Consider the following 72,089-nt stretch of genomic DNA (forward strand, 5'->3'; position numbering starts at 1 on the left):
TATTTGATACTTACTTTTGGTCCAATAGTAAGTCACCCATGACAAAGGAGGCAGAAAACTCTGGTTGTCACAATTGATTCTCTGTAATCTTCCATTTTGTTAAATGGGGCTGACCCACCTGAAAATGTCTTCTTTACTAACGGTAACAAATAATGTTATCCCGAGCACTCCGTGAACTTTTTTCAACAATTTTACTAATGTACTGGTGGGTGCCCTCGTCGTCGCACGTAGCCTGAACGTGCCTTTAAGAATCAAGCGAGTGTTGAGGTTAGAGACACTAGCCTCTAGACTGGGCTCTCCAATAACAATGAAAACTAAGTTTTCTCCTTCAAGATCATTCAAGTTTATTCAATTCAGAACATTTCAAATCCATTTAGTTGTTTAAACGTAGTAATTTCACTCTTGCCAACATAATGAGATTCTTATGCTGTGCTGTCAATCAATACATTAATCCACGTTTTGAAAATACCCAATGCATTTCGGGTCAAACAACAGCCATGACCCTTCGTCAGGGGTCTATAGAAAGGAAATCAAACAGGACCAAATTAGTCACCCTAAAACTGAGCAACGCCATTGGTTGTGATCGCGGTCACGTGATATACTTCCAATCCTATTAGAACTATTGTAGTTGGTCTGTTGCAACTTGTTGAAATCCACGGAAGCGCGATCGCGAGTGAAAGCTTGTAAGTCTTTGCACTTTCGTCTCGTAATGCTTGTACCACTTAGGTTTGGGCAGTAGCCAGCGGCATGATGTTTGCACAGTATTAAGGTGGAGCACTCTTCTGCTCAGTTTTTCTTGACTTTCGTTATGCGTGTGGTACCCTTGAACTGGTGTATTGGGTCTCATTGTCGATCACGTTTCTTTTCTTCTCTTTTCCCTCATTGAGTGCGGTTGAGAGCGACGTTATGTTTTATTGTGTAGCATTGTTGGTTATTATGAAGGGTGACTAATTTGGTCCTGTTTGATTTCCTTTCTATAGACCCCTGTCTCTAACCTCAACACTCGCTTGATTCTTTACTAACGGTCTCATTTAATTTAATAAATATGTATTTAATGTTTGAGTTTGATCCTTCTGCGCTATTCAGAGGTGTAATGACCATAGCTCTAGATAGGTATCAAAGCCCCTCTGCTGACGGGTCACAAGCTTTCTGTTTTGCTTTAGTGCTGTATGAGTTTTAAAAAGTTCACTTGGGACCAGACTTTGTTTCTCTCATAATTAAATTGGGTATCTCTGAGACCTGATTTGCATACTGCTAAATTGCTCTACAATGGAAGTGCACTGCCTCAGTGTCTTGTTCTCTAGCACCTTACCTCCTTTTGCCAATCGTGGTTGTTTCTGAATTATGTTGTGCACAAAACAATCCATTTCTTAAGACAGTCGTTATCAATGCCAAGAGATACTTCAAATCTGTAAACCTCGTTGTTGCCGAAACACCACGCATCCGCAGAACCGGAACATGTTGAAGAGCCTTCTCCTACATTGCGGCCAAGACCTGGAATGAGCTCCCTATCAACATCAGATGCGCCCCTTCTCTAAACATCTTTAGGAAGACACTCAAGACCTGGCTCTTCAACTGAACAGAGTTGCTTACCACCCCCACCACCCTTCAGCGCCTTGACACCCACACGGGTGAGTAGCGCAATTTACAATCCCCTGATTAATTGATTGCTGACATGTATCTTGGAATGGTAGGGCTTTTCTGTCAGGAGGAGGTTCTTCGTCCTTCTAAATAAATAAGTTTAGGGACAGGCAAGGTTAACCTCTTAGGTGCTCATGACGACTCCCGGCTGTCATGAGTCACGGTAGGCGTGTGCTCATGACGGCCGGGAGCCGTTTGAACGTTGTCACTCCTCCCATGCTGTGTTAATTCCCCGCCTGTTTGGGAGAATTAATTAGTTGGCGGAGTTCCGACGGCTCCCGGCCGTCACCGTGATTTATGACGGCCGGGAGCCGTCATGAGCACCGCAGCTCCATGCCCACCCCCTAGCCCCCCCCCACCATGGAGGAATTTGCGCTGCAGCGAAGGGGTTATAAAAACATTGCCACCCAATGTTTAGTCATGTATGGAACAGTCCCTCCAAACTACCAGGCGAGGATCCTTCCAGAAAGTAACACAAGTAACCTCAAACTGGTTTCAGCACTGTTGGAACTTGCCAGTAAGGTATAACTGGTATCCTGTGACACAGCAAGCAAGGGCCCCATGTCTAGATTGTTGCATTTGTGAGCAGGGTTAGTACTGGTTTGCACCAAATGGCCCCTGTCTACATTAGAAGTGGGTGAAAACGGTGTGCTGGATTGATACTCAGAGAAATTGCCAGTGGTATGCGTATTTCACATCTTTTATCCTATTACCTTTTCTGTGTTTGATGTACCACCCTAAGTTGCCAGGCTATGCCGAGACCTAGCTCCCTTGCTTGTTGTGTCACAGGATCAAGATATACCTTACTGATACAGGACTGGTGTGGCTCATCGGTTAGAGGCGGCAGACCCGGAAGCAGAGGACGGCCCGGGACCAGGGTTCAATTCCCGACGCGGCAGGGTCATGGACCAGGGTCAGCGGACTTGATAATTCTTGCCTTGATGCCTACTCTAACCAGGGATCACACTTGGCAACTCTGGGCATTAGCCTGCCTCATCTCCACAACGGCCCCCCACATACGCCGGGGATGCCTGGTTTCACCTTGGAGATACCCAGCAGGGACCATCTCACAGGGAAAACCAGGACGGGTTCCCCAGCGGTCTACAGCGCGGAGATACCCCATGTGGGGTGATTCATGCGCTTTACAAGACATCCATACATTACATTACATTACATTACAGCTCATACCGGGCTGGGGATGCTTTCGGGAGAGGCCTTGCCTGACAGTTCCCTGTAGGAGTAGGGTCAGTATTAATTGACTTAAAGAGGGCCTCTGTTTAGAATGGGACAGCAGGCAAAAAACAATGTGTTGAAATGCTACCTAGAGCAATTGCACGCCCTTATGTATGTTCGATATAACACGTTAAGTGGCAAGGAGTATATCTAGATATACATCCATAGCTTGCGCCGCCAAAGGATCAAAGCCATACCTTACTGATGAAACTTAAAGGGCCTAACCTAAAGGGTCCAGGCACCAGGATGAAAGTGTTAACATTCATGAGTGGGTATCTGATGTGTCTGATTCAAATTCACTCACCAATGGACATTTAGCAGACTGTGCTTCTGTGCAACAAATGCAACTACCAGTATGAATGTGTTCACCCCTAGTATGTCTATTTCCATTTTCAAACAGGCATGAAATGAGCATGAAAGATGATGCTTCCTTGCATAGAAAGTTGTTTATTTTGTGGTACAAAATATCATAAAATGGAGATCAACATCAAAATCCAGAAATTTAAACCTGTTCCAGTAATAATGACTTTAATTCAAAGATCCAATTTACAGCACAGATATGAAGGTGGGTGGATGGCATGCTTTTGAAGACTCGTCAGCCCATCACCTTATAGCCCACGTCCACATCCACAGCCTGGTCGCCACTAGTGTTTGCCAGCAGCGGGTGTTGAATTCTGGGGTCCACACTTGGGTGCCGCTCTATACAGAACACCTGTAGATCTCCTCTTTCTCGTTGATGAGCCAGAGGGCCCCAGAGTCAAATGTCACGTGCTTGATTTTGGAGCAGAAGTCGAGTGCCTTCCACTGGGTGCCCATGGGATTACTGTTTGTGACGCCCTCCCTGGAAAACAAAGCAAGAAGAGCCAACATTAGGAAAATAGGTAAAGAAGGGTCTCAGAAGCCTGGTCGCCATAGGACTACTTTATTGGCAGAGGTGTGGTTTAAGTGAGTGTCACTAATTGTAGATTTTCCAGAAAGAGGAGGAAAGTGTGTAAAATATCTAGAATATCCTTTACAAGATTAAAAGCATGTCCAGGGGAAATAGCTTACTATGAGAAGTAATTAGATAGTCATTTCTAGACAGTTGGATTGATCAGTTGCTTCTTGGAGGATGAGGACATGAACATTGACATTGGTCCATCATCCCACCAGTGACACCGATGTGTTATTTACCTCTAACAGCAGATTTCCATATTTGATTAGCATCCCAGATTAATATGCTTCAGAGTTATTTTACACGTGTAGGAAAGATCTCTGACTGACAAGGAGGCATCATATGATTTCCTAGCATGACCCTAGACGGCGTGTTTCAATGCATCAGATGGTACCCTGACACCCACGTAGGTACCCCGGCATCTTAATAGAAAGTAAGCTTATTTCACATTCTCTTATATCCTGGTATCAAGTGAGACAGATATATACTGATGCACACATATGCAGGAAGTAAATGATACATCAGCAGATGCCCCACTAAGGGAAAGTCCTCTGTAGCATATCATTCTGGGAAGTATCAATTAAAGACCTCCGCTGTTGTGAACAAACTCTACAAGTATCAATCTAAGGAGGGTCCTTCAGAGACCCCTTGGCAAATGTGAAGAAACTCTGCAGCATATTAACATGGGTAGAGACCACTACAAACCCCTGCTAGTGGGAAGAAACTCTACAATTTATCAATCTAAGGAGGGTCCTTCAGAGACCCCTTGGCAAATGTGAAGAAACTCTGCAGCATATTAACATGGGTAGAGTCTACTGCAAACCCTACTAGTGTGAACAAACTCTACAACTTATCAATCTAGGGAGGGTCCTTCAGAGACCCCTTGACAAATGTGAAAACACTCTACAGCATATTAACATGGGTAGAGACCACTACAAACCCTTGCTAGTGTGAAGAAACTCTACAGCATATTATTATGGGTAACGTCCACTAAGACCCCCCCTAGTGTGAATAAACTCTACAACGTATTCATCTAAAGATGACACTTCATAGACCCCTCCACAAAAGTGGTATGAGTAGAGGCCACAGTAGAACCCCGCAAGTATGAAGAAACTCAACAGCTTATTAATATGGGTAGAATCCACTAAATATTCCTTCTAGTGTGACGAACTAGCATACAATCTAGCAAAGGTCCTTCAGAGACCCCTTTCTCTAGTGTGAACAAACTCTGCGGAATATTAATTTGCGGACTGCCATCTAAAGACCCCCGCTATTGTGAAAAAACTCTAAAGCATGGAAATCACAGAAGAATCCTTCAAAAACCCCTCTACAAGTGTGAAGAAACTCTTCAGCATAATATGAGTAGAGTCCACCGTAGACCCTCGTAGGTGTGAAGAAACTCAGCAGTATATTGATATGGGTAGAGCCCACTAAAGACCCTAACAGTGTGAACAAACTCTACAACATCTCAATCTAAGGAGGGTCCTTCAGAGACCCCTTGACAAATGTGAAGAAACTCTACAGCATATTATTATGGGTAGAGTCCACTAAGACCCCCCTAGCAGGAATAAACTCTACAACGTATTAATCTAAGGAGGACACTTCATAGACCTACACAAATGTGAAGAAACTCTTCAGCATGGTATGAGTATTGCATTGTATTGTAATTACATTTATATAGCGCTTACTACCCCTGACGAGGCGTCAAAGTGCTTTTTCGCTGTGCAGCACGCTACTCCGGGACCCATAGAGGATTAGTGTTGAATTAGTATAGTGAAACATGCAAATACATTGTAAGTGGTGTATAGGTTAGTCAGTTATTTGTATTTGGAATGATAGCAGAAGGATAGAGGAGGACAAAGGTTTGTATTTATATAGCGCTTGTTACCCCTGATGTGGGTGTTGAAGCACGCTACTCCGGAAGCCCATAAAGGATTAGTGGTTAATTAGTATGGTGAAATATGAAAGTAATTTCAGTGGTGGATATTAGTTATTTGGAGTGAGAAGGATAGCGGAGGGATAAAAGGGGAAGAAAGGTTTGAATTCATATAGCACTTGTTACCCCTGATGGGGTGTTGAAGCACGCCACTCCGGAACCCATAAAGGATTAGGGGTGAATTAGTATGGTTGAATATGGAATTTGAGAAGTGAACATGTTAGTCTGTTAATTTTAATTGAAAAGATAGTGGAGGGATAAAAGAGTGAAGGATTTTTTTGTTTGTTTTGTTTTTAGGTCTTAGCAGTAGGAGGGGGCCTTTGGATGAGTAAAAAGAAGATTTGGAGGGGAGGAGTCAGAGGGAAGAGTTTAGAAAGGTTTGTTTTGGGAGATAGGTATAGTAGAAAGAGGTGTCAGATGATACAAGGAGGAGTAGAGTAGGAGAGAGTCCAGAAAGGGTTATTTTGGGGATCATAGTAGTGGTATGGGGTTTGGGATAAATGAGAGTGGATGTAGAGGATATATTGATAGATGTATAGGATGAGAAATAGGGTAGTGCATTGGAAATGCTAAATTAGAAGTAAGTGATAAATATATAGATCAATAAGTACCTTAAGTTTGTGGATGTGGATGGTGTGGGCTGGGTATTGCTAAATGGGAAAATGGGCAGCATTTCTGGCGCTAGCCCTGTTCAGTCTCAAGCAGGCTCAAACAGGCAGCAGCCCTTGTCCTCTCTGCCATTAACAGGCTCAAACAGGCAGCAGTCCTTGTCCTCTCCGCCCTTAGCCTCGACGCCCGGGCTGAGACGCCCTAACCCTGGCCTTTTATAGCCCTAGAAATCAGGTGACCCCTTCAGCCAATGGGAACCCTAGCCCTACCACTATCCAATCACAACACTAGCCCTAAAATCTAGAACCAATAGGAGACCAGGAACTTACAGCCAATCTTAGCCCTAGTCCAAGCACCCAATCAGTTCAAAACCCCTGATCTCTACATCCAATAGAGGCCGTAGCCCACCAGTAGTACCAACCCAAGTCCAAGCAACCATTGGTACAGAAAGCCCTAGTCCCTACTTCCAATACAAAGCCTAACGCTACTCTTAGTCCCACAACTAGTCCAGCAACCAATCACACCAGAAGCCCTAATCGCTAAAGGTCTAACCCTAGCCCTAGTCCCACCCTACTCCTAACAACCAATAACATAGGAAGCCCTAGTCCCTACTTCCAATAGAAATCCTAACCCTAGCCCTAGTCCCAACCCTACATTGATTGAATCACATACCCAGAAACCTATCAGAACCCTCAAATACCCAATCAATGAGGACACTAACCCTAATCCAATAGAAACAACAGTTACAACCACCAATCAGTATACACATGTACCAACCACTAGCAGACCATATAAGGTCCTGGCGACCTCATACAAGGTTTGCTGGCTGGGGAGTTGGAAACTGCTTCTCCTGTTTAGTATCACCTAGGAGACAGACAGGCTCAATCCATACTATGGACTTCTCCAGGTAAAGGCCTCACTAACTTGAAATCTAACAATACTGTTTGAATAAAACTTTACTCCCTCTCCTGGCCAAAAAACGAAGTGCACAGTCCCTAGTAAACCACTAAAGAACTCCACAAGTGCGAACAAACTCTATTGAGTATTAATGTAGCAAGCGACCTTCAGAGACCACATCTACAAGTATGAAGAAACTCTAGAGCATATTAGTGTGTGTAGAGTCCACTAAAGAACTCGACTAGTGCGAACAAACTCTATAGAGGAGTAATGTAGCAAAGGACCTTCAGAGAACACATCTACAAGTGTGAAGAAACTCTACAGCCTATTACTATGGGTAGAGTCCACTAAGGAACTCCAACAGTGTAAACAAACTCTATAGAATAGTAATGTAGCAAGGGACCTTCAGAGAACACATCTACAAGTGTGAAGAAACTCTACAGCCTATTGCTATGAGTAGAGTCCACACTGGATTAATTGAGAACAACATGTACACAGTGGTAACGAAAGCTTTGGCCGAAGTGGTCGCTGTCAATAATCATTGCGTTGTTATATAGGAAAGGAAGAACAAAAAGTCAAACAAATCTAGATTCATGTTTTTCTAGTTGTTTTAACAACTGCCAAAAGGATGGGAAGAGGAACAGTGAACTGAACTGGAGATTAGGTGGACATGGGGGGTGAGGGTGATGGGGACATGGTAAGGGGAGACAGGACGCAGTCGCTCAAGAAGGTTCAGGTTTTAATGGTTGTCAATTAGGACACTGGAAACATGATTGTAATACCTCATTCCAGCATTCAGCCCTAGGTTCCCACATTCACTCAAATCACGCTGTTCCAATAACACCACTGAGATACGAGAACTGGCATGTGAATACCTTGATTCCAGTTGATTAACATAGCCCATAAGTGAAGTGTGTGATAAATGGTGAGCCCACTTCATGTCTTATTGATACTGGGGCTAGCCAGTCAGCTCGAAAACCTTTGCCTCTCTCAGGTTTGTTCATTGATGGCGTTAGCATTTCTAGCACTAAGATTTGCCACCAATCAGTTCAGGACCTACAACTGATCAACATGCCTGTCTGTCAAGTCCAATCTTACCTGCAAACGTTTTAGGTTGAGTTATGTTATGTAAAGTAAATTGTATCATGTATTGTACCTGGGATGAAGTGTTTCTCAAAGTGCCTAAGGGAAAGGCAAATTGTGTGGATGTGAAGGGTGGGAAGAACAAGCAAAAATGTGCAATGCAAAAATATCAGAAACATTGCTTAACAAATCGCCTTCTTCTTTATGGTGTGAACATGCCCATGATGTTAGTTGAAATATCACTGTTAAAAAAGATTAATTCATTGAAGAAGCTTCCTTATATCCCACAGTATCCTTTACACCCTAAACCTAAAGTTGGAATCTGACCTGTAATGGCCACTTTAATCAAACAAGGAGTTTTAGCCCCCACTGTAGGTCGTAGCTGTGCCCTCAATGTTACAGACTTGTACAGGATTTGGGTACAATAATGTTGGAGTACCTAACTTTTCTCTGGCACCCAATCCACTCCCATTTTATCATATTCCTGCCTCAGCAAAATGGTTTACTGGTGGTGGTTTGTGCTCCGCTTCCTTCTCTATTCCCATTGATGAAGAGAGCCAGTATCTCATCGTGTTCTAATTTTCTGGGGGTCAGAGACCGTGGTGGAGACCCCCCCCCCCCCCCCCCCCCCCCCCCCCCCCCCCCAGGGATTGGCAGGGTCTCCTTCCACTGGTCTCAAAAGGGTCTTGGCTCCCTGGTCTCTCCCGAGGGGTTGACTCCTGTTCAGTCGGTTGATTTCTTACTTTGCCACTCCGGACCAGTGCAAGGCGGAGTCAGTATATCTGCTCACTGAAGTGGCTACGAAGGGGCCTTTCGCTTTGAAAGAGAAATTACAGCTTTGTTTCTTCTATGTCTGATATTTAGATCATCACATATCCGGGGGGGGGGGCACTACCTGACTGCAACCCGGATCAAAGCCATTCCTAAATTGCATCCCCCAGTCACCGTCTTTCAGATTTGCACCTTCTTGGGGACGGTGGAATGTTGCAGACAATAGATTTTGAGTTTTTCACCTCCAATTAAGCTTTTTCCGCGTTTTTAAAGAAATATTCCCCAACATCTATACAATGGATTGAGGATGCAGAGCTAGCTTTTGTGCAGGCGAAAGAACCATTGTCCTCTGCCCCGCTCTGGGACTACAGGATCATTCTAAACCCGTTAGTACAAGTCCGACCCGGTGGGTTAGTGGACTAATGCATCCACTGCAGGGGCCTGTGTGTGACTGTATGGTCGCAGGTTCAAATCCCAGCGGACGGCTCTACCTTTCATCTTTCTGAGGTCAGAAAAATGAGTACCATTGAGGTGGGTAACAATAAACAGCTATCTTTTATTCAGCACTAAGATACCCTTCTGGGTGAAAGTGCTTGTCACAAATATATGTTATGATTACCTTGTGTTGTCAGGTACGAAATGGTTGCAAGAGTGCTGGTCCAAGATCATGGTGATAAAAAAGAAACCTATTTCATGTCACTCTTTCATTCTTGGCCCCCCACCCCCTGGCTGCAGCTCTCTCACTTTGTTTGTGGTCTGTGCTAGCCTCTACTCTTCTCAGTAGAATCCCCTGAATATATTGTTCTGGGTTACACTATGACAGTGGCTGCATCCTGTCCTGTAGCTGTGGCTGCCTTACTGCTCACAACAAATACTCAGTATGTTTCCACTGCCCAGATGTCCCAATATGAACTACAGTTACTCTCTACCACCCACATGACCTGACTCCCCTGTCTGGTATTAAGATCAGCGCATCTGGGGCCTGCTATCAAGTTGCAGATGGAGAACCTACAATGGACATCAAAAAACGAAAACAGTTGTAGATCAAGCAGAATTGTCAAATGGATTCAGACAGCAGGTGTTGGGACAGGAAGAGTGGTAGCCCCAGCATTTCTTCCCCTCGACCTTGCTAGGGTGTATTCTGCCCAAGTCCATGTTGGGACAGTCTGCTCTGCGTCGGTGAATCCCACTGGGTTTCTTCTCTTTCCTTCAGTTGCCCAACAGATGTGCCATCCCTTTGCCACAGCAGGCCCACAGCATTGGAAAAGGGATCAAGACCCATTGCTTTAAATTATTGTAACAGCTGATGTCATATTGATTCATTTCCTGCAATTTGGTTTTCATATTTGTGCTCATGTTAAACACAGCCTGTACTGCCCTTTCTCTCCTGACATATTGAGCGTGGCTCTTATGCTTGGCCTGCTTCTTGCATCTTTTTTCAAAGTCCTTTTGTGCTCTTCTCATGAAAAATGGAGCACAGTTTTTGACACATCTACATCCATTCCAAGCAGTGCGTGAGGACCCCTATAGAAAGTCATGCTTCTTAGGAGCAGTTGGCACTGCGAGCGTAGGGGGACATGTTTCTGCTTTCATGACCAATATATTCAAATGTGCTTGTTTTGCTAAATATAATTGTGCAGACTTCCCACAGGCATAAGAGTGGTCCCTGATATGTCTGACACAACGAAGGAAGCTACTTCTTTAAAGACACTCTACAAAGTTCGGTGTTACAAGTGGTCTAGGGCCAGATGTACGAACATTTCATCTTGCGAATCTCTAATTGCAATTATTTTGTAACTCGCACTTAGAGCCTCACAAAATGAAATATGTGTCTCAGACACATTAGCGATTCCCAATAGGGTCGCAGGGGACATGTCTCATCAATATTCGTGAGGCAGGTCACAGTTTGCAACCCATTGGGAATAGACAACGACACAGGGGTGGTGGTCGGATGGAGACAGCAGATCACCATGTCTGTATTTGCTTTCAAATAAAGCAACTTATTTTTTTTTAAAGCAGCCCATTTTTCTTAAAAGAAAACGGGATGCGCTTCAAAAAGAAAAATGAAACATTTCTTTTTTCATTTAATAAGGGTAGGCAGTGGTCCCTGGGACCACTGCCTGGTCTTAAAAAAAGCTTTTGCCACCGTTCACAAAGGGAAAGGGCCCCCCTGGGGACTCCTTGCCTTTTGCGACTGGCTAACCACTTGAAGTAGGTGGTAAACTATGATTGTTTTGCAACCGCATTCCGGTTGCAGAGCAATCGTACATCCCCCAGCAACCGACTATTAAGAAGGGACGCCCTTGGTATGCTCCTTCCTGATACTGACTCGCAAACCCTATTTTGCCAGTCTGTAATAGGTTACAGGCTCGCAAAATAGAGTTGGTACATGCCAAAAGGCATTTTAGCTGAAGCAGGTGGCTTCATTGTCCATTTGTGACCACTAAAAACGTTTGTCCTGGCGGCCAAGACATGGAACTCCCTCCCCACCCACCTACGACTGACCCAGGACCATCTCTCCTTCAGGAAACAACTCAAGACCTGGCTGTTCGAGCAGTAGCGACTCCCCCCCCCCCCCAGTGCCTTGAGACCCTCACGGGCACTATACAAATCTGATGATTGATTGATTGATTTGTACATCTTGCCCCATGCCTTTATATCGGGAAGAAAGTGGTCATAAAGCATTCTAGATAACCTCCCTGTCACTATTACTTTCCACAGTCCCAGGCTCCAGAGTGATATGGGTGGATACCATGTCTTCTTCCAGTGTGAAGCTCAAGCATTTTTTTTGCAGACCCCAAATTGTGGTTTGGTGTTCTAAAAGAGGGGAATGGAGACTCAACACGACAAACGAGATAGATGAAGGAATAGCATAACCCCAAATCATTTTCCTGGTAGCTGGAATTTCTGATGTTTTAAAGTCTCCCAGAAAACCCCAGCCTCTCCAACATACAGCGCTTGACTGAGGGTGACTTGTGGGAGTACTATTGTAGTCATTTGGTGGTCTCTCTGGCTTTGGTTTCCATGCAAGATCCCACCTGCCTGCCACTTCCTTGAACATATACATCCATACTTTACCAGTTTCCCTTTGAATCTGTCAGGGGATAGGAAGTGTGCTGCCCTGTAATGAAATGCCACATTTTTACATTTTAAATTATTCTTTCTCCTGCTCAATATTATGTTTGTTTGGTGCTTGTCACCTCTCAAATCTTTCTCTCCTGGAGGAATGTCTTCTGCACCTTAGGACTCAACCATAGGTGGGAGAAGGTGTTTGTTGGGCATCTGAAAGAGATGGCTTTCTTTGGCTGACAAGCACATGTTGAATGACCTTCACTACTACCCTGCTTGAAGCATTAAAGCTCAACAGTGCCCATTGCTTGGCCCAACTGGGCACTCACGCGGCGGATGCCTTATATTGGGGTAACCTCGCTAGTTTCAGGGGAATTATTGGGTAGCAGTGGAATTATAGGATTGCGGAAGATTTTACAGTTGTGAGAATTGTAAGGTGTCAAGGGATCCTACGATTTAGAATATTGTGAGAAATAGTAGAAATGTAGGGGAGTGTAGACTTGGAGGGGGATTCTGGGATTGGAAGGTTGTTGGGGTTCTAGTGCTATTGCTGAATTTTAGGGCTGCTTGGGATTCACAGTAAGACTGACAGGGGATTATAATACTTCGAAAGGATTGTAAGGGTGTCAGTTGTGTGAGCGTTACAACGGAATTGTACGGTTGCAGGACATAATATGGTCGTAGGGACGTTTAGGTTGTATGAGACTATAGCCTTAGTATGAACTGTGGTTCAGTAAGGTTGGCAGGAGCAAAAGGATTGTGCAGAGTTGTAGTGTTACCACAGATAGTAGTGTGGAGGTGATAGTATGCTTATGGAGGAAATGTAGGGTTGGGGTGGGATTGTGAAGTGGCAGCGGGATAGCACAGTCGCAGACAGGAGATTGTCGAGTTGAGTTTGAATGATAAGGTTGCAGTAGACTGTAGACTTGCAAAGGAGTTAAAGAGTTGCTAAGTGTCTTAGAGTTGCAGCACACGTGCATGGTTGCAGTGTATGCTAGGTGTGTGTATGTTTATGGGTGAATTGTTGCAATGCAAGGGAGACTAGATTTGAATGGACATTGAAGTACTGCAAAGGAATGTAAGGTTCTATGTCTCGGCAGATTGCAGGTAATAGAAGGTTGGTGGGTTATAGAATTGTTTTGGAAGGATTGCATGGTGGAAGCAGACCTGTAGGTAGACAGGGGTATGGCAGAGTTACAAGGACTCTAAAGTAGGTGTCTGTTTGCTGCTATATGGGATCAGAAGGTTGTTAGGGTTGTAGGGTTGCAGCAGAGTTGAGGTTTTGCATGGGAACACTAGGAGGCTGGTTGTAAGAAGAGCACCTGTTCTCAAATGTCATCTCTGTAAAAAAAAAAGGTGGAAGCTCACATACCTTTGGTAGGCGGTGCCCCCGGCGTTGACACCATAAACGGAGCCGTCTGTGCCAACCTCTATCATACTGAGGCTGCCCGCCACGTTGGTCCACGTGGTTCCTGCACAGGCTCCAGAACTAGTGCCTGAGCGATAGTAGATGGCATCCCCGGCATTGACCCCCCAGCAGCCCCATAAGCCACAGCTGTAGTACTTCAGACCACCTGGGATGTAAACCCAAGCTGGCGTGGGAGGTCTAGCCAGTACCGCAGCCTCGCTCAGGCAGTAGGGGGCATCCACGAAGTTGGCTCCAACCACCAGCTTGTTTCCACCAGCGTCGATCTGCTTCAGGAGACCTAGGGAAAGAGCACGGTAGAATAGAAACAGGTGAGATAGTTTCCCTTCTTTGTAGGATCATGGTCATCAACCTTCACATGCAGACATGGGCCTTCACAAGAGTGAATAAACTGGACAAAAAAAGCAGCAGTGTCATTTTTAAATTCCTAACAAAGTGCAGGTTAGGGAGATTACACTTTTCATCGTGTTCACATGAATGGGAGGGAGAGATTTGACTCTCTAGTCTATAGACTTCACTAGAAAGAACCAAATCCCATATAGGGGATTCCGTAGGCTTCTTAAGACTTGGCTATTTACCCAAGGTTATGACTAGATTTTGCAGACAACTAAATATATGGGGTCCCAGAAATACCTTACGTTCAGCGCCAAGAAACCAAACGCTGTATGTGCGATTTATGAGAAATTTTAACATAACATAACATCACATATAGCTATGTTTCATGAGCTAGCAGTGTTCATGCTAACCAATAGCAAGATGGTGTTCTTCCAAAGTAACCAACAGCAGGACAATGTTCACACAGATCTGACCAGTAGAACATCAAAGGTTTTACAGAACAAACTGTCAGGCTTATACCCTGATTCTTGAAGTCAGAGTTCACTAAACGATATCAAAGAGGAGAATCTGAGCATGCTCGGCACACGAGGACACGGGGTACAGAGTCTGTGATGCAAAGTTGGCTTCCCAAGCCACCTTATTCCTACAGGAAGCTAGGTGGAGCAGAAAAGGACTAGCTCAAAGGTTGTGGTGTAAATTTTGACAATAGATAGAGTTTAACAGCTATCACTGGTACGATAAAGCCAGAAGGTCCGATTCATAAACTGCATTTTGTAGTACGTTTAGTAGTCCTACAATAGTGATACTCAAATACTACAAAATGTAATTCACAAACATGCAGCAATCTCCAGCTCTGCCGCTCTTATCTTTTCTATGTGAAGGTCTCTGTCATGAGAGTGGAGATCTCCGCACACATAGGTCTGCGGTTTAGAACCAAATGTGGGAGGGACAGACGGCAGTGGAAAATGGGGAATACTTACACCTGAATGGGAGGTATTTAGGATGGTGTAGCGAGGGGTTTAGGGCGGGGCAAGAAAAAACTAAACACACATTCACAGAAGAGTAAGCCTGTTGCTGTTGACAGACACGGCTTACAAATGTATCACAACCAAAAAGGACCCAACACAGTCCAACACCATACGTGCTATTCACAGGTGCAGCAGCTCACTCACATCGAAAATAATGGAGGTAAAGGCTTAATAAAACACCCGACACGATATACTATTAAAAAGGTTTTGTCATTTTAAAAATTAACAATTGACATAGTTCTAAAAAATAATAAAATTAAACTTTAAAAAAGAATACATTAATTTAGATTAATGTAAAAACATCGAACTATTAGCTAAATGTATTAATGATTAAATATGAAACGGTGGGTAAAATATTAATGTATAAATATTATTTGTATGTTCGATTAAAATTAATATTTTACATTAAAAAATAACATATTTCAGGTGTTTCGTTACATAATGAAGATTTACTTACGTTATTCTGAAGTTATATTTTAAATTATGAGTTCTATGTTAATGTTATTTAAATGTAAGTTACATTAAAATATTTTTATGCATTTTTATGAATTACGAAACTATCAGGTAGATGCATAGCAAAATTCGTCCGTTTGCGCCCGCAAAAATGGCATTTGAGATGCATCAAGAGTTCATGCACTCGCAATTAAAGAATTTGCAAATAATTGCAAGTTCTCAAATTGCGATTGCATTTAATGAACCGTAATTTGCGATTCCTTAAATGCAATGCATGAACCATTCCAAGATTGCGAAATCGCAATCTGGGGTCGCTATTTACCGCGAATCCAAACTACGTGGTAAAAAGCAAAAACTTAGAAATATGCACTTTAGTGCGTTTTTCTAAGTTGTATATTACACACACACATGTCCTTGGAACATGTGTGTGCGCAACACCAGTGAACATTACCATTTCAGGGGTGCAACAGGGTGTCCTTTGGAAACCCTGGCACCCTTGAAATTGCAGCACATTTGCGATTCGCTAATTGCTAATCGCAAATAAGGAATGGCTGGCCAGGAATGAATGGGAAAGCCATTCCTTATTTGCGATTAGCAATTAGCGAATCGCAAATAATGAATCAGTAGGAATCGCAAATAACATTGCGATTCCAACATGCATCCCGTTTTGCGAGTCTTTAATAGCGATTATTTAAAATTCGCTATTAAGGACTCGCAAAACATGACTTTGATGCATCTGGGGGTATATACCTTATCTCTGTAATTAACCAAAGGGAGATTCTCGGCTTCATGTGAAATGTTACTAGTATTAACTTCACACCCATAAATTCAGTCCTAGACATCTCCACCCCCCTGTATTGAGGGGGTGAAGAAATGTAAGTCTCCATTTTGGTATAAAACTACACCCAGAAATGGTGAATAGGAAAAAAGTGCAGATTTACACCTAAATGCAAGAATACATTTACACATGAGTAAATCTACACATATAAATTTACCTTTGTGAATCTATTTCACAATGCCCAAACAGAGTAGCTAACAAAGCACTTTAATATTAAGACCTTTAAGTATATAAATATATGTACTGTATTGCCAAATATAAAAACCAAACAATAGAAATCACAGAATTTACTAAATATTGCACATGAACTAAAAGTAGCAACTCAGACATTTATTTTACACCCCACATATACTGAGTGCGATCACTAGCTATACGCAAATGCTGTGTTGTTGCAATTATTTTTGAAGAGCGCTTCCATCAAAGATAGAACCCCCGATATACTTTTTAAGGTCACAAACTGATTTTAATACCTAGGACAATTACAACACAAAATACGAAGACTGTAACTTGTGGGCAGAGATAACAAGATTTTAGTACATTACAATCAGAAGTGTCAACGTTCACAGTGAAATGGTATTTGTGCAAGAAAATTGCTTTGTCTCTGTTTAGATCAAGTTTCCACAGAACCTGTGCATTTCATGACCCCAAAGGGGGTAGCATTGTGGTGAAAAAGCCCCTGGCATGGTGATGGACATGTACCCCTGCCCTGAGTGTCCCTGATTGCAATAATGTCTGGATCCCTGGTGCTGATTTTTGTTGTCACGGACGAACAGCAATAATGCGTGTGCTCCATGATACAGGTCTATCTCACAAATTGCAGTCTTTTGTACCCGGAAGTGCACCCACAGCGCTACCCTCATAGTGGTAAAAGTCTACTGCCTTTGCCAAGAGTTAAGTAGCACAAGCGCCCTGGTGGCAGCATACTGTGTAGTAATCAGTAGAAGTGAACATGCCTTTTTAGCTGTGTCACTGGAGTGAGGCAGTAGACCAAAAAGGAGGGTACGCAGTTCCCCCCAAAAAAAGCCAATGTGTGGATGAACCAAAGTGAGTGGAAGGCAAACAGGAGGAGAGTCCTCCTTGTTGGAACTAGAGTCCTCGCACACCCAGCAAGCTAGGTGTCATGCTTCATCATATGGGCTCGCTCCTCGTCGGGTCGGCAGTGCAATACCCGACGGGCACCCATAAAGGGGCTCTTTAGCTGAGATCTTTTGTTCCTGTCGTATGGTGCCGTGGGTGTGAGGGTCCCAGGGGAGGGGGGGGGGGGTTAGGGTGCGTGTGTGTTGATGTGTGTGAGTGGTTAAAAAAGGTTGGGTAGTCCACAGAAAAACCTTTATTTGAAGTGGTAACCCACCTTACTAAAAACAAACAGAGCGGTGGCTCTCTGGCTTGAAGGCCCAGGGGAGCCCGCCCCTACTCTATATCTATGGTCAACATGTTTCATGCAAGATTCTTCGAAGCGATACAGTGCATTTCGTCAGGACCTAAAGACTACCTACAAGTTACGTGGGAGTAAGAGTGTCTTCCCACTGTAAAAACAATGTGCGAGTACGTAGTCCCACTCAGGTCTGTTGTAACCCAGAGCAAAAGTTGTGCTTACTCCTGTCGTCTCCCCGGTGTAGTACACCTCAAGGTGGTTGTCCTGTTCTAATTAGAACTAGCGCCGGCAACCTACCCACGTGCTATGTCCGGGTAGACAGGGTCACTCATGTAAAGTTCTGCTGCTCTGTGCTGAACTTACCTTTGGCCTACACCAAGTTAGCATGTAGTGTTGGCCAGTGTATGTGTGTTAGGAATATATACCATAACATCGCATGCGCTTACAACGCTTGCAATTACAACGCGTTCATTATAACGACGGCGTTGTTCCATCGCAGTACATTACAACGCAAGTCGTTACAAAGACTTGCTCTAGATGGCACCATGGACTTAGGAATAGTATACTTTACTATTCCAACTCCAGTGTGTGCAACAGTAGGGAAGGTGGTGGAATAGTAAATTACACTATTCCTTAGTTTAGAGCGCCATCTATAGCAAGTCGTTGTAACCACTTGCGTTGTAATGTACTGCGATGTAACAACACTGTTGTTGTAACGACTGAGTTGTAACGGTAAAGCAATGTAATGACCGCGTTGTTAAGGTTGTTTCCCGTATGTTATATGCATGCACTGGCTGTTTGTGTGCCAGTAAATAGTACAATACATAGAAGATTATGGGTTCCATTTTGGGAGACCCAGAGCTAACTGGAGGAGCAGGAGGAGGTAGAAGAATCCCTCTCAGGCAGATGTGTGTATTGCTGCATTCCTGTAGTTTGGGTGGGGCATAAACACTGTAGGAAGGAAAGCCAGGCACTCCAGCACACTTCGAAGGGTGGTCTTTAATTCAGAGAGAGGTTACTGTAAAGGATCTAGGCATATCTCAGGAAGGAGATAGGGCTGATAAGAGAATCATAAAGAAGAAGGCTGAAGTCCTGGGGTATCCTTTTGATGCGCATGTCACTGTGAATGATGTCCAGGTGTGAACCTCTAGTCACTCTTATGGTCTGTGTTGGGCTCAGATTTAGAGTCACTCCTGCTGCGACATTCTGCTTTTTGGAGGAAGGGCGTGGCAGAGGAGAGGGGTACTTGAAAAGGACACTGACTGCCAACACACACTTCCAAGACTCAACCCAAAATCAAATTTGTTGTCTGGAAATGGAATATAAGAAGGGGAGTTCGAGGCCCCCAAAATTGTCATCTGCCAAGCAGCCTGACAGGCTTTGCGAGGAGGGTAAGTTCTGCAAGACTCTTCTGCCTATGACTAGGGCTGAATGTTAAGGCCTTCCAGTCTCCCAGTTGGGTGGGGGACTTCACCCAGAGACATCCAAGTCCAGCGGCCTTTAGTGCCTGGAGCAGCAGTGTCTGCTTGCTTACCAAGACGAGTGAGCCCTCGGAGAAAGAGAAGGATAGAGTGAGATCCAGTGGGGGATCTTAGATAGTGAGACGGTTTAAGTTGGTGACCCACATACAACAGAGGAGAGCCGCTGTGAAGTGAGCCGTAAACTTTGCTGCATTGACCGGTTGATTGTGTGCTGATGTAAGTCTGTGACCCCCATATGTCAGCAGGGGCCTCTGTTAAGATTGCCATGCCGATCAGGCTGTCGCCTTGAGCAAGATAAGTTAGAGACCCTGTATACCAGAGGGGGGTGCCGTGAAGATTGCACTAATTAAACAACAAGGGGTGGTGATGGACAGAGTTTCTGAATTAAGCAGAATACTCTCACCCAGTCAAGAGATCAGGGCTAGATCCAACACCGTTTTTTAGCTCACTGCACCATCCCAGCTCAGAACCTGGCTATATGCAAATTAGTCTGTTCCTGTCCCAGTGCATGATGGGAACAGGGCAAACCAAACTACCAAGCCAATTCTTTCACTGGGAAGGAAACAAGCTTCCGGGGACGATTGCACTGCCATTTGGGCCATTGCCCAGTGTGGTGTGAGTTGGTGCCTGAATATGTCAGAGGGGGCTGTCATAAAGACAGGCATGGCGCTCAAACGATTGCCCATGAGCAGTGTGAGTTGGTGACCACGTACTCCAGTGGAAGCTGCTGTCCAGAGGAATCTGTTACTGTGCCAATCAGGCCACTGGCAGAGTGAAGAGCAGGTGTGGTGACCCTGTATGCCAAAGGGGGCCACCGGAGGAAGACAAGGAGCACAGCCTGGTGGATGCCATTTTATTGTGGAGAGGCCACCATAGTGACCGGTGCCAGACCAAGCCCTTACTCAGGAACAGAACCAGGAAGTGCTGACACTACACTCCCTTGATGGGAAGAGCCGAAGGAGACTTGCAGTTGCATCAGAGAAGCACTGCGGACACGCAGCTGCTGTCCCTGCAGAGCTGCATATGTGATACTCAGCTGAGGAAGCTGCTTCAGCCGCCGTGGTTGTGAGAGAGATGCTCTCCAAGACTTTGGTTGGACAATACCTGCTGGTACGGGTAAGACTGAGCTAAGGACCGGAGGGCCCCTGGGGATCTTGTCTACCAGATAGCACTTTAGAGCTGGAGCACTTTTGACTTTTTTATCTGAGTCTAAGTGAGACTCCTGAAACTGAGGCTGCTAGTAGGACCTAACCTGAATGTAGCTTATCGTGTATGGGGAATATCCACTACCGCCAGTAATACGACAGTGGGACTGCCATTAAATACTAGAGTCTTGACCTCAGGGGACTGTGTGCATTGTTTGTGTATGCTGTATATTACTTTGTGTTCGCAAATACATACTACTTTTGTCATAAAAGAAAGTATTTGACTGGACAACCATTTATTGCTGCTATTGAATGTATTTTGAGTTGTGAGCCCCTGCTCACCACCTGTATCTACCTCCTCCCGAGAAGCCTTGTGCTGCCGGCACCAGCTACCACCGAGAGTCAAGTGCTGAAGGGGTACTTGGCCCAGTTGAACAGAATCCATAGTAGATCAGCCCTGGGACATCAGGAATAATTGGCCTCAACCCCCTCAGTTGGACCCAGTAGCTCCTTTTTGCTCTGAGGGCTTCTGAAAGAAGTTCAGACAGGTAGCTACAATGGGTCAGCTGCTCCATGCCTAAGTGGAGGGGCAAATTCTGGCACTGACAGGATCATGTGTGGTTGCTGGGAGCATCAAACAGAGGTTTGGCCACTGGGATAATTTCGAGTGAGATGACCTCAGGCCCCTGGGATACACACTCATGGACTATGCTGAACTTGTGAGAGCTTGTTTGGTGATGGACCGCTACATGGAAAAGCAGGTCCAGGAGGTAGCCAAGTTATGATCAAGGATTCTTCTTTGGGCATGCTGGTGACTGTGGTTGGTGTTACATGGGAAAGAGGCTAATGCGTAAAAGGTAAGGTAGGTGGTGTCACAAAGGTGAACAAGCACAGCATGGGCAATGGGAGGAAGTGTACTTTCCAGGTAAAGTAATCATTCAACTCACCTGCACTTGTTGAGGGATTTGGGGCATTCCTTTTCTGATCTTTTTTGAGGAATATAGAAGGTGTCTTGGTGCTCTGTGTCCTCATTTCTGATCTTCTTGGGATGACTTTTGGTTTCCTTGTAGGCACTGTAAAGAGTAGTTTAGCAGGCCAGCAAAGCTTCAGCAAGGTACAAGGCTTAATCGTAGTCTTGAGGAAGCAGACAGGACACATGAAGCTACACCGCAGGGTGTGTGGGGGTCTGAATCAAAGGATATCTTCCCTTTGCTGAAACATTATGTTATGTTTTGTTATGTTATTTCAACTTCTACAGCGCACAGCTGCCCCAGCAAAGGGGCGTCTGGCACTTTTGACAGGCAGAAAGAACAGAACAACCATAGCAAGAAATAAGGCAGAACAATGAATAGCAACCGTAACAGCCTATTAGGGTCTAGGAGGTAATAGATGTGTTTTAATCGCCCTCCTAAACAGAAGCAGATGATCGATGGCGCGGATGTGGGCTGGTAACGAGTTCCAGAGCTTTGCCGCTAAATAGCAGAAGGAACGTCCTCCCGCTCTGCAGTGTTTAAAGCGTGGAACTAACGCCAGATTTTGGCCCATTGACCTCAAGGGACAGGAAGGAACATAGTGGGTTAGAAGGTCCTCAAGGATCTGAGGGGAGGACAGTTTAAGAATCTTAAAGGATAGACATAGAGTCTTGAATTCAATCCTTTGAGCCATGGGCAGCCAATGGAGTTTCCGGATGGATTCCTTAGCTGAATAGAACCTAGGTAGGCCCACAAGGGCTCTACAGATTATAGGTTCGGGTGATGTAAGGCTTGGGCTGGCAGATTATATACCTAGGGGCTAACTTATGATAGCCCTGCATCACGGTTGCACCACGTAAAGAGGTGCATGCTTTGAAGCAGGGCTCTCAATCTGATTTATTAAGCCACATAAAGCCACCCTGCTTGGCTCTGTGTGGCCTCATAAATCTTGAGTCAGGGGATGCAGCGCAAATCGCTGCCTTACATTTATTCTGTGCCTGGAGGGGTTCCGTGGGCGTTGCAGTGGGTGTTCCATGCAACACCAATGGATTTTAACGCTGACCCAGATTTAGAAAACCATGTGAACCTGGGGAAGCACCGAAAAATGAACGCCTTCCAAAGTGAGGCACAGCAGGGAGAAACATGATTTGTCTCCCCTTTCTATGCGTGCTGCATTTTGCATCACACATAGAAAGTGGAAAACACCTTGTGCAATTGTTTTTGTTCAGGAAGAAGAGCCTTCCTGCACAAAAACAATCTGGCATGCAGTCAAGGTAGCCGTGCACCATGGTGCAAGGGTGCCTATGATTGTGATGGGCTGCCGAAATGGTGCCAGCGTGAGGAGGAAGTACAAGAATGCACTGTATTGCATAAATCGGATGCATTCCTGCCCTTTCACTTTGGCGTAAGGCACCGCAGCAAGGTGGCTCGCTGCGCTGCCCGAAGACAAAATTCCATAAATGAGGGTCCCATTTCTTGGTTAAAAACCCACTCCCGATAATTTCACGCGCATTCTAGGAGTTCATAAATACTGCTAGTCACGTTGGGGCACTACCCCCCGCAGTATGCACAATCTTCTTTTTTTAGTAGCTACAGCATCAGTTATGGGGCTTGGTAAAGTGCTTTGGTGCTGCGCCTGTCTCCTGTACTGAGTGGATAGAACAGATTCCAGCTGGACTGTTCCCATGAGGCACAGGGTCAGACAGATTTGCATATGGCCTTGTCTGAACTGGGGTGGTGTGGAGTGCAAAAAAACGATGGATTTAGGCCCAGATCTCTGTACTGGGGTGAATGTATGGCATTGTTCTGCATTCTGTCCATCAACTGTGGTTTTTGCATTTGTCACCCCGAGTGGGATGGGTATGCTCAAACGTGAGTCTCATGCTCTCCACACCACTGGATTCAAGCAAGCCGGGCTGAAGACGGCTGGAATGCCAGAAACCCGTCCTCGGTAGCTTGTTTCCGGTCCAGGGAAGGCATGGCTTGGCAGTTCGGGCTGGACTGTTCCCATGAGGCACAGGGTCAGACTGATTTGCATATGGCCATGTCTGAACTGGGGTGGTGTGGAGTGCAAAAAAAACGATGGATTTAGGCCCAGATCTCTGTACTGGGGTGAATGTATGACATTGTTCTGCATTCTGTCCATCAACTGTGGTTTTAACACTTTAATCAAGTCATTTATATAAAGGGTGAATAGTGTCGGGGCAAGTACGCAACCCTGGCGCACACCTCGTTCAATCGGTATCGGGGCCGACAAATTGCCATCCTTACCAAATCTAATTTGTGCAAAGATGTTTTCATGTAGACGTTGTATAAGTTGTACTAGGTATGCGGGGGCCCCCAGCTCAAGTAAGACGGACCATAATTTTGACCTGGGCACCAGGTCAAAAGCTGACCTCAGATCAACAAAGATCAGGTACAAGCTTCCCCTCTCAAGACAAACCGTCTTCCAATGGAGTAGCTCAAGTCTTAGGACCTGATCTATGGTAGACAGTTTTTCCCTGAATCCTGCCTGGAGCGGAGAGAGAACACTCTCATCGTCCATCCAGGATTGGAGTCTCAGTAATAGGACTCGGGCAAAGATCTTTTGTGGGATGTCTATCAGACTAATTGGTCTGTAATTGCTTGGCAATAGAGGGAACCCCTTCTTGAAAATGGGAGTTATTTCTGCCCCTTTTCAAGTTATGGGGATTTTCATTCCTGCCAAGATTGCATTAAAAATAACCCACAGGTAAGGGGCCCAAATTTCTGATTCACTCCTAAAGAGATCCCCGGGATTTTATCTAAACCAGGGGCTTTACCTGGGGCTATTTTCTCTCTTGCTGTCTTTACTTCCGGCACGGTTATTTTCAGGGCCTGAATATCAACCCAATGATCACCACAACAGGGGGCCTCTGTGTTCTCAGTATCTTTATATAAAGATTCTAAATGTACCCGCCAAGCCTCTTCTCCCAGGGTCGGTTCAATTGCTTTTCCAGGAGCCAGTGTACCCAGATTTACAATTCCCCAGAAGGTCCTCATATCCCTTTTCCCAAGAGAAGTTTTTAATAGGTCCCAATTTTCCAGTTCCCACCTGTGTTTAGCTCCTTGGACAGCCTCTTTATAGGCCCTTTTATGAATTTTAATTTGGGTACGGTCATTTGATTTGATTGAGGCCACCAGTGAGCTTTTAGCTTTTCGGCAGAATGAATTATACCATGGGTGGGACACAGGTCTGCTGGGTTTAGTTGGTTTACTTGGGAGGAAGAAATCTAGTATTATTTTTTTTAGTTTTTCGAGATTTTTCTCGATCGCCTCTTTTTCCATACAGTCCCTGTCAGAATTGGATAGGGTAGAGGCCTCAAGAAGCACCGGTAGAAGTGTGTCATAAAGGGTACCCATGTTTTCCCGGGATTTTACAAAATTAATCTATTTTACACGCCTTCTACAATTAGATAGTGTTTTCCCCTGGTCCTTGTGAGAATCAATGCAATATGGTACAATAGGAGTGACAAGATGGAGGTCAACTACTAATGAATCATGATCGCTATCGATGCGGGGGAGTATTTTAAAATCAACCATCCTGTCCCAATGAATGGTATTTACCAGGATGTAATCCAGTATAGACCCATGGTTTTTACTATGGAAAGTAGTGGCAGATGATGTATCAGAATGAGATCTACCATTGCATGCTCTCATTAAATGTTTTTAAAAAATACAATTCATCTGAATTATCTGAGGTGTCCATTGGGGCTCTGGAGGGCAACCAGATTCCGGGATTTTGAGGAGGAAATCCTCCTCAGAGATGAGGTCGCAATTCAGGCCTTCTAAGGGCTCGAATTGACAATTGAAGTCCCCTCCTAGTAAGACCATATTTTTAACTGGGGTGCTGGATAAAACTGTATCCAGCTCCTCAAGGGTAGGAGACTCCTTGCCTCTCAGGGTAGGTCTTGAATAAACATTAATTAACGTGATGGGGCTATGTGATGGAAACAGGAGCTGTACGCATAGAATATCCTTGGAGGATGTGTCTATTTGAGCTGCCTTACAGCCAAGATGAACACCCACCCATATAATTAGACCTCCCAACGGTCTTTCTACACCCGCGTGGGTAGCCGGTATATAGAAATTGGCAAACCCTTGCATGATGACTTCATCTCTAGCCCACGTCTCTTGTAACATACAAATATCATGTTCTGCAATGAGTGATCTCTACTCCGGGTCATCCAATTTGCTATTAATGCCTGCTACATTCCAGGACAGGATTTTTGTGGTGTCTCTGCTATGTGTGCTTATGTTAAAGGAGTCAGATACCTCGATATGACAGTTGTTGGGTCCTATGTTGGAAGATACCTGTGCAGCTACCTTCTCTATGCTGCTCTGAGCTGAGTAGCTGAGAGGGGGTCAACTAGCGGGGTGAGCTCATCCCATGTTGAGGTAGTGGGTCAGGAACCGCTCAAGTACTCTCCTCCCAGAACTACCACCCTAGGGGAGTAAGATTTAAGTACAGACACCCAATCTGCCATGATGTCCAGGATCCCTTCCTGTGTTGCTGCATGGACTGCCAACTGTCAATCTACCCCCTCCAGGGGACTAAACCTATTGGAGGTAGGTATGTTGAAAGCATGTCGATGTGTCCAGTATTGGTTATTATTGGAGGGAGGATAATTTGGCTCGGGGGATCTCCACCTCATTCGGGTACCATACTGGTACCTTGGTGGTACTGCAAGGGGGGGGGTTAGAAGAAACCCAAGGGTAGTAATAGAATGTTGTTCCGGTTCTGCCCTATCACAGAGGCTTCTTTTAGTGACATCAGGATTCCTAAAATTGATAATTATACAGTTATATATTATACATAATTATACAGTTCCCATGGATGTCTTTCTGGCGCTGACCAATCCACCCTACCCGTCTAGTAGTTAGAATTTCTTCAGCGCTTTCATAGCGGAAATCGCTGTGGTTGGATAACCAATGAAAACATTTATTTTTTAACTCTTGATGGGATTCTGTCTGCCCCTTTCTTATCTCAGGTATGCCTGCCAGAATCAACACATACGGTGTTGAGGCGGGCCGTAAATTGATGTTTGGGGGTTTGGAGAATAAGTCAGATTGATCGGGCAGAGAACCTGCTGCTGGTTGGCTTATTCCGACAATCTTTGTAGTTTCCCCTGCGCAGTCTAACAGTGTGTGTTTGGCCTTTTTCCCCTTTGCTTGAATTAAAGTAGGTTTATCTAGAGCTTTATCCGTAGTGGACCTTGCCTATGGTTGTGCCCCAGAGATTATAATAATTGTTGGCGATAATACTCTTCTATTCACATTAATATCAGTATGGTCCCTAACTGGGGAATTTGCTTCAGTACCTCTGAAATGAGTTGCTTGTTGAGGCGTACTCTTGGTGTCAGCTCCTTTTGCAATTATTAGTTTTAGACTCTCCAGGCTTTCTAGAATAGGCATCAACTCCTCCTTGACAATAACTCTTAACTGAGACTCTAGGTTTGATACCAAATCCAAGACCCACCCAGGCTGTTCATCTATTGGTGCGGGACAATCTAGCCTCATATTTGGGGTTAGCGAATTTGTTAAATCCACACCTTTTGCTTTCACGTTTTTACGTTTTGCCTGCAAATTAACTTTAGGATTTGGGATGGATTTAGTTTTAGTATGTCTATCTAGCCTGAGGCGGGTCCTACTTGCCCTGGTTTCCCTGTTTGTGTCTTCCACATCTATGGGTAGATCGCTTAGCTGTTCATGCAGTGATGGGTCTAGTTAATCGGGAAATTGGGAAATCAATGGGCTATTGGCTAGATTAGGTGTAATGGATAGTCTCCTTTCCGTTCTTTCTATTTCAGTAGCTACTGCCCCCAAAGCTTTTGCTAACATCCTGTCTATTGAGGTTTGTTTCTGAATGGGTGTATGTTGAACTAATGGAAGATTTCTTTCTGGACAGACCTTTTTGCCCATTTTATAAAGTACCAGAATCAAAGGGGAAGTGAATTAATTAAAAATATTAATAATGAAAAATAAGCTATCTTAGGCACATTAGACTTGTGTGTAACAGCAGGACAAGTCCAAGACCGTCTTTTAAATAAAATAAACAGTTAGTCCCGTAGTGGCAACAATTAGTTGATGAGCCGGTATAGTATCAACAGTACATTAATATCCATTGTATCACAGAGCTGAACGCAAGGGGGGTGGCCCAGCCCGGCCTCCCTTGGCCCCTGACGGCCACAGACGGCCCGCCCTTTGCCCGTCCTTCGCCCGGCGCCCGCCCGCGTAGCGGGGACTATAACTTTTTATATAGAGGATGGGGGCGGGGCAAAGCGGGGGCCTCGAGAAGCTAAGAGGAGGCTGGAGGCTGGAGGCGGGAGGCGGGCCGTCAACTCACCCACAGGTGTGGTGTTCCCGGAGGCTCCTGGTCCGTGGAGTCCTCCCCTGGGCTGCTGGCGCGGTTCACCTTGATCCGGTGGAGGGTGAGGACAGAGTGACCCCCTGCTGCTGCCCACACAATGTTCCAGACCCCCACGCAACAACTGCTCACTCGAGCAGCACCCCAATTTATATCAGAAGACCTGGGGAAAGGCCGGGTGGTAGAAAGTTTGTGGCTCCCTGCAGATTCCAGAACTTTCCATCACAGAAATGTGAGGAAAGTGTGATTTTTCTAGTCAAAGTTTGAGGTTTGCAAGGGATTCTGGGTAATAAAACATGGTAAGAGCCCCGCAAGTCAGCCCACCCTGGATAGCCCTAGGTTGGCTATGTTTCCCTGGGTGCTGGGAGAGCTAAGGTAAAAGTCTAAGCGAACAAACATGGTAGAACAAGTGTAATTATCCTTTTTACGGACCCAGGGTGCCTTTACCTTGAGGCGGGCCCTTCTTCCCCGGGCATTATCCTCTGGCCTGCCACACTGCCAAGGACCCGGGACGGGGTCCAACGGGCAGGAGAAGCTTCCCCTGCTTGGTCTGGTTCAGAAGCTCTGACCGGGGCCTCAGGGTGGGGGCACCCCATCCTGGGCACTGTCTTCCCGCCTACTGCATTGCCAAGGCATGGGATAGGCTCCTGTGGGCCTGGGGAGGCTTCTCCGTCACAGCCGGGCCCAGGAGCTCCAACCGGGGCACAGTGACCCCCGGGGACTCAGGGCGGCACCCCTGCCCTGGGCTTTGTGCTCCGGCCTGCCCTACGGCCAGATTCCGGGTTGGGGTCCACTGGGCACGGGGGAGACCTCCTCCCGCTCCGTCTGAGCATTTATGTGCCTTCGGGTCCAGGGTCGAAGGCCCATCATAGCCCCCCTCACAGCCCCGTGCTTGAGGCCCAGATGGGGCTTCGAGCCCCCTATAGTTACATATGACAGCCCTTGCTGCAATACTTTATTCTTTTCTAGAGATAATCTGCAACTCCTATTTTTGGCGACTAGTTTTTTTATTTATTTGTCCTCTCTTGTTTTCCCCTTGAACCTCTGCTCTGATATGAAAAGTATCTAACTTTTGCCGTGTAGTGGTAGCCGCTTTTTCCACACCAACAGATGTCACTTACCATAATTTATGATGATGAAAGTATTCTCCACCTCACTACTGGATACCCTCATTAATCGACAAAAGATTTAATACGATGAATATGTGATTAATCAGCCCAAGCACATAGTGGATCATTCTTGTAGTTATAGGTGTCTTGCTGAAATTTCCGGATCGTTTTTGAAACATTTAATCTGAGAAATGTTTTAAGTGTCAATTAAAATACCCCAGGTTTTTCATCTAATTTTCCTTTTGTAGATGTGTCTTCAAATGAATATTTCATACTGTTAATATTGATTGTTGGTGAATACATTTAGTGAGTTCCTCAATTGCTAGGAAAATCATATGAAGAGAATCTTTATTCAAAATTATATTCAATTTCAAAGAACTTTATTAAAATTCTTGGATAGATTCATTGACCATTATAATACGGTGCAGGTATATAATCATGTAGCTTTTGCGTAATTTCCTTTACAAGGAGGTTACTGTTGTAATCTTTCTCTCCTTCTCTCTCTCCCCGCCCACCCCTCTCCTCCCTGACCTCCTGGTATGAACCACTCTACATCCTGGAGTGTGGGTTAGAATGTTGTGATTAGCTGCTGCCGCCAAGCTGGAAGCACCTGTTGTATTTACGACAATAAACCTAACGTTGGAACTTACTAATTGGTAGAGATTTATTACCACATTTATGGCGACGAGGACGGGATACTGAGCCAGGGTCAGTGTGGTGTTTTCCCCTGGATATATTTGACGCTTGAGCGGAGCAAAGCAACAAGGAAGTCTCACCCAGTTCATGAAGAAGAATATTCGGTCTACCTCGAGGCCGGTTGAGAGCGGAGACAAGGAGTTAAACCGTTGATGTTGAGGTGAAGCGTATGACTCAAGGCAACGGTGCTCTGATCCAGGCGGTGAAGAGATGTTCATCGGCACCAGGCTCGGTCCCCTCCGTGGTTTGTGAGGACTGTTATGCTGTGGGCGAGAAGCAGGGAACTCTCGTGAGGAGAAGACGGAGCAGGTCTTGTTCCGATCTTGCGCAGAGTCGTTGACGGGAAGTTCCGGCCCTGAAAAGGGGCAGTAGAAGGAGGACTTCGTTTGCCTAACCCTTCATGTGTGAAGGTAGGAGGGAATAAAGGAAAAGGAAAGCGGAGGACTCCTGGCGGTGGTTTTCCGTTCCGGGTGAGGAGATGTTACTTGACACCATGCTGAGTCCCCTCCGTGGTTAGTCAGGACATCCAGCTTGTGGTTAAAAGCGAAAAGTCTTTGGGTGAGAAGACGGAGCAGGTCTGGCCCAGACCTAGCGCAGAGCAGTCGACGGGAAGCTCCGTTTCAGGGGACGCGTTTTGGAAGGAGGATCTCGTAATTTGCGCTCTTCCGCTGTGGTGTGGAGAGGGCGGTTGGAACGGAAGGCACTCCATGTGGTTCCCGAGCGAGTCGCACAGGTCTGTGAGGGGAGCTATGGAAGCTGCGCGAGGATAAAGGAGTGGAGAAAGGAACGCAGTCCACCTGAAAGAAACGGTCGTCAGGTGAGCGCCAAGACTGCGAGTCGTGAGTGAAAGACAGCATTTGGGAGTTGTTAACCCATAATCTCGGAAGCATAGAGGCGAGCAATTATCGGCCTCAGTGAATGTGAAATAATTTTAAATTAAGGGGAGGAAGATTAACCTCAGCTGTACTGCATAATTGCATGGAGTAATTGAAACGCTAGGAGGAGCGTTCGAAGAAATGTACGGTGTGGAAAACGAATGAAGCTGTGCTGGGGCAGTGAATGGTAGCTGCATAAAGAAGATATTTCATTGAGTGGTGAAGAGGAGTAACCTCAGCCGTACTACCTAATTGCAGGGAGCCACCGAAACGCTAGGAGGAGCGTTCAACGGAAGGTACGGTGTGGAAAACGTATGAAGTTGCACAGTGGCCGTGTATGGTAGCTGCATTGAGAAAGCATTTCAGGAACATAAAGTTTAGCGAGCTTGGGTTCCAGTGATCGAAAATTAACTTGGGCAATACCTTGAGTGAAGTAACTGTCAGTGATTATTGAGGAGGAGAGAAAAGGAAAACTGTACAAGGGACAGAGGGGGTCGTCTCCCCGAGGTGAGTTCATTGAAGTCAAACAAATAATAGGAAATTAATATTATGGGAGCAAAGGAGGTGAGGTGATATAATAAGTGACCACCTATCAGTGGTAGCACCCCATTAGAGTTCAGACGCAGGATCCCTGTCTCTATATCCTAGTACATATGCAACAGGGAAAACCTGTCAAGGAGTAGGAATTGAATTTCGGGTGTCGTGCCGGGCACCTAGCTTCCGACCAGTCCTCAGTTGTTAAAGGTGTATTGGTTCCATTCTAAGGAGGTGTGTGTGTCATTCAAAGACGAATGCCTGACGGGGCAGTTTGGTGCGAAGGGGGAGAGCGTTAAGGCAACGACGACGTTTGGAGGCGATCGCCTTAAGGACAGGCGGTTGATTTATTAAAGCACCAGGACTCAGGTTGTGCAACGATAATTTAAGAAAATCCTCTGAGGAACGTGGGGTTTGCAGGGGGTAAGTGTGAGAAGTACCCAGCACCCTGCGAGTATCTCATAGCGAGGCAGTGTGAATTACAGTCACGTCCCTTTTCATTCCTCTAGCCCTCTGTTCAATACGCACACAGTCATAACAGTCCTGTATTTGCCATCAAGATTCACCCTTCGGTGTGTAGTTGCACATAACCTGACCGTCCCATTTCGGTATCCAGTCAGAGTTTATTTGTTCCTTGCCATTTTGCGGAAGGGTCACCTGAGCAGTCCTCCTGGAAACTCTTCTGTAATATTCATAGTGAGCTAATGCAAGTGCATGATATCATTAAGGGCCCCTGGGGCAACGTGGCCAAAAGATAACAGTGCTCAGTAGTGATCAGTGTGGGTACTGTAGTGCTGCATTTGTGGATTGGTGGCACATTCCGTGGAAGAGAAGAGGTATTGCAGCACACCCAACATGGAGTGGGGCCGAAAGTACAATCTCCCTCCACCTGAGCCGTTCATGGAGGAGGTTAATAAAAACATTGCAGAGTGGAGGGAGTGGAAAGTGTATTTTGAAAACTATTTGTCCGTTTTGGAAGAAGAAGTAGCATCCTTGTCACCGGAAGCTAAAGTGGAAATTCTACTCCACAGCTTAGGTAAGGGTGGAAGGAAAATGTATCACAACATGGAGAAAGTTTTCATGTCAGGTACTGATAGAAACATGTATGAAAATATTCTGAACGTTTGGGACGAATATTATATACTAGCCACTAGTGGAATGGCACATATGGATGAAAGTTTCAAGGAAAGAATGGAGGGCAAAGAGGATATCTGAGCCAGCAAGGTAGCTCTGAGATGCACTGTTTTAATAGAAGAAGTTGAGACGGAAATGATTACTGACACTGGTTCGAGATATAGCATGGTAAGCAAAAAAGATTGGGACAGAAAATTTGCAAAAAAATATGGCAGTGAACTAAAAGAGGCCAACACAGTCCTGAAAACATATGCAGGGGAGGATATACAGATTATTGGTTACAAAGTCATGGATGTAGTTTATAAAGAAAACAAAACGAGGAGTACTATATACATAACGAGAGGTAGTATCAACACACTAGGGTGGAGAGATCAACAGAAGTTGAGGATTTCATGGGAAAAAAGAATAAAAGGTCACATAAATGAGCTGGCAGAGTATCAAAGCAAACAAAATACCAGAGGAGAAACTGTTGACGTTCGCATGCGACCACCTAAGATTACGGCAGCATTTGAAAATACTGCAAAGGAAAAGAAGTGGGAGAGTGAAACTATTAGGGATGAACACAACAAGAAAAAAAACACATATCAAAGCCAGGTGGAGGAAAGAGAAATACGTAAGAAACCAGACAGAATGGACAGTAGTAAACAAAAAGTGAAGACGGGTGGAAATTTGGGAAGACTGGTGGTGAGTGTAGATACCACAACCAAAGAACGAGGATGGCAGATGAATAAAACCGACCAGTCCGTTTGCAAAGTGATGCAGCACAGAATGAAGCCGGATGGGTTCCAACCCAAGTGGTCAGAGGAGCATATGGACAATTGTGATCTAGAAAGAGTGAGAGATGCAAGATATATCGAGCCTAAAGGAGAAATAAAAAATGAATACTTACAAGGGATCGAGAATGGAATGACGGAAAGGAAGTGCAACATAAAGCCGAGAGACCTAGAAGGATCCCCACTAAAAGTTAAGGAAGGGAAGAGGGGTCCAGTATATGGTATGTGGAAGAAGCCGAAGTGCAAGGGCTCAGAAGACACGTATGATTTCGTGTATGGCAAACCCAAGAGGGAACAGCAGGACACACTCAAGCCTGAGGAGACTCATGCAAATGATCGGGGGCCGTCTAAAACTAAATGCGACAAAGATGGCAATCATAGTCATGACCAAGGAAGTGGGAGCAGAAGGAGGCCCAGTCCCGGTATTGATAAGTACATGGAAACGGAAGTTGGTTTCATCAGTGGTAGCCTTAGGGGTGCGTCCTGGCACAAGCTACTGCCCAGAGAAAAGGATTGTACAGCCATGCTAAATCTTCTGGTAAGGGATGGTAATTCCAGCAGTAGGAGTTCGGAATCCCAGGGAGAAATAGACGGAGTAGTAAGCTTGGACATGGGAGAGCTAAATGGGAAAAGGTTGTGATGCCTTGATTTCACCAACATGGGGATGCCCGTAGTGTTACATAATGCATACATTGATTAGCTTCATCTATCGTCATGAGTGGCACTCCCTGTTGGTTCCAGACTGTTCCAGTTGCCTAACGTTTGACAAAGTAACCGCATAGCCTTCTTACTCCTGTTCTGAGTTTTTTAAAGGCACCAGACTTTTACAGTTGTTTAACGCTGGAAATGCAACCTCGTAACTATTTCAAATTCACGTGACAGTTACAGTTGATTAACATAGGAAATGCAACCTGTTAACGCTTCCTATTTCTATATTAATGTTTTAAAGAGTCTTACCATATCTCTGCAAATGTATATGAGAACAGGGACACTCACCCTATTGATACAGAACTTGCTTTGGGACTATATACGCATTTTCCCCCATCCCAGCCTACCCTGCGCATCTTCTTCCTGCACATTCTCTCTCCATCTTTTCTAAGGGAGGGAGGTGTGTTGTAATCTTTCTCTCCTTCTCTCTCTCCCCGCCCACCCCTCTCCTCCCTGACCTCTTGGTATGAACCACTCTACATCCTGGAGTGTGGGTTAGAATGTTGTGATTAGCTGCTGCCGCCAAGCTGGAAGCACCTGTTGTATTTACGACAATAAACCTAACGTTGGAACTTACTAATTGGTAGAGATTTATTACCACAGTTACCTAATTTACTTAACTCTTTGCGGATCTCACCAGATTAGAAAGTGGTCCTGTAAGTGCAGCGATTAATGATAAAATGGCAGATAAACTGCGTTGTCATCCATTAGCGGGTTGATTTCAAGTGAATCCCTTATTGAACGAGTCTTCACCACTGAAAACAATGTTCGGAATCGTCAAATCTAGGTCCACGCCTGGCGGAGAGATGTTTTACTTCCCTGTGTATGAAGTGACTTTGGTCTAAATACTGGATATGACCAGGCCATGATCTGGCCACTGGGTGTCACTGCTGCTAATGCCCACACTCGCCTCTAGGTGTCACTGCTGCTAACACTCACACTCACCTCTGGGTGTCACTGCTGCTAATGCCCACACTCGCCTCTAGGTGTCACGGCTGCTAATACCCACACTCGCCTCTAGGTGTCACTGCTGCTAATGCCCACACTCGCCTCTAGGTGTCACTCCTAATACCCACACTCGCCTCTAGGTGTCACTGCTGCTAATGCCCACACTCGCCTCTAGGTGTCACGGCTGCTAATACCCACACTCGCCTCTGGGTGTCACTGCTGCTAATGCCCACACTCGCCTCTAGGTGTCACTCCTAATACCCACACTCACCTCTGGGTGTCACTGCTGCTAATGCCCACACTCGCCTCTAGGTGTCACGGCTACTAATACCCACACTCGCCTCTGGGTGTCACTGCTGCTAATGCCCACACTCGCCTCTAGGTGTCACTCCTAATACCCACACTCACCTCTAGGTGTCACTGCTGCTAATGCCCACACTCGCCTCTAGGTGTCACTCCTAATACCCACACTCGCCTCTAGGTGTCACTGCTGCTAATGCCCACACTCACCTCTAGGTGTCACTGCTGCTAATGCCCACACTCGCCTCTAGGTGTCACGGCTGCTAATGCTCACACTCACCTCTAGGTGTCACTGCTGCTAACGCTCACACTCGCCTCTAGGTGTCACTCCTAATACCCACACTCGCCTCTAGGTGTCACTGCTGCTAACGCTCACACTCGCCTCTAGGTGTCACTGCTGCTAATGCCCACACTCGCCTCTAGGTGTCACTGCTGCTAATGCCCACACTCGCCTCTCGGTGTCACTGCTGCTAACGCTCACACTCGCCTCTAGGTGTCACTGCTGCTAATGCCCACACTCGCCTCTAGGTGTCATTGCTGCTAACGCCCACACTCGCCTCTAGGTGTCACTGCTGCTAACGCCCACACTCACCTCTAGGTGTCACTGCTGCTAATGCCCACACTCGCCTCTAGGTGTCACTGCTGCTAATGCCCACACTCGCCTCTAGGTGTCACTGCTGCTAACACTCACACTCACCTCTAGGTGTCACTGCTGCTAATGCCCACACTCGCCTCTAGGTGTCACTGCTGCTAACGCCCACACTCGCCTCTAGGTGTCACTGCTGCTAATGCCCACACTCGCCTCTAGGTGTCACTGCTGCTAACGCCCACACTCGCCTCTAGGTGTCACTGCTGCTAACACTCACACTCACCTCTAGGTGTCACTGCTGCTAATGCCCACACTCGCCTCTAGGTGTCACTGCTGCTAATGTCCACACTCGTCTCTAGGTGTCACTGCTGCTAATGCCCACACTCGCCTCTAGGTGTCACTGCTGCTAATGTCCACACTCGCCTCTAGGTGTCACTGCTGCTAACGCCCACACTCGCCTCTAGGTGTCACTGCTGCCAATACCATGCAGTGACCACTATGTGTCACTAATCCCAAGGGCGCTTTAGTCACTGCGTGTTACTGCTGCTGATGCCCACAGTCGCCTCTAGGTGTCACTGCTGCCGGTGCCGCACGCATGTCAATGGGTGGCGCTGAAGCCAATACCATAAATGTTGCCAGTTCCTCTTTGGTCACTGGGTGTGGTTGCTGCTCATCCCATTATTGGCCTCTAGGTTTCACTGTGATTAACACATGCTCGGCTAGTACTTGTCACTGCTGCACATCTTTACACGTGAAAATAGCTGCGTGTGTCCAGTTCCTTGCTCTGGTAACTGTGTCACTGCTGCGAATGCCTCTTTGGTCAAGAGGTGTCACTGCCTCAGATGTTTTATTCTGATCACTCTGCGCCAAGGGTACCAGCGCCATTCTCCGGCCACTCCCTGCTGCAAACACCTGCCCTCGCCAGCAGCTGCATGTGTTTCCACGGCTTGCTGTCGCCACTACTGATAGTACCCTAAGATCTCTCTGCATGTTTTTGCTGATGCCACTGTGAGCCACTAGGTGTCCCTGTTGCTAACATGTAGTCCAGCCAGTAGGTGTACCTGCTGCATATGCGTACACTAGCTAATACCTGCATATTAAGTCCATACCTTGCTCTGGCCACTAGGGCCTAGATGTAGGTAATTTCATTTTACCACTTCTTAAATACCGAATTTTACCGATTCAGTATTTAAGAAGTGGTAAAATAGAGGGGGGGGGGGGGGGTGTAGGTATTTCAGAATCGGTAAATGCCGAATCGTAAAGATTCGGTATTTACCGATTCTGTAAATACCGATTCGGTAATGCCCATTGATTCCTATGGGCATTGAAGCCCATAGGAATCAATGGGCATTACCGAATCGGTATTTACCGATTCAGTAAATACCGATTCCAGCAAGGGTGCAGGGGGTGTCACTTTGACACCCTCTAGCACCCCAAATACAGGCATGTGTGCCATGTGGCACACAGACATGCCCTAAGGGCATGTCTGTCTGTCACATTGCACAGGTGTGCATGCACACCTGAATTCGGTATTTTACCACACAATAGGATTGTGTGGTAAAATACCGACTCTTAAGGGGCTGTGGCACTGTAAACTGTGCCACCTACATTTGTAATTACCGAATCGGTTTTACCGATTCTGTAATTTTCAGCCCCCTACATCTGAAAACCCTAATACCGGTCGGAAACGGCAGAAATCGTCCGTTTCCGACCGGTATTAGGGCTCCTACATCGGGCCCTTAGTGCTGACGACTGTCAATGTCATTCTACGTCCACCACACCCTCCCCAGCCCTCCACCTCCACACTCCTCTGACCCGCGGGGGCCAAAGGCAAGCCTTGGCACCTGCAAAGCTGCACACACAGGGGTTACACCACGCCTCTGGCACATGTTTCATAGGAGGGATGGAAGCGCCTGTACCTGCCACCTGGACCCAGTTGTTGTCCTGCAGTTTGTAGATGAAGTTCGCCTTGTTGACGCACCAGACGCCGGCGGGGCCGACCGAGGCGTGGATGGCCTCGCCGGGGACATTCACCCACGCCGACGAGTCCCATGTCCAGATGGTTCCGTTGGAGCCCACTCCATACACGGCCCCCGCTCCGGCGTCGATCTGTTTCAGCTTCCCAGGAAGCACGCTGCAGTCCGGGTCTGGAGAGAAGGGCAGAGAATGGAGAGAGAGGCGTTGAGCAGGCACCACTACTTGTAATCTGACTGTTCTCGCTTGACATGATTAGAAATGTGTGCTTATCGGGTATGAAGTATGTCCCCACTGCATAGGGTTAAAGAAGAGACAGAAGATGTGGCAGAGCGCCAGAGCTGCTGACTATGGAACTGAATTTGAATTGTATTACATTTGCACAGTTACTTAAAACCATTGCAATACAAGTTTTAGATAATACAATAAAATCATGATTTAATAAAATTACATATTTGCAAAAATTCATAGCTCCTTAAAAGGTTAAAACAGTTAAATTGCTATTGGGTACAAATGACTTTGTTCTTCAAACACATAGTTCTCAATGTAATTGATGCGTTCTGCCCGGCTTCAAACTCTGTCCGGGCGGTACTACTATCCAAAAGGAGACAATATTGAGAACCCAGTCCAAGTGCTTATATGGAGATTTCCCAGGTCGACCTTAATGGTGGCAGTCTCGTGTCTTAGTTAGGAGTGCGCGCAGTATCGCGGCTTCCCCTTGACCTAGGTGGAGTTTAAGCTTTTGATGGCATTTTTTTCTCGGCTGCATCTAGGAATCTCACTAGTCTACAGTTTAATTGAGGCGTTGCTGGGTCAAAACATGCCAAAACTGCTTGTCTCCTTGAGCGAATATTCCTTTGGTTTAAGGGAACACTTAGCAGCTGTCTCCTTTCCTGTGTCAGCTCCTTGCAGGAGCATAGTAAATGGGTAATATCGCCCTGGCCATTTTTGCCCAGACTACAAGATGTTCGAGATGGCTCCCAAGGCGAAATTTTAAGAATTTTAGTTTCTGTGGTTTTGGGTAGCCCAGATTGAAATATTTTTGAGGGGCCAAGGCTTTGTAGTTGTTTAAAGTCATCCAGGCATGCGATCTTACTGAAAAAGTTGCTTTGTCTTCCACCAAAGCCAGCTATTTCAAGGATTTCCACACTAATTTCTTAAAAGCTGAATGATGGACCAGCGTGTTCCAAATGGCCAAGAGTCCAGTGCCTGCTAGAGCCTCCTGAAGATAGCATCTTGCAGGTGAATCCTCGATCTGCTGAAGATCTTGCCATAGAAGTTTCTTTACAGTTTTGGGAGTCGATAGTCTAATTTTGTTCCAGCAGTTGATATTTGCGCCGTATCTGGCCCATGATTGCTTCAATAGGCCGAATTCGAGTCTGATTTGTGCCGGGGAAGTGTAGCTTGGGAGGTTAAAGGTGGTTCTGTATGCTTTTACTAAGGTTATGTCCAGCAGTTTTGCATCTCTCCCTCTTAAGGCTTCACTACCATAAGTAATTGTGGGAAGAATTTTGGCCTGTGCTACTTTTAGTAGGGGGCTTAATTTTGGGCCCAGTAGTTTAGATGTTAAACTTTTCATGGTTAATGTTAGTACCAATCCCTTTCTTGTGATCTCCTCTAGGTGTCGGACAAATGATCCTTCCTTATCAATGTAAACACCTCGGTACTTATAGACTCCCGCTAAGTCTATTCGTGTGCAGCCAAGCTGCCAACTTCTCTCTGGCAACTTTGGAACTGGGGAAGAAGGTTCGAGTCTCGGCGTCTGCTCAACCATCCTGTGATCTCTTAATCACTTAATCTCCCACTGTTAACAACAATGAATATGTCCTTGTGTAATGTAACTGGTGCTGATGTAACGTGCCCAATACCTTCGGGTCCAGTTCGCAATATATAAAGCTGCAAAAAATCGAAATATCATCATTCAAAGAGTCTGATTACACTGCACGATGCAAAAGAGACAGTGGGAACACACACATAATTCACAGAGTCCGTCCACACTGCACGATGCAACAGAGACAGAGGGAGCACATGATTCACAGAGTCCGTCCACACTGCACGATGCAACAGAGACAGACGGGAACACATAATTCACAGAGTCCGTCCACACTGCACGATGCAACAGAGACAGAGGGAACACGTGATTCACAGAGTCCGTCCACACTGCACGATGAATCAGAGACAGAGGGAACACATGATTCACAGAGTCCGTCCACACTGCATGATGCAACAGAGACAGAGGGAACACATGATTCACAGAGTCCGTCCACACTGCACGATGCAACAGAGACAGACGGGGCACATGATTCACAGAGTCCGTCCACACTGCACGATGCAACAGAGACAGAAGGGACACATGATTCACAGACTCTGCCCACACAGCATGATGCAACAGAGACAGAGGGAACACATGATTCACAGACTCTGTCCACACTGCACGATGCAACAGAGACAGAGGGAACACATGATTCACAGAGTCCGTCCACACTGCACAATGTAACAGAGACAGAGGGAACACATGATTCACAGAATCCGTCCACACTGCACAATGCAACAGAGACAGAGGGAACACATGATTCACAGACTCTGTCCACACTGCATGATGCAACAGAGACAGAGGGAACACATGATTCGCAGAGTCCGTCCACTCTGCACAATGCAACAGAGACAGAGGGAACACATGATTCACAGACTGTCCACACTGCATGATGCAACAGAGACAGAGGGAACACATGATTCACAGAGTCCGTCCACTCTGCACGATGCAACAGAGACAGACGGGACACATGATTCACAGACTCTGTCCACACTGCACGATGCAACAGAGACAGAGGGAACACATAATTCACAGAGTCCGTCCACTCTGCACGATGCAACAGAGACAGACGGGACACATGATTCACAGACTCTGTCCACACTGCACGATGCAACAGAGACAGAGGGAACACATAATTCACAGAGTCCGTCCACTCTGCACTATGCAACAGAGACAGACGGGACACATGATTCACAGACTCTGTCCACACTGCATGATGCAACAGAGACAGAGGGAACACATGATTCACAGACTCTGTCCACACTGCACAATGCAACAGAGACAGACGGGACACATGATTCACAGAGTCCGTCCACACTGCACGATGCAACAGAGACAGAGGGAACACATGATTCACAGACTCTGTCAGGCCCGGACTGGCCGTTGAGGGCAAGGGCACCGGGCAATCCCCCGGTGGGCCGCATGGTTGGGGGCCGGTTTTGGGCCCCTGGGGCCGTTTTTGTTACAGGGCCGTTATGCTGCAAAAACGGCCCTGTAACAAAAACGGCCGAAAACCGGCCCTGTCACAGAGCGCGGTCGCACCTCTCCCCCCTCCCCTCTCCTCCCGGAGGGGGGAATGGGGCCGGCCGAGCACTTTGCCAGGGCCGGTTCTGGTTCCCAGTCCGGCCCTGGACTCTGTCCACACTGCATGATGCAACAGAGACAGAGGGAACACATGATTCACAGACTCTGTCCACACTGCACAATGCAACAGAGACAGAGGGAACACATGGTCCACAGAGTCCATCCACACTGCACGATGCAACAAAGACAGAGGGAACACATGATTCACAGAGTCCGTCCACACTGCACGATGCAACAGAGACAGAGGGAACACATGATTCACAGAGTCCGTCCACACTGCACGATGCAACAGAGACAGACGGAACACATGATTCACAGAATCCGTCCACACTGCACAATGCAACAGAGACAGAGGGAACACATGATTCACAGAATCCGTCCACACTGCACGATGCAACAGAGACAGGGAACACATGATTCACAGAATCCGTCCACACTGCACAATGCAACAGAGACAGAGGGAACACATGATTCACAGAGTCTGTCCACACTGCACGATGCAACAGAGACAGAGGGAACACATGATTCACAGAATCCGTCCACACTGCACAATGCAACAGAGACAGACGGAACACATGATTCACAGAGTCCGTCCACACTGCACGATGCAACAGAGACAGAAGGGACACATGATTCACAGAGTCTGTCCACACTGCACAATGCAACAGAGACAGAGGGAACACATGATTCACAGACTCTGTCCACACTAGGTCCGGATTGAGGTGCATTATTAGAGCCTCCAATGTGGCTCCCTGTCCTGGAACATTAAGGGTTGTTCTAGGTCTGGATTGAGGTGCATTATCGGAGCCTCCTGTGTGGCTCTTAGTCCTGGAGCATTAGGCATGGTTCTAGATCAGGATTGAGGTACATTACCAGAGCCACTGGTTTGGGTCTCAGTTCTGGAACCTTAGGCATGATTCTAGGTCAGGATTGAGGTGCATTATCGGATCCTCCTGTATGGCTCCTAGTCCTGGAGCAATAGGCATGATTCTAGGTCAGGATTGAGGTGCATTATCCGATCCTCCTGTATGGCTTTTAGTCCTGGAGCATTAGGCATGATTCTAGGTCAGGATTGAGGTACATTACCAGAGCCACTGGTTTGGGTCTCAGTTCTGGAACCTTAGGCATGATTCTAGGTCAGGATTGAGGTGCATTATCGGAGCCTCCTGTGTGGCTCCTAGTCCTGGAGCATTAGGCATGATTCTAGGTCAGGATTGAGGTGCATTATCGGATCCTCCTGTATGGCTCTTAGTCCTGGAGCATTAGGCATGGTTCTAGGTCAGGATTGAGGTACATTACCAGAGCCACTGGTTTGGGTCTCAGTTCTGGAACCTTAGGCATGATTCTAGGTCAGGATTGAGGTGCATTATCGGAGCCTCCTGTGTGGCTCCTAGTCCTGGAGCATTAGGCATGATTCTAGGTCAGGATTGAGGTGCATTATCGGATCCTCCTGTATGGCTCCTAGTCCTGGAGCATTAGGCATGATTCTAGGTCAGGATTGAGGTGCATTATCGGAGCCTTCTGTATGGCTCCTAGTCCTTAAACCTTTGGTGTGGTTCTAGGTCAGGATTGAGGTGCATTATCGGATCCTCCTGTATGGCTCCTAGTCCTGGAGCATTAGGCATGATTCTAGGTCAGGATTGAGGTGCATTATCGGAGCCTCCTGTATGGCTCCTAGTCCTTAAACCTTTGGTGTAGTTCTAGGTCAGGATTGAGGTGCATTATCGGAGCCTCCTGTATGGCTCCTAGTCCTTAAACCTTTGGTGTGGTTCTAGGTCAGGATTGAGGTGCATTATCGGAGCCTCCTGTATGGCTCCTAGTCCTTAAACCTTTGGTGTGGTTCTAGGTCAGGATTGAGGTGCATTATCAGATCCTCCTGTGTGGCTCTCAATACTGGAACATTGGGCATGGTTTGAGGTTAGGATTGAGGTGCCTTATCAGAGCCTCCTGTGTGGTTCTAGGTCAGGACTGAGGTGCATTATCAGAGCCTCCTGTTCTGGAATTGCAGCGCGTACTGTGAGATGAGTATTGATTCATGCTGTTAGAGCTCTATGTGTGGCGCTACAGTTCGGGAAGAATCGTGGCGCTACAAGTCAGTATTGTAGTCACTGAGAGCTCTGGCTGGGAGTGTCCAGAATGGTAGCAGTAGTGAGGGGCACTGACAGCTGAGAGTCGGGGTCTCTGTATTGGAACACTTGTGGGCGCTGCAGACAAGGGCTATGGCTGACAGGTGGAGCTCTGTCTGTGACCCTTACTTGACCAGCAGGGGGCGCCGCGGGCCAGGGTCGAAGCGCTTTAACAGAGCTGTGTCCCAATGACTGAATGTCACTGGTGCTGCAGGTGAGTGCGTGGGTGCACATTCGGATTCTACACAGGTCTCTGGGGGTCTCCCCCCACCCCAGCCCCCCTGGAGACCCCCACACACTCCATCATCCTGACAATAACCTTCTCCTACCTGCATTCGTCCCCAGCAGCAGCAGCGCCGCCAGCAGCAGTAGGGCCTTCATGGCGCTTGGAGCAGTGATGGGCGGGTGGGGGCCAAAGCTGCCTTCTTATGTGCAGAAGCGAGGCCGGCCCCGCCCTGCACACACAGCAGGAAGCCATGCATACCTGGGCGGGGGACACCCACTCCCCCAGGGTAAACACGCGGGGATAAGGCAACTGCACGCTTCGGCGTGGCCACGGCCATTGCAGGCGAGAGGTCCCATTCCTGGGCTGGGCGGGCTTCCTGGGGCCTCGGATGGGGCCATTCCACAGTGCCTTGAAGCTGTGAGACCGGTCCTGTGCGGCTAGAAGCCAAGGAGCTGATCAGGGCTGCGCTATGCAGTTACCCGGAAATGTAACATAATATATCATCGGGGTGTGACCCCACGGGAGCCATGAGGTCCCGCCAAGGTTATGTGTCTGCAATTTTATTGATTTAGCGCTTACTGCCCCCGATGAGGCTTCAAATCGCTTCTTGGCGAGAAGCACGCTGTTCTGGAACCCAAAAAAGATTCGTTGTGAATTAGTATAGGGAATTATGAGTACATTTTAGCTGTGGACAGGTGAGTGGGATTGAAAAGGATAGTGGAGGGATAGAAGACTGAAGGGTCTAGAAAGTGTTACCTTGGAGATTATAGTAGAAAATGAGGTTTGGGATGAGTCAAAGGGGGTGTTCATAAGGGGGGGATTCAGAAAGAGTTGTTTGGAAGATCATACTAGTAAATGAGGATTGAAGTGAGCCAAGGAGGGAAGGATCTGGAAAAGGTTAATTTGGAGATCAGAGTAGTAAGATGATGTTTGGGAAGAGTCAGAGAGTGGAAACAGAGGATATATTGAGAGAGGTTTAGGGTGAGACAAAGTAGTGCATTGGAGAGAGTTAATGATGTCCCAGTATTTCATTACAGAGTCTGTTCTGGGATTTTGGGGCCACAGGTAGAAAAGGTGCCATCAATTAACCATTAATCCTCTGCGATTGTTGAAGCAATATTTTCAAGAAGCAACTTTGCTGGTGCAGAGATCAGTAACACAATAAAAATATAAAAAATAACCATAATAAAATAAGTACATATAAGGTAAATCTCCCTTAAGTGGAAATACGTTGTATCAGTCACCCTGGGTTAAAAAGTCTGGCCAAGGTTTATCCCCAACTTATAGCATTATGCAAAATGTTACCAATTGTTTAATTAAATTTTGATGGTAATTAATATTTTTCCAGATTAGTTCATTATTGTGTATGTATTTATATAGCTCAAAAGTAGCAGAGAGGCAGCAGAGAGCTGTACAGGGACAAAGGGTAAGACATGGTTAACAAGTGTCAGGGCCTGATTCACAGAACTGACTTAAGACAAAATCCTAAACCTACTACTTTTGGTATTCACAGAAGTTAGGATTTTGTCTTAAGTTTGTCTTAAGACAAACTTAAGACAGACTTAAGACAGACTTAAGTTAGGATGTTGTCTTAAGTTTGTCTTAAGACAAACTTAAGACAGACTTAAGTTAGTATTTTGTCTTAAGTTTGTTTTAAGACAAACTTAAGACAGACTTTAGACAGACTTAAGTTAGGATTTTGTCTTAAGTCTGTCTTAAGACAAACTTAAGACAATATCCTAACTTCTGTGAATACCAAAAGTACTAAGTTTAGGATTTTGTCTTAAGTCAGTTCTGTGAATCATGCCCGCAGAGTGTGTTACTGTGATGCACTGTCCTTTAAAGAGGGGAGTATTCAGCCATTTACTAAATTGGATCTGTGCTGAGGCTGCTGAATGGATATGGGATCTCCTTCCAGATTCTTAGTGCATAGATGGCAATGGCCTTTTACCTTCTTTTTCTCCTTTTGCATTTCTTCTCCTCCCTTCTGAAAAAGTCCTGGCTGTTGGGTGTGTGGAGAGCCACGATAGATGATGATCGGGTCATACAAGTAAGCAGGGATGCCGCTCATGATGGTTTTGTAGATGAAGTAGCTGGTTCTGAAGGTGGTGCAAGTTGGCAGGGGCAGCCTGTGGTGCTTCACCAGAGTGGAATAATTACATATTTCTTCAGGACCTAAAGAAGCATGCTGCAGCATGTAGGCTGACAAATGCAAAAAGAAGAAATGATGTACGGAAGGCTGGACAATGTCAAACACTCACCCCAGTACAGAGATCTGGGCCTAAATTCACTGGTATGTTTGCTCATCTTGCAATTCCAGTTCATACATAGCCATATGCAAACCAGTCTTGACCCTGCTCCCCATGGGAACAGTCCAGCCCCAACTGCCAGGTCAGGTACTCCCTGGACCAGAAACAAGCATCCTAGGACCGGTTTTGGGGTTTCACCCCTCATCAGTCAGGATAGCTTGAATCCGATGGCATGGAGAGTACGGGACTCATGCATGGGCATACCTTTCTGACTTAGGGTAACAAATGCAAAAGGAACAAATAATGGACGGAATGCTGAACATGTAGGATGGTCTTAAGAGGAGCCGGAGTGGACAAAAATGTCAAAATGGTTTCCTGCATACCCAGCACGTGTTAAGGTGTGTGGCACAGAATGTTTCTGAGCAAGAAAGATAAAAAAGGAAACAAAACAGCTGAAAGTAGCTCGAGATTTATTAAAGGCATCACTGAAGTCACTGTAAAACTAAGCAATGGGATCTAGTGAGATACATCTGAGTTATGATACATTTACCTTTAAAAAAAATATTATAGAGAACAGGTCAGACCTAGGAAAAGGGCAGCAGAGTGCTAAAATGGCTCAATGGCATGTAGAGGTGGACGAGCCACTGAAAGCTCGAACCATGGGTCCAGCCCGAAGCCTGGTTCTGGCTCATCTCGAGGTTCTGTTGGAACCTCAAGCCCATAGAGAGCTGAGCTTTCATGTGGCTTCTGCCTCCTTCCTGCTACCCAGGATGTTGTATTAAGGCCAGACCTACCGACTAACTCGTGAACCAGGTTCGAGTCTTGGCATCAGCTCAATATCACGTGATTCTGGGCAAATCACTTAATCTCCACAGCCTATAAACAATGCATGTTACATTGTGTCATAGAACTGGTGCTCATGTAAAGCCCTCCAATACCTTTGGGTAGAGTTTGTGCTATATTTCAAAGAATGCACAGAGTGAAACCAGAAAACCTGGATAAATCGCAGCTTCCCTGCTTTAATCGTGTGATCTTAGACAATTATTTTATTTAATCAAATCTCTTTTTTCGTCATTTTAGCATTTGAAAGCACATTCGAATATGTGAGTTCAGACTACCAGTTGTACAAAGCTATCACTTTTGATAAGCACTTCTCAGTGCAGTGCAATAAAAGCTTCCACATGTTAAGGAAATACACTTCTTTGAACTTGATTTTGTCATATTTTGTGTGGTTTGTTGTCTGATTTGCATAATAAATATTTTGGGGAATCAGCTCATGATAAGATCCAAGCCATACCCTTGGCTAGGCTCTCCCTGTTAATTTTTTGGCTCACCCACCTCTAATAGCATGTGCCATGATCCAATGCTACAAGACCTCTATCGCTCCACTGTGAAGCCTTTAAAAGTTCTGATACTAATTATTAGAATACACTTTGGTAGTTCCAGAGTACATTTCTGTTTGTGTATTAGCAAGATGCAGATTCAATTAATAGTTTTGAGAAATTAGTATCCTTTCACCTATATACAAAGATGTATCCCATTTCTGCAGCATACCTGGAAAATGTCCACATAAAATTAAACAAGGCTGTGAACCTGTCTCATTAACTGGTCCATTGTGGCCGCACAGAGCCGTATTATGGCGGCAAGGCCCAAGATTGGGGGAGAGCCCTCTAAGGAAGTAACTTGGTCAGTATTTTACTGACTTGTTTACTACTTTAACCCCTTGGCCGCGGCCGCGATTCTGCGCCTGTGCGGCAGAATCGCGAGTGGGCGGGTTCATGACGGCCCCCAGCCGTCATCAGCACACGAGCCCCGCGATGCATGAGGACATCGAAGGGGTTAATGTCTAAATTGGAAGAAAAATTAGATAAAGAAGCAAAAACTCGTATTTTTGCGTGCTTTCTACAGGAGGACCGCAGCAGATCTGCATATGATTGGTGCTCTTCGGTAGTGCATTGACCAAAGAAACAATGGCCTGAAATGCTGTCTATAATAATTACCAGGGTCTGAAATTAATTAAAATGCTCCACCTTCACCTTTTTAGATCGAGCCTGGCAGTGCACATGCGCTGTCTGCAAGACATGTTGTATTTACTATACGGAGTGTAATACCACCTGCTGCTAACTATAGGTTGACTCCTGCGTCGCTCTTCTTTGCTGGCTTCGCATTAGTTCTGGCTCCCGAATACATCACTTCCGTTTGGTGCTCAGTAGCACCACTCAACTACGGATGAGTTCCCCTTAATTAGTGACTACTTCTTTGATGCACTTACTATTTCTTCTACCCTCCTCCCATTCCCCTTACCCTCTTTTTTCATTATTTTCAGGTGCTGCTTGCGAGACGCTTCAACTCCAGCAGAGTTGCGTACATTTTTATGTTGTGCAACATATTTATGTAAATGATACACTTGTCTCTAAACTCTCGCAAATTTGAACATGTTTATTTAAACGAAGCACTCATCTCAAAAGCCTTGCCGACTTCAACATGTCTATGTGGTATACAGACAAAATATCGACTCCAAAATATCGACTGGACATAATATCGAGTTTTAAATATAGACTGGACAAAATATCGACTGGACATAATATCGACTACAAAAATATCGTTTTTCAGGTAAGTGAAGTAATATCGACTGTATAAAATATAGATAGCAAAAATATCGAATTTTTAATAATATATAATATTTTATAGTGTATTTTTATGTAATAATATGTGTGAAAAGTGTGTATTAATGTTATAAAATATTTTATTAAATGAATTTTGTTTTTATAATATTTGCGTAATGTAATTCTGTAGCGGGTTGTGGGTTTATAGGGGAATAGGGTGGGAAGGAATTTAATAATAATTAATTAATTAATATATGTTTGTTAATATTTTTAATTAATAATTAATTGATAATTAATTAATATTAATTAGTTAATTACATTAATTAGAGTAAATTTTTAATATATATAATTTTGTGTTATTTTTAAGTAATTAATTGGGAAAAAATAATATTAATTATTAAAATAATTACAGCTAATGTGCTAATATATTTACTTTATTGTTATTGTTAATTAATAATTAATTGGTAATTAAATAATATTGATAAATTTTGGGTAAAGGAGCATTTTTAGGGTTCAGGGTCAGTTTTCAGTTTTAGGGTAAAGGGGTATTTTTGGGGTTCAGGGTCAGTTTTCAGTTCTTGGGTAAAGGGGTATTTTTAGGGTTCAGGGTCAGTTTTCAGTTCATGGGTAAAGGGGTATTTTTAGGGTTCAGGGTCAGTTTTCAGTTCTTGGGTAAGGGTATTTTTAGGGTTCAGGGTCAGTTTTCAGTTCATGGGTAAAGGGGTATTTTTAGGGTTCAGGGTCAGTTTTCAGTTCTTGGGTAAAGGGGTATTTTTAGGGTTCAGGGTCAGTTTTCAGTTCATGGGTAAAGGGGTATTTTTAGGGTTCAGGGTCAGTTTTCAGTTCTTGGGTAAAGGGGTATTTTTAGGGTTCAGGGTCAGTTTTCAGTTTTTGGGTAAAGGGGCATTTTTAGGGTTCAGGGTCAGTTTTCAGTTTTTGGGTAAAGGGGTATTTTTAGGGTTCAGGGTCAGTTTTGGGTTTTTGGGTAAAGGGGTATTTTTAGGGTTCAGGGTCAACAAATAAGATTGTAAAAAATTATTTTTATTATTTTCATTTATTATTTAATTATTATAATTTAATTTAAGTATTTTTAAGTATATTTTAGTAATTAAAATTTAATATTAATTTAATTTAACACTGTTTTTAATAAAGTCGATATTTTTTACATCTATATTATTGTTAACGATATTTTGTACTCGATATTTTTGTACTTACCTGTTTGTAGATACAAACTCGATATTTTGACTGTCGATATTTTGTCCACGATATTTTGGCAAGTCGATATTTTGTCCCTCGATATTATTTCAGTGATCCGTCTATGTAAATGAGGCTCTTGTGTTTTATGTTGTGCAACTTGCTTATGTAAATGACACTCTCGTCTCTAAAATCTCGTCGATTTTGAACATTTTTATTTAAATGAGGCACTTGTCTCTAAAGCCTTGCCAATTTGATTATGTTTATGAAAATGATGCACTGGTGTAAAAAACAGTGGGCTCCTCCTCTGGGAATCATAAATGTAGCAACGTGGCAGCCATTCAAGACACTGCCTGGCTATTGTGTAACCATTGACGCACAGACCAACATCCATGTTGTTTTATGGTGGCCGCTGTCTTCTTGCGAGAACAACAGATGGCAACACAGCGTCCATTTGACTGGAAGGGGCATGAGTAGATAGAGTATCTTCTCAATCTCTCCCTGAGAGAGGGCCATGTTCCTTTGGAATGGAAAGCAGCACAGGTCATGCCTATCCCTAAGAACATTAAGGCCCCGTTGACTGAGTTCTCTAATCTCCGTCCCATCTCTCTTCTCCCTTCCCTGAGCAAGTTATTGGAGAAGCATGTAAATATCATATAAAATACAGAACTCCTTCTCCTGGATTTTATGAGTCATAGGTGATGTACATCCCTTAGAGGACGTTCTTCATTAATGAAAAGGGATTTGCAGTATTGTACGGGTTACCAAATTTACAACTCAAAGTCTGTGGGACCCTAAAGTACTATGAAACCTTCATGCACACGGACAAAAGTTTTTGTAAAATATCATTCATTTATTTCATAAAAGTTAAAATTCATAATAACACAAATCTGTTATATGAAACAACAAGAAATACACTTTCAATTTTTGCAAAAATATCACTCAATCTTAAAAAGGGTTATGCAATTAAAAAAATGCTGTTATGGCATTATCTACACCAACATATTAAAACATCACATTTATTGATCAAACAATAATGTGGGAACAAAACTGTCGACGCGGTTTTTTGGAAACTCGGAGGAGAGGAAGACACCACGCAGTTCAGCTACCACCATCAAAGTTGTCAGCTAAATTTAAAAAAAAGCTTCAACTAAGAAATTTAACAAAGCTTCAACTAAGAAATTGACAAATCCAAAAAACTGAACAAATAAGAGAGTGAATCAAACAGAAAGTAACTCCTTTTTTAACCAATGAGACAAAGCAGCAATAACAAAGAAGAAAAGGTAGCTCCCAGAGGCGTTCTTCCCACCATGCAAAGTAATATGGAGACAGGACCGGATTGAAGTGTGTCCATCCCATATAACCTGAGTGAAAACCAGAAAATACCAATATATAAGGTAAAAACTAGTACCATAGGTATTCTTATTAACGACTATGCAACATAGAACCAGTAATTAAACAAAAAGGTTTTTGTTCTAGTACAAACAAAGACAAGTGAAAAGAGCAGATAGAAACAGGCTCATAAAGACTGACACAACAGATCCGGGATATTACTTCACCTGGATGTGACAATACAGGGAACGAGTCCTGAAGAAGGTGCAAGACCAAAAGGGGCACCGAAACGCCGCGTCGACAGTTTTGTTCCCACATTATTGTTTGATCAATAAATGTGATGTTTTAATATGTTGGTGTAGATAATGCCATAACAGCATTTTTTTAATTGCATAACCCTTTTTAACATTGAGTGATATTTTTGCAAAAATTGAAAGTGTATTTCTTGTTGTTTCATATAACAGATTTGTGTTATTATGAATTTTAACTTTTATGAAATAAATGAATGATATTTTACAAAAACTTTTGTCTGTGTGCATGAAGGTTTCATAGTACTTTAGGGTCCCACAGACTTTGAGTTGTAAATTTGGTAACCCGTACAATACTGCAAATCCCTTTTCATTAATGAAGAACGTCCTCTAAGGGATGTACATCACCTATGACTCATAAAATCCAGGAGAAGGAGTTCTGTATTTTATATGATTGTTGACCCAATCCTTTTCCTGTTAGAAAGGGTAGCTCCCTCCTCACAACTTTCTAGAAGCATGTAAATAAACATCTCTCCAACCATGTTGAACGGATAGGTAGCCTTGACCCCTCTCAGTCGGGCTTCCGGCCTAATTACAGCACAGAATCAGCCCTACTAGCGGTCACCGATAACATCAGGGTGACCCTAGATAGGGATCACTCCACGATTCTGGTACTGTTGGACCTATCCGCCGCGTTCAACACGGTTCCCCATCAGATACTGCTCAGGAGAGTGGAGGAGATTGGACTTAGAGACTCAGCTCTTCAGTGGCTGACTAGTTTTTATCCTCTCGTTCGCAAGCTGTTAACCTTGGCCCATATTGTTCAGCACCAACAGTACTGACCATGGGGGGTACCTCAGGGCTCTTGTTTGAGCCCGACTTTGTTTAATATCTACGTGGCTCCCTTGGCCAATCTGTTAAGGACGTGAGGGTTTATCTCCATCTCCTATGCTGACGATACCCAGCTGCTCTTTCAATTCGAAAAGTTTACTTCTTCAGTTAAGGCGACCTTCTCTTCAGACATGAGAACTATCTCACAATGGATGAGGAGCAATTTCCTTCAGATCAATGTGTGGGAAAGACGGAATTTATGCTCTTCGGTGAGGCCCAATAATTATGGACCCCTGATTGGTGGCCAACTGATCTGGGTACTCCTCCCGTTCCGAAAACCTGTGTCAAAAATCTTGGTGTTCGTTTCGGACAGGCCCTCACTTTGAAGGAGCATGCTGCCCAGACGGCTGGTTCCTGGTTTCACATGCTAGGTGTGCTGTGCCGAGTCCTCCCTCTGCTCCCTGATTCAACCCAGAAGACATTGACCCAGGCACTTATCTTAAGCCGTTTGGACTGTTGCAATGGTCTGTTGGTTTCTGCCAACGAGGCTGCTCTTGATAGACTGGAGGTCGTCCAGAATACGACGGCCTGCCTGATCCTCAATGTCCCTACCAGGACTGCTTCTCGTCCCCTGTTCTATCAGCTCCACTGGCTCCCTATACGATAGGGAGTGAAGTTTAAGGTCTGCTGCATCATACATAAGGCCCTCTCTAACTCTGGCCCTATCTATCTTGCTGAGAAATTCATTCCTTACCCACCTCGAAGGTCTCTTGGTTCACGATCTAAATCTCTACTTGACATACCCAGAATCAAAAGGGCCAGATTGAGCGGGAAGTCTCCATCTTATCTGGGTCCCCATTATTGAAACAAGCTTCCTCTACACCTGAGACAGTGCTCGGATCATTTTCAATTCAGGAAACAGCTTAAGACTTCTCTTTTCTGTTTCTGATTTTCAGCAGATAGTCTTCTATACGCCGCCCGTCCAAGCGCAGAGATATCCCTTCGGGGGTCAATTCTGGCCCTTTATAAATAAATAAATAAAGGTGTTGCATTTCTGGTTGCATTTCATTTTGTTTTCAGACTAGTGACATTTCCTTTGATTCTGTTATTCAGTTTTGTTGTCTGATCTCCTTCTTCCTGTGGTTTGTGCCATTATTTGCCTTGTATCTCAGAATGCTCATGCAAGCTGCAGGCCACATCTCTCCACGGCCAATCAGCAAAGCTAGGTGATGGGTGTTCAACAGGCAGTGACTAGACTAGGTACGGGATTAGCTGTGTACCACACGTTACCCAAGTGATAGGGAGGGAAGGACACTGCTCCAGATGGGCCAAGCCTCGCTCCCTACCAGGAAACCACTTACTAGATGGAAAACATAAAGATAGTGTTGTGAGCGTGCAACACTAAGTGATTTGTCTGGCAGGAGTTGCTATTACTTTCTCCTGTTCCCCTCCCCTTGAAACTGTCCTAATTCACTAGGTCATTGTGCACATGTTTTATGTAGGGCACAAATTGAACAGAGTTATTTCTAGCGGCAAGAGATACCAGGGGATTAACGCAAGGAGCATTATTTAAGAGCGGCTTTGGGTAGCGGTTATTATCCCTACATCATCTTTTTGCTGCTCACAACGTCTTTTGGTGAAATTGCAAACCCCCTTTTAAAAGTGAACAAATCCTAGCCTTTTGATAGTTATAGTAATGTGTTGGTGGTGTTGATCACCAGTCAGTTTGAACATGTTTCTGCCTTGAGATTTCAATAAAGTGTTTAAATGATTCGATATCTAGGCCGCAAATCAGTCTTTCTAATATGTTAATGGGCTTCTTTCACCATAAACACTTGTATTTCAGACGTGGCTGGCCTCATGTGCTTGTAATGACATGTGTCACTGAGGTTGGAAACAGACTGCTAATCACTAGTGCACTCATATGTCAACTTTCCCTTCATTTGTTTTGTTTTAGCTTTGTAGAGTTCTAGTGTGGACTGCTGCAGTCCACCACAATAAAGACTGTTCCTTCAAAGATAGCCTAATGGCCAGGCACCCTTCTTTGTTGGCAGTGATTCTACATTGAGTTTCATCATTAAAACAGGACAGATAAAGGTGATGCCAACACTAGGGCAGAATCGCACTCCCAAAAAGACCAAGGCCCCCATTAGGATGGCGGGCGAATCGCCCCCGCCAGGCCGGCGGTAGCAAATGCCGGCCTGGCGGGGGCGATCCGCCCGCCATCTGTGCCGGAATGACCCCCGCCATATTATTATGGCTGACCCCCCAGTCATTTGACCGCGCGGTGCCTGCCATGTTGTGCATGGAAGTGCACTGCATGCCTTCCTAGCATTGTGGCGGGAAGTGCAGATTGCACCGCCCGCCACAATGTCAGGAATGCTGGATGCGCCTGCCACTGTGGCGGGCGCATTCTAATTGCAGGCACGGGACCCCCGCCCTTATGGCGGGTGGTCATTTTCTGCAATGGGATGGCGGGCGGACAAAGTCTGCCCGTCATCCTAATGGGCCCCCAAGCGTCTGGCAAAACATCAGCATGTAGTGCAGTGCCAAGAGTAAGACATAGTACAGTGTGTTGTACAAAAGCTGTCAGAAATGGGAACACTGGCTCTGTGGGTGGAGGAGGGGATGGGGTGGTGCAGCAAGAATCAACTGCTACATGCCACTCACCCTGTTTTAGCCCGTTTCAGGGTGGTAAGAGGACAAAAAAGACAAACAACATTGTTTTACCTCCGGTGAAGATTGCTCCCTCAGCACTGCTGTAGATAGACAACAACCACTCAACTCCACATAATTCAACACAACGCCAAACAATTCCACATCACATAATTCAGCGCCACACAATTCCACACTATGCAGCATATTTACACTCCACTTAATACCACTCGACACCATATAATTCAACTCCACCTAAGTACATGCTTCTCAATACCACATAAATACACCCCCTTATAAAGCCACTATATACCTCATAACAATCCACATATCGTCTCCACACCTTGTCACATATTTCTACTCAACAATTTCACTCAGTGCCACACGGTTCCATGCTACACAATTTAACTCAACACAAATCCATTCCACACTATATCATTCCACACCAAACCACATACTTCCACTCCACAACACAATTCCCCTACCCACCACAAATTTGCAATACACACCACATAACTCAACAGCATGCCACACAATTCAACGAGACAGAATATCAACCTACAAAATATCAACCTACAGAAATATCGACAAAGGAATATCGAAGGCAAGAATATCAACATCCTATCTACAACATGCTAAGTACAAAAATATCGGAAAAAAATATCGATGTTAAAAATTTCGTAATTAAAAATATAGTTTTTTTCTGTAAAAAATGCATAAAATAAAGTAAACAATACTTATAAATAAAATAAACATAGTTAAAAATATTTAATAATGTTTAAAATTAATAAATAATACATATATAATAATAAAAACATTAATTATACATATACATAAAATATATAGTACTAGCAGCCTGTCCCGACGTTGTCCGGGAGCAATTAGGCTTCAGCGCCCCCCGCCCGCCCCGACGTTGTCCGTGGGTCCCCCGGAGCCTTCCTCCATGTATTGCAGTATTATACCTCTATGTTTACTTTGTACGCTTTTGTAACCTGCACAAGTAACTTTTTCCTCCTGTAATGCACAGTTTGGCTCACTTTTTTAATGCTCCGTTTGCTTCCTCTTGCTACCTGCACACGTCACTTTTTCCTCCTATACCTCTATGTTTACTTTCTACGCTTTTGTAACCTGCACACGTAACTTTTTCCTCCTGTAATGCACCGTTTGGCTCACTTTTTTAATGCTCCGTTTGCTGCCTCTTGCTACCTGCACACGTCACTTTTTCCTCCTATACCTCTATGTTTACTTTCTACGCTTTTGTATCCTGCACACGTAACTTTTTCCTCCTGTAATGGACCGTTTGGCTCACTTTTGCAATGCTCCGTTTGCTTCCTCTTGCTCACGATGTACGCTTTTGTAACCTGCACAAGTAACTTTTTCCTCCTGTAATGCACCGTTTGGCTCACTTTTGTAATGCTCAGTTTGCTTCCTCTTGCTCACGATTTTCATTTTTGCTTCATTTTTCCGCCGCTCACTGCTCCTAAATAAATAAATAAATAACCTACCTCATCCGCCGCTCACCGCTCCTCACCGCCTGTCCGCCGCTCCTCACCGCCTGTCTGCCGCTCCTCACCGCCTGTCCACCGCTCCTCACCGCCTGTCCGCCGCTCCTTACCGCTCCTCCCCGCGCCATGTCCGCCGGTCCTCCTCGTGCTCCTGGACGCCGCTCCTCCCCGAGCTCTTCACGTCGGGCACGCAGGTCGCGGCCGGCGGTTCTTCCAAGGGACTACTTTTTTTTCTGTACATTTTTTAAATAACTTATATTTATTACGTTTATATAGCCTATGTCCATCTGCACACTCTGACGATTACAACGATGTATCGGGTGTGTAGATTGGCGCTGTGGTTCCCAAGTTTACCCGCCTCAAAGGTTCAAAGTTCTTCCTTTATAATAGTAGTATAGATATACTTACTTAAAAGTAAGTTTTATTAATTATTTTAATAACTTATACATTATTAAAAAATATTATAAATTACAAATACATCTACACACATAAAACAATAACATAAATAAAAAGTAAAAAATTATGTTATATACATTAAAAAAATTAAATATATTCAATATTTTTAAAATTAATTATATACTACATTATCTAAAATAATACAAAACATATTAAATAGATAAAGAAATAAAACTACTATTCAAAGTCCCCAAAAAACTACAGTAATGAAAATGTTGGATAGCGTAGGGCTTAAAATTACTATTCCCACTCTACAAAATGCAACAGTAGGGAATGCGTTGGATGGCGTAGGGGTAAAAACTACTATTCCAACTCCAGAGAGTGCAACAGTAGGTGAAACGTTGGCTAGCGTAGGGGTAAAAATTACTATTCCCACTCCAGAGAGTGCAACAGTAGGGAAAGAGTTGGATAGCGTAGGGGTAAAAAATTACTATTCCAACTCCAGAGAGTACAACAGTAGCGAAAGCGTTGGATAGCGTACGGGTAAAAATTAGTATTCCCACTCCAGAGAGTGCAACAGTAGGGAAAGCGTTGGATAGCGTAGGGGTAAAAATTACTATTTCAACTCCAGAGAGTGCAACAGTAGGGAAAGCGTTGGATAGCGTAGGGGTAAAAATTACTATTCCAACTCCAGAGAGTGCAACAGTAGAGAAAGTGTTGGATATCATAAAAGTTTAAATATAACATACTTACAACTACTTTTTGTATTTAAAATAATGAATAATTACGTTTTTAAATAACTCTACATCATTTACAAATGCCCATTAATAATTAATAAAAACATAATTACAATTGACTAATTAACAATAAATTAACAATAAATATTAATTAATGAATATTAATTACCAAATAGTAAATATTGAACAATAATTTTTTTTTATAACAAAAACATATTAATTATTAAAAATGGATTAACAATTAAAAATATTAAACAATAAAAGTGTTTTTTTATACCAAGAAATACGTTTTAGGAAACATTAATTACCAATTAATACAAATTAATTTCCAATTAACAAAAATTATTACCAATTAAAAAAATGAATTACCAATTAAAAAAATGAGTTGCCAAATAAAAACATTAATCACCAATTAAAAAAATGAATTACAAATTAAAATGTATTTACCAATTAATCATTAATTTAAAAAATAATTATCTATACCAATAAATAAAAATAAATCATTACTTAATTAAAATTAAATTACTTCCCACCGATTTCCCCTATAAACTCACAACCCGCTACAGAACTTAAACGCAAAAATTAATTAAAATTAATTTATAATTCCTAAAAATTAATAATTAATTTTGTATTATTAAATTACTTCCCACCCTATTCCCCTATAAACCCACAACCTGCTCCGGTACTAAAACACAAAATAACTTAAAATTAACATAATTAACATATATAAATGGTATACATATAATTAAAAACCTGTAGAATACTTACCAAAAAACATATAACACATACATATTAAGTACATAATAAAATGCATAACAATAATACAAATATCGATATTAGTAACATCGAGATTAGTAACATCGATACATTTGATATCGATATTACTAACTTCAATATTACTTACATCGATATTAAAAAATTCGATACTACTAACCTTCGGGTCGATATTCTGTCCAACGATATTCTTGTCCTCAATGTTCTTTACCTTCGATATTTCCAACTCGATATTTCTGTGGGTCGATATTTCGGAATCGATATTTTGACTGTGAACCCCGTGACTGTAACCCCGTGATCGCAGGGGTACACACCGTACCCCTGCGATCATGGGGTGTACGCACCGTACCCAGGGGGACCGTTCCGTACCTGTTTCGGGGGAACTCTGCTTTTGCGGCTGTTTTCAGCTCCTGTAGAAAAAGGGTCGTACGGTGCGTACCTGACACGAATCGTACTTGCCGGGTCAGAAAAAGCAGCTGCGGACCGTACAGATGTCGCGTACAGAGGGTTCCGAGGGAGATTCGTACGGGGATTTGATTCGTACGGTCTTTGTACGATTCGTACGGAGTCCAGCTCCTGGTACGAATCGTACTTCGTCGTACAAACGGGGGGACGTTTTAGGGTACGATTCGTATGGAAAAAACGCTCCGAACAGCTATTCAGAGCGGTTTTTCCCAAATCGGAATCGACCCCTTAATGTCACTCCACATAATTTCAGTACAGTCAATAACGCATAGTTACTATTACACCATGCCACATAATTCCACTACACAAATCCACTCCACTCTACACAATTCCATTGCCACAGCTAACAATTCAAATCCATCCCACATAATTCCACAACACACACCTACATCCACTACACTCCAAACCAAAACACAGAAGTAAAAAACATTGTGATTTACTGCGACAATGGCTCTAACTCTTGCAAATGCGATAACTATTGCATCGCAAATGCTTGTTCTTCTTCTCTGTGAAATATCCAAAGTGCAATGGGTATGTTCAGATGTGGGCCCCATCCCTGCACCTCATTGAGTAGACCGAAAAAGGGCTGAGACCTCCCCTGTTTTGGTTTCTTTTCTTCACTCACAGTTATTTGCACTGCACACCCCAGTCCCATAATTTCTCTCCACTCATTAAGATCGAGTGGTAGACCACACTGTAATTGGTACAACAAAGGGGACCTCCTAACCACCAGGTCTTCCTTTGATTGCAATACAAACTTTCTCAGACGGGTGGTCCGGATAAATCCCAAATGATGAAGGTCGGATCCGAGTGGTGACTGATGGGTATTTTCCTCATCCCTTAGAGATGCTTTGTGTTCATCATGTTGACCTCCAGTTAAGGAAGGGGCTGTGGTCTGTTGGGTAGGTATCCTATACCTTTGAACTCTTTCCTTCACTCTAGACCCTCTGATACCTGTTGTTATTATCAGACTCTTTGGGGACTGTACTCAGAGCTAGGTCTATAAATTTCCCCTAGGTCCTCTCCCACCGTAGTGTTATTTGTAATAAAAAGATTTAAACAAAAAAGAAAAGGAACAAACCCTTGAAACAACAATGATAAGAAATCATAAAGTGAGAAACAACACCCTGTTGAAAAAGTACTCAATACTGGAAGGGTAGTATGCAACCACAGGATGAAACTGTATGAAAAACAACCTGTAACCACAAGATGTAACTGTAAGGGACCACAAGACTGGAACAATAATGTAGAATGTGCACCACACCCCCCACAGTGGCCTATGAACTGTAGCATAGTCAAGTAGAACCGCAACCCAATCGTGATAAACGAGAACGGAGGGGGGTAGAACATGAGAAGCTCCACTCCAAAAGAAACCGGCGGAAGAGTGTTGAAAAACACATAACTAAGCCACCCAAGAACGAGAATGGGTGGAGAGGTAATGTGCCAATACAGAATGACACGCCCTGCCCCAAAGGTAGGGGAATGAGAGCACTCCTTAGGAAGACTAAGGCCTCCTGCAGGGATGCAAGGTGGTAAAACCCCACCTGGAAAGGTCCTTGCAGAACAAGAAGGATGGGTGGGCATTAAGGAATCTGCGCCTAGACTGTGTCTACCAGATACATATTTACCGAAGGTAAGTAACTCATTCATCTGATAGAGACATATAGCCGCAGATTCCTTAATTTAGAATAGATACCAACGCCATACCCCATGGGAGGAGGGTCTGCAAGAGAAACCTACCAAGTTCTAAGAGAACTTATCCCTCAAAAAAATTGACTAAACCCAGTGGGAACAGCAATGCGAGCGCAGCTGACACTGGACCCAGAAAACTCCATAAAGGAGCAGGAACAAGGGGCGGCAAGGGCACCACAATCCGCCTGAGGATGGTACAAGACCTCCCTTGTCCAGACAAGGACGAAAGGAAACACAGAACCAGAAATGTCAGTGCAAAATGGAAGAAAATGAAGGAGCTTCTGCAAAATGGAGGTAGCTAAGCACCGGAGCCCACGGATCCGCAAGGAATGAAGTCCCAAAAAGGGACAAGATCATATGACAACGTCAGAGCATACCGCCTGAACATACAACACAGTGGATGGCAAAAAATGAAAATGGGAACAGTACTTTGACTACCAGGAAAAACAGGTATGTGGATGACAGGATACACACAAGAAAATAGTGTGAACCACACTGATGCAAAGGCCCAAGAATATGAGCACCAACAGCACCATCGCGCCATCAAGGAAAAGGGTGGGCGTATTGCCAGGTAGTCCACCAGCCAACTGTACCCAGAGGTATAACGGCAAAGGGAAAATCGGCAAAGCCAGCAACACACAGAAGGCTCACTCCCATAGGAGAGAGAGAGAAAAAGAGAGAGAGAGAGAGAGAGACTGGAGCAAAAAAAACTGATACTAGGGCAAGGAATAACCTAGTATGCAGTTACCCTCGCTGTGTGTATAACTCACAACACATACACATAAAGACAAGAATATATATATATAGGAATTAATGCAACCGAAGATAAGGGGGGGTCGCTTAATCGGTACCATGGCACCGGTGTGCGGCATAGCAGGACACATCCAAAAAGCGACAGCAGCTCCTTGACGGAGAAGGAACATCGACCACAACACTCACAAGAAAGGAGAGAGAAATACACACACCAAAGTCTGTGAGAAAAGGCATGCACCGCAATATACCGATACTGTATAATGACAAGGAGTAACTTGAGAAAAATACATGTACCTTAAACATGCATAAAAGAAGCAACAGTGCCAGAATTAGGAATGAGAACTCACACCCAGAGAAACACCTGGAATGGAGCACATAACCTTTGGAAGAAGAGGCATAGACCCAAACCACTCTGCTATAGTGAGGAATAAAACATGAACAAGGCTAGGAGCGGAAAAACCTGAACCCCTGTGCAGCAATAAGCAAGGGACCAGAGACCTTGCTAGGGAAGAGCACACAGGACGTGCTCAGGGACCGGAGTCCCGAGCTGGATGATCGCAAACACATTGCGGCCACATGACTCCAACCACCTACACTCCCGAGTGGGAGAATGCAACGCAGTAGGGGAGGAAGAGAGAGCTGCCTGGATTACAAGTCCTTGAGCCCCAGGGTGGAGTGACAAACAGGCAGGGTCATCGGGAGCCGGGCAATGTGCAAAAGCACGATCCTCGGGGTCCCCTGAAGAGGGCCTTGCCCATGTCCACAGAAGGATGTCATGGAATGACCCAGCAAAAGGCAGGAAAGGTTCCACTTCCACTGTGCCCTGGTGGAGAAAATCCAGCAAGGCATCTGAAGGCCTAGAAACAGAGGGCAGTTGCATCTGCAAAATATCTGCAGCCCTGCGAACTGCCCTTGCTAACGTCTCACTAGCCTCCATGGCCCTATGAGGCGGTGATAGCAAATCATCAGTAGGGGACGGATGCTAAGCTAATCGTCCAACAAACAGGGGCTCAGCAGAATGAGGAGCCGGCCATTGCCCCTTGGCTCCGGAAAGTGAGAAAATTACTCTGGGGGTGCTGAATCCACTGGGGCCACGCCTTACATCAATAAAGGAATAGCCTGGGATGGTGCCGGCGTTGATCAGCGTCGAGACGGCGTTGTGCCGAAGTCGATGACCTCTGAAGAAGGCTCGTCCGTCTGGCGTCGGATCGGCACTGACCCAACGTCTCCCAAGGAGGAAATCTGCGGGGAGAGACGGCGCTGACTCGGAGTCGGGCTCCGTGCTGCAGCCACATCCAGCGACACCGCAGAGAGCCTTGCAGGGCTGTGCAAAGGCACTATACGAGGGTAGACGTCTGGGTGGGATGCCCCTCCGGGCCGTGTCCCGACGTCGCAGTGACTCTGGAATCGGAGTCAGGGTACTCGGGCGACACAAGGGTAAACCCGCCGGCAGAATCCCAAACTGAGTCCCTACCTCCTGTGGGGCCCGAAAGCGCGCCAGGGAGAGGGGGGCAATCCAAAGATGGCCTGCATGGCCCTGCAGTAGGCCTCCATCTGGGTCTGATTCGCCCCAGCACAGGGAAATGGTGGAAATGCAGGGGTCGACTCCTGGGAGCCCTGGTCCGGTAAAGACCGGGAGCAGCGGGCCCGATGTCATTTCGATGTGAAGCCGATGACTTCCACAATTTCCTCCGGTGCTTACCTGAGGTAGGTGAACAATGGTTATGACTCGGGGACCTGTCCTTAACAGGAACCTCCTCATGGTAAGAATGGTGCCGCTTGGACTCCTCCACTGGAGAGGGAGACTGGCGCAGCGATGGTTCCGATCCGGACATCTGGGCAGACAGCAACTTTGTTCGTCGTTCCCTCAGGGACTTCAGTCTCAGCCGCAGGCAGGCATTGCACTCCACGGAGTCGTGGTGCTCGCCCAAGCCCCTCCTGCAGATTTTGTGTGGGTCCGTCACTGACATCTGCTGCGAACAGGACCAGCACAATTTGAAGCCCGCAGGCATCGACTCACTGTTCCCGATGCGAAAAAGCATTGAGAGGGCCTGAAAAAACAAAACAGGCCAGAGGTACTGCTTCTCCCAGATCCGCGTTAGGACGCGGAAAAGAAGAAAGCTGATGTCGGCACGCCAGGGGGTTCTTATAGGGCTCCATTGACGTTACTTCAGTGGACAACGTCAGGACGGAGCCGGGCGGCGCTGGCCCCCGGCATGCAGAGGTACTGCTGGGGAACAAGTTTTCCAGATCCAGTCTGACGCCTGGGGATATTTCAAGTTAAGGAATCTGTGGCTAGATGTCTCTTTCAGAGAATCCAGTTAATAAAAAGCATGGACTGGAATTCCACCCAAGTAACGACCAGAGTCTAATATTAACTCAAGGGCTCCTCCCATCACTTTCTGTTTTCCTCACCGGACAAAAAGAGCAACAATCTCAACAAAGCTTCCTGTGCTAGAACTACATAGAAAAAATAACCCTCGGTTCTCCCATGAATTAAAAGCTTTTAAATCAAAAGTGTGTGCAGTAGAAGGACAATGGTGTGGAGACTATAATATAAATTCAAGAAGAGAATATATAAACACATCTGCCACCTGTAAACTTAACATCTCTGCACAGTGGTTTTTCCATGTCAGTGCTCGGAATTCCCTCTCCTGGCTTGATTGTTATGGATTCGTCTGTGTGCCGGCATCAGTCGCCTTGTGAGTAAAAATGTGGGATATTTGGGAGCAGATTTGCTGATATTTGGCGCAATGCAATGCAGCAAGACAATTTGCACTCTGCGGCAATTAGAGAGGGCTAGAATGGCCCATTATTACTAAGATATGGCGCATTCCTGCTCTCCCTGTGCACTGGCTCACTTGTGGCTGCCAAGCACCAACTCAGGCACCCTTGCGCCATGATGCAAGGGTGCCTCTGTGTTACAGCCAAGATTGTTTTTGTGAAGGAAGGGAGCAATGTCCTGAGGCTTTTTCCTCTTACACGTGTGCTGCAGAAAGAGGAAAAAACGAAGCGAAATAAACATATTTCTCCTCATTACGCCTCACTTGAGAGTGCATATAATTGTGACACGTTCCCAGGTTTATTAGTGTCGGTAGATCCATGAATGTGCCAAAAACTACAGGTTGATGCATGAGAGCATCCGTGCTCCACACATAGGGCCTCATTAGGATGGCGGGCGGACTTTGCCCGCCCACCATCCCCGTGGTAATATCGACCGCCCGCCTTAAGGGTGGGGGTCCCGTCGCCAGTATTAGGATGTGCTCACACTCAGCGCCCCTGCCACAATGGCAGGAAAGCATGCTGTGCACTTCCATGCACAGCATGGCAGGCACCGCGCGGTGCCTGCCATGCTGTGCATGGAACTGCTGAGGGGTACCATAGGTACCCCCCCCATGTGCACCCCCCACTCCCACCCCGGAGTCCCTGGGGGCCCGCAACAGGCCCCTGCAGGGATTCTCCACATACCTTTCCGTGGAGGCATTGCCGCCACGGAAAGGCATTCAGAGAAGCCCATCCTAATATGGCTGGCGGTGTCTGATAGACAACGCCACCATATTATTCCTTTTCCACCCCAGCCGCAAGGCGACCGGGGCGGAAAAGCGGCGGACGGTCTTTCCGTCCGTCGAGGTTCCCCCCGCCATCCTAATATCGCGGGGGGTCTTTAGTGCAACGATGTCGGGCGGATTGCCCCCGCCAGGCTGGCGGTGACTACCGCCAGCCTGGTGGGGGAAATCCGCCCGACATCGTAATGGGCCCCATAGAATTCTATCCCAGAGGCAGTGCATGGCAATGCTGGCCATGCAGAGATAAAGTTCACCCACATTGCTGACCACATGGTTGCAAGGTCACCAGTCTTGTCTTTAAAATAATCCACAAAGAGATTGGATCTGGTCGAGGAAGCGGGGACACAGTTACATACACAGCAGATATACCAGGAGAATGTATCAAAGACACAATCTGCTCCTCTTTCAAACATCCTAAGTGCACATGTCAATCAATCCAAACTCATCCTTGTTTTTTTCCAAAGCCCAGTGCAAACCATAAAATACATTGTGACCCAATATTCCACATGGGAACTGTGTGTAAGTACTGAAAACATCATGCTGCATGTGAAAAACATTTACAAAGTCGTTATAAACAGATCAAACTCAATGTGTAGAAATAATGGTAATATATGTAATGAATGCTGAAAGTCTGTATCCCACAAATATTTAATTTTTAAGTGTGCAAATGAATCTAAAATCAACAGCTATGAATAGAAAAATGAGGGCAGTCACTTGCAGAGCAAGGTGACAATGTAAAGTGTCATAGCACAGTGATGCATAATGAATATATTATTTGTAATTTAAGGTTGGCACATTCAATGTTTTGCAGGAGCCTTCTGTATATAAATGTAATTTACCTACGTATGTCAGAAATTGGATGAGGTTATACTCAAGACAAAAGAAGGAATCTAATTTAATCTATTTCCATTAAGCATTGATTTATCTGAAAATGTAGTTAATAGCGTGGTTGCATTTTTTTCTACATTTAAAATTAAGATATAAAATGAATTTAAATTAAAATGTAATCTAAAAATATGTTCAGTACTTATGTTCGAGTTAAAACAACGTTTGTACTTTACCATGTGGAGATCTCCACCCTTACATTTATGGCAATTCAAATATCACCATTGCATTCCTACTGAATTGGCACCAAATATTAAATCATATGTAGCATTGCTGTGACTAAAGTAATGTGCATGAGTGTAATCAATGCATTGTATTTTCTAGAAATTTGGAAAATTACCTCACTGGCAAATCTTTGCGTGAGATAAATGCATAAACATTGGTGGATACTGATTTTCAGAATCCGGGAAAATACTCACTGAAATTAAAAAAAAATAAGCACTGAAAACAGGAATTTTAAACATAATCTGATTTTAGATACAACCACGCAAGTCTGACCAGCCTACTATACTATAGAAGAAAGAAAGCTATATGGAGAACTATGGGGGTCAGGGGGCCCCACTCCAAAAATTCTAGGACCTCTACTTGAGGACGAAAAAGTACTGAAAGCCACCTTATTTATAGATTTTTTTAAATCGTAAGTAGGCTCTGAAGTGACCATCCCACATTACCTTGCCTGTGACATTCTGAGACGTCCTGCAGAGAAACAACAGTTGTACAACGTGCCATTAACTGGAAGAAGAAATAACACGTACTGTGTAGGCATGTCAGAATGGGGAATAACATACAATAAGTGCATTGTTCCTCATTCTGAATTGCACACGCTGATTATTATATTTCCCGCTAATGTAAATTAGCATGTGTGTAATTTTCACAAGCATTTGGCACCCCCAGTGGTTTGTATGACTGAATCCTGCATGTATTTAGCATGCATGCCTTTACAACGCCACCATTAGAACAAACGCATTGTTACGACTTGTGTCTTTAGCATGTTAGTCGTTGCAATAATTTGCCTTATCATTTACTATTCCAACTCCAGTCTGCGCAACAGTAAGGAAGGTGTTGGACTTAAAATCCAGCACCACTCCACTAATGCGCCCAACTAATGCAAGTTGTTGTGAAGACTTGGGTGCTAAACGAATGCTTAACGATGCATTCATTTTATTGCCGGCATTGTAAAGGCACAGCGTGATTCCAGCTTTGTTTTAAAGGATGTCTCCCCTAACCCCAGTATACTCCCTGATAAAAGGCTCGAGGCGCCTAACACTGCCTCAGAGGTACTAAGGTAGTGAAAAAAGTCACTGCTAGGCCATGCCTTAAGAAGAGGCCTGGACCGTGTTCACCGCCAACAACCACAGAATCTGTCATGGCAGCGCCCTCGGAGTCTGGGAGGCCGAGCGAGAGAACAAATGTTGTGCATTCTCCGTTAGACATCAACTACATTCTCCTCATGTCCCTGTGGTCAGGGCCGAACTGGCTACCCGGCGTTTTGGCATGCTGCCGAGCTAGGGGTTACCTCGAAACCGGTCCGGTCCTCGGATGCTTGATTCCGTTCTGGGAAGGACATGGCTTTTGTAGTTCGGACTGGACTGTTCCCATGGGGCAACAGGGTCAGAGCTGATTTGCATATCGCCATTGTCTAACCCAGGGTGGTGTGGAGTGCAAAAAAACAATGGATTTGGGCCCAGATCTTTTGACTGGGGGGAGTGTGTGACATTGATCCACATTCAGTCCATCACTTGTTGTTTTTGCAATTGCCGCCCTAAGTGCGCTGGGGATGCCCAGACGTGGGTCCCAGGCACTCCACACCACTTGAAGTCAAGCTAGCCGGGCTGATGAGAGGTGTTACCTCGAAACCGGTCTGGTCCTCGGATGCTTGATTCCGTTCTGGGAAGGACATGGCTTTTGTAGTTCAGACTGGACTGTTCCCATGGGGCAACAGGGTCAGAGCTGATTTGCATATCGCCATTGTCTAACCCAGGGTGGTGTGGAGTGCAAAAAAACGATGGATTTGGGCCCAGATCTTTTGACTGGGGGGAGTGTGTGACATTGATCCACATTCAGTCCATCAATTGTTGTTTTTGCAATTGCCGCCCTAAGTGCGCTGGGGATGCCCAGACGTGGGTCCCAGGCACTCCACACCACTTGGAGTCAAGCTAGCCGGGCTGATGAGAGGTGTTACCTCGAAACCGGTCCGGTCCTCGGATGCTTGATTCCGTTCTGGGAAGGACATGGCTTTTGTAGTTCGGACTGGACTGTTCCCATGGGGCAACAGGGTCAGAGCTGATTTGCATATCGCCATTGTCTAACCCAGGGTGGTGTGGAGTGCAAAAAAACGATGGATTTGGGCCCAGATCTTTTGACTGGGGGGAGTGTGTGACATTGATCCACATTCAGTCCATCACTTGTTGTTTTTGCAATTGCCGCCCTAAGTGCGCTGGGGATGCCCAGACGTGGGTCCCAGGCACTCCACACCACTTGGAGTCAAGCTAGCCGGGCTGATGAGAGGTGTTACCTCGAAACCGGTCCGGTCCTCGGATGCTTGATTCCGTTCTGGGAAGGACATGGCTTTTGTAGTTCGGACTGGACTGTTCCCATGGGGCAACAGGGTCAGAGCTGATTTGCATATCGCCATTGTCTAACCCAGGGTGGTGTGGAGTGCAAAAAAACGATGGATTTGGGCCCAGATCTTTTGACTGGGGGAGTGTGTGACATTGATCCACATTCAGTCCATCACTTGTTGTTTTTGCAATTGCCGCCCTAAGTGCGCTGGGGATGCCCAGACGTGGGTCCCAGGCACTCCACACCACTTGGAGTCAAGCTAGCCGGGCTGATGAGAGGTGTTACCTCGAAACCGGTCCGGTCCTCGGATGCTTGATTCCGTTCTGGGAAGGACATGGCTTTTGTAGTTCGGACTGGACTGTTCCCATGGGGCAACAGGGTCAGAGCTGATTTGCATATCGCCATTGTCTAACCCAGGGTGGTGTGGAGTGCAAAAAAACGATGGATTTGGGCCCAGATCTTTTGACTGGGGGGAGTGTGTGACATTGATCCACATTCAGTCCATCACTTGTTGTTTTTGCAATTGCCGCCCTAAGTGCGCTGGGGATGCCCAGACGTGGGTCCCAGGCACTCCACACCACTTGGAGTCAAGCTAGCCGGGCTGATGAGAGGTGTTACCTCGAAACCGGTCCGGTCCTCGGATGCTTGATTCCGTTCTGGGAAGGACATGGCTTTTGTAGTTCGGACTGGACTGCTCCCATGGGGCAACAGGGTCAGAGCTGATTTGCATATCGCCATTGTCTAACCCAGGGTGGTGTGGAGTGCAAAAAAACGATGGATTTAGGCCCAGATCTTTTGACTGGGGGGAGTGTGTGACATTGATCCACATTCAGTCCATCACTTGTTGTTTTTGCAATTGCCGCCCTAAGTGCGCTGGGGATGCCCAGACGTGGGTCCCAGGCACTCCACACCACTTGGAGTCAAGCTAGCCGGGCTGATGAGAGGTGTTACCTCGAAACCGGTCCGGTCCTCGGATGCTTGATTCCGTTCTGGGAAGGACATGGCTTTTGTAGTTCGGACTGGACTGTTCCCATGGGGCAACAGGGTCAGAGCTGATTTGCATATCGCCATTGTCTAACCCAGGGTGGTGTGGAGTGCAAAAAAACGATGGATTTGGGCCCAGATCTTTTGACTGGGGGGAGTGTGTGACATTGATCCACATTCAGTCCATCACTTGTTGTTTTTGCAATTGCCGCCCTAAGTGCGCTGGGGATGCCCAGACGTGGGTCCCAGGCACTCCACACCACTTGGAGTCAAGCTAGCCGGGCTGATGAGAGGTGTTACCTCGAAACCGGTCCGGTCCTCGGATGCTTGATTCCGTTCTGGGAAGGACATGGCTTTTGTAGTTCGGACTGGACTGTTCCCATGGGGCAACAGGGACAGAGCTGATTTGCATATCGCCATTGTCTAACCCAGGGTGGTGTGGAGTGCAAAAAAACGATGGATTTGGGCCCAGATCTTTTGACTGGGGGGAGTGTGTGACATTGATCCACATTCAGTCCATCACTTGTTGTTTTTGCAATTGCCGCCCTAAGTGCGCTGGGGATGCCCAGACGTGGGTCCCAGGCACTCCACACCACTTGGAGTCCAGCTAGCCGGGCTGATGAGAGGTGTTACCTCGAAACCGGTACGGTCTTCGGATGCTTGATTCCGTTCTGGGAAGGACATGGCTTTTGTAGTTCGGACTGGACTGTTCCCATGGGGCAACAGGGTCAGAGCTGATTTGCATATCGCCATTGTCTAACCCAGGGTGGTGTGGAGTGCAAAAAAACGATGGATTTGGGCCCAGATCTTTTGACTGGGGGGAGTGTGTGACATTGATCCACATTCAGTCCATCACTTGTTGTTTTTGCAATTGCCGCCCTAAGTGCGCTGGGGATGCCCAGAAGTGGGTCCCAGGCACTCCACACCACTTGGAGTCAAGCTAGCCGGGCTGATGAGAGGTGTTACCTCGAAACCGGTCCGGTCCTCGGATGCTTGATTCCGTTCTGGGAAGGACATGGCTTTTGTAGTTCGGACTGGACTGCTCCCATGGGGCAACAGGGTCAGAGCTGATTTGCATATCGCCATTGTCTAACCCAGGGTGGTGTGGAGTGCAAAAAAACGATGGATTTGGGCCCAGATCTTTTGACTGGGGGGAGTGTGTGACATTGATCCACATTCAGTCCATCACTTGTTGTTTTTGCAATTGCCGCCCTAAGTGCGCTGGGGATGCCCAGACGTGGGTCCCAGGCACTCCACACCACTTTGAGTCAAGCTAGCCGGGCTGATGAGAGGTGTTACCTCGAAACCGGTCCGGTCCTCGGATGCTTGATTCCGTTCTGGGAAGGACATGGCTTTTGTAGTTTGGACTGGACTGTTCCCATGGGGCAACAGGGTCAGAGCTGATTTGCATATCGCCATTGTCTAACCCAGGGTGGTGTGGAGTGCAAAAAAACGATGGATTTGGGCCCAAATCTTTTGACTGGGGGGAGTGTGTGACATTGATCCACATTCAGTCCATCACTTGTTGTTTTTGCAATTGCTGCCCTAAGTGCGCTGGGGATGCCCAGACGTGGGTCCCAGGCACTCCACACCACTTGGAGTCAAGCTAGCCGGGCTGATGAGAGGTGTTACCTCGAAACCGGTCCGGTCCTCGGATGCTTGATTCCGTTCTGGGAAGGACATGGCTTTTGTAGTTCGGACTGGACTGTTCCCATGGGGCAACAGGGTCAGAGCTGATTTGCATATTGCCATTGTCTAACCCAGGGTGGTGTGGAGTGTAAAAAAACGATGGATTTGGGCCCAGATCTTTTGACTGGGGGGAGTGTGTGACATTGATCCACATTCAGTCCATCACTTGTTGTTTTTGCAATTGCCGCCCTAAGTGCGCTGGGGATGCCCAGACGTGGGTCCCAGGCACTCCACACCACTTGGAGTCAAGCTAGCCGGGCTGATGAGAGGTGTTACCTCGAAACCGGTCCAGTCCTCGGATGCTTGATTCCGTTCTGGGAAGGACATGGCTTTTGTAGTTCGGACTGGACTGTTCCCATGGGGCAACAGGGTCAGAGCTGATTTGCATATCGCCATTGTCTAACCCAGGGTGGTGTGGAGTGCAAAAAAACGATGGATTTGGGCCCAGATCTTTTGACTGGGGGGAGTGTGTGACATTGATCCACATTCAGTCCATCACTTGTTGTTTTTGCAATTGCCGCCCTAAGTGCGCTGGGGATGCCCAGACGTGGGTCCCAGGCACTCCACACCACTTGGAGTCAAGCTAGCCGGGCTGATGAGAGGTGTTACCTCGAAACCGGTCCGGTCCTCGGATGCTTGATTCCGTTCTGGGAAGGACATGGCTTTTGTAGTTCGGACTGGACTGTTCCCATGGGGCAACAGGGTCAGAGCTGATTTGCATATCGCCATTGTCTAACCCAGGGTGGTGTGGAGTGCAAAAAAACGATGGATTTGGGCCCAGATCTTTTGACTGGGGGGAGTGTGTGACATTGATCCACATTCAGTCCATCACTTGTTGTTTTTGCAATTGCCGCCCTAAGTGCGCTGGGGATGCCCAGACGTGGGTCCCAGGCACTCCACACCACTTGGAGTCAAGCTAGCCGGGCTGATGAGAGGTGTTACCTCGAAACCGGTCCGGTCCTCGGATGCTTGATTCCGTTCTGGGAAGGACATGGCTTTTGTAGTTCGGACTGGACTGTTCCCATGGGGCAACAGGGTCAGAGCTGATTTGCATATCGCCATTGTCTAACCCAGGGTGGTGTGGAGTGCAAAAAAACGATGGATTTGGGCCCAGATCTTTTGACCGGGGGGAGTGTGTGACATTGATCCACATTCAGTCCATCACTTGTTGTTTTTGCAATTGCCGCCCTAAGTGCGCTGGGGATGCCCAGACGTGGGTCCCAGGCACTCCACACCACTTGGAGTCAAGCTAGCCGGGCTGATGAGAGGTGTTACCTCGAAACCGGTCCGGTCCTCGGATGCTTGATTCCGTTCTGGGAAGGACATGGCTTTTGTAGTTCGGACTGGACTGTTCCCATGGGGCAACAGGGTCAGAGCTGATTTGCATATCGCCATTGTCTAACCCAGGGTGGTGTGGAGTGCAAAAAAACGATGGATTTGGGCCCAGATCTTTTGACTGGGGGGAGTGTGTGACATTGATCCACATTCAGTCCATCACTTGTTGTTTTTGCTAGGGGCTGATGTCACTGCGTTTGGGGCTAATTTTGATGATGGAGACCTGCGTGTGCTTCGAAATAAACAAAGCAAAACGAATTTGCTTTCAGCACACGCAGGTCCCCATCAACGAAATCAGCCCCCAGCTCGGCAGCATGCCAAAACGCCAGGTAGCCAGTCCGGGTCTGCCTGTGGTACCAACACCGTGCACAGCACTGGTCGCTAGTGCAGCATGGAGATGTGAGGATGCTGGGCAGCCAGAGGTGTGTGTCCTGGCAATGGCCATCACCCCACCATTGCTGAAATATAACTCTTGGAATGCGAATCTCGTGCCGTCGCATACAATGTTTGTACTGCAAACAAACTGCTTCAAAAGAATTCCAAATAGAAAAGAGGTAGCGATATGTGGGCTGCCTGCCACGTTTATCGACACCTAAGCCCCTGATTTGCCGGCTCCCATGCCTGGTTGACT

General features: G+C 45.7%; 1 protein-coding gene across 1 annotated transcript; it reads right to left on the minus strand.

The window, feature by feature from the left end:
* Positions 1-3,305: 3,305 nt before the first annotated feature.
* On the minus strand, positions 3,306-43,421 carry LOC147706554 (fish-egg lectin-like). Its single transcript, XM_086933024.1, has 4 exons — positions 43,104-43,421; positions 37,197-37,424; positions 13,546-13,879; positions 3,306-3,715 (listed from the first exon to the last, which is right to left on the minus strand). Exons 1-4 carry the CDS (start codon positions 43,153-43,155, stop codon positions 3,574-3,576), a joined length of 756 nt encoding a protein of 251 aa, XP_086789150.1. The 5' UTR covers positions 43,156-43,421; the 3' UTR covers positions 3,306-3,573.
* Between the last annotated feature and the right edge of the window lie 28,668 nt (positions 43,422-72,089).

The sequence above is a fragment of the Lissotriton vulgaris genome, chromosome 7, assembly GCF_964263255.1.
Source record: "Lissotriton vulgaris chromosome 7, aLisVul1.2, whole genome shotgun sequence".
Lineage (NCBI taxonomy): Eukaryota > Metazoa > Chordata > Amphibia > Caudata > Salamandridae > Lissotriton > Lissotriton vulgaris.

Bases quoted from the DNA above. Each gene is read 5' to 3' on its own strand.
- LOC147706554 (XM_086933024.1), bottom strand. From the start codon at position 43,155: ATGAAGGCCCTACTGCTGCTGGCGGCGCTGCTGCTGCTGGGGACGAAT. The intron at 37,425-43,103 runs GTAGGAGAAGGT...CCTTCTCTCCAG, and splicing joins GCTGCTGGGGACGAATGCAG to ACCCGGACTGCAGCGTGCTT. The intron at 13,880-37,196 runs GTACAGGCGCTT...CTCTTTCCCTAG, and splicing joins CAACTGGGTCCAGGTGGCAG to GTCTCCTGAAGCAGATCGAC.